This window comes from Triticum aestivum, chromosome 7A (assembly GCF_018294505.1).
Source record: "Triticum aestivum cultivar Chinese Spring chromosome 7A, IWGSC CS RefSeq v2.1, whole genome shotgun sequence".
NCBI classification, from domain to species: Eukaryota; Viridiplantae; Streptophyta; class Magnoliopsida; order Poales; family Poaceae; genus Triticum; species Triticum aestivum.
The window spans coordinates 612,372,085-612,444,173 of NC_057812.1; the positions used below are offsets into that span (position 1 = coordinate 612,372,085).

The 72,089-nt window shown below is 46.4% G+C and overlaps 2 protein-coding genes and 1 pseudogene across 2 annotated transcripts; 1 reads left to right on the forward strand and 2 right to left on the reverse strand.

Moving 5' to 3' along the window:
* The first annotated feature begins 18,125 nt into the window (after positions 1-18,125).
* LOC123148615 (disease resistance protein RGA5-like) lies at positions 18,126-24,366 on the forward strand (annotated as a pseudogene).
* Positions 24,367-24,691: 325 nt separating this feature from the next.
* On the reverse strand, positions 24,692-28,000 carry LOC123148616 (uncharacterized). The gene is made up of 11 exons (XM_044568080.1): positions 27,767-28,000; positions 27,612-27,686; positions 26,872-26,967; positions 26,707-26,782; positions 26,531-26,617; positions 26,350-26,426; positions 26,138-26,230; positions 25,820-25,957; positions 25,502-25,607; positions 25,176-25,384; positions 24,692-25,089 (listed from the first exon to the last, which is right to left on the reverse strand). Exons 1-11 carry the CDS (start codon positions 27,842-27,844, stop codon positions 25,021-25,023), a joined length of 1,104 nt encoding a protein of 367 aa, XP_044424015.1. The 5' UTR covers positions 27,845-28,000; the 3' UTR covers positions 24,692-25,020.
* Positions 28,001-33,237: 5,237 nt separating this feature from the next.
* Positions 33,238-33,911, reverse strand: LOC123152672 (uncharacterized). Its single transcript, XM_044572165.1, has one exon. The coding sequence runs from the start codon at positions 33,797-33,799 to the stop codon at positions 33,332-33,334; it is 468 nt and encodes a 155-aa protein (XP_044428100.1). The 5' UTR covers positions 33,800-33,911; the 3' UTR covers positions 33,238-33,331.
* Positions 33,912-72,089: the final 38,178 nt, after the last annotated feature.

A 72,089-nucleotide genomic window follows, 5' to 3' on the forward strand; every position in this document is an offset into this window, starting at 1 on the left:
AGTTATGATATTCATCGTTCTTGGGTTTTGTCTTCGTGTTGCTTTTGTCTTTGTCATGCATCTCATATCATGTCATCATTTGCATCGCATTTGCATACATGTTCGTCTCATGCATCCGAGCATTTTCCCCGTTGTCCGTTTTGCATTCCGGTGCTCCTATGTCCTCCAGTGTCCCCTTTTGTCTCTTTTCGTGTGTGGGTGTTAAACGTTCTCGGATTGGACCAAGACTTGCCAAGCGGCCATGGTATACTACCGGTAGACCGCCTGTCAAGTTTCGTGCCATTTGGACTTCATTTGATACTCCAACGGTTAACCGAGGAACCAAAAAGGCCTCGTGTGTGTTGCAGCCCAACACCTCTCCAAAGTGGCCCAAAACCCAGCAAAACCCCCTCCATCCTCTCGGTCGTTCTATCACGATCACATGGCCGAAAACCGTGCTCAATTTGGAGCCTCCTAGCTCCCTCTACCTATAAAAAGGCATCTCCCCCAAAAATCCCGGATCAACTCCAACCCAAACCCTAGCCCCGTTCCCCTCCGCGCGCCGGACACATCCGGTCTGCGCCGGACAAAAATCGCCACCGCCACTCCCACGCCGCCACGTGTCCCGTGCCGCCCCACATCGCCGTCGGCCCGCCGAGCCCAGGGCGGGCCCCCGAGGCCCATCCACCGTCGCTCGCCTGTGGGAGACCCGCGCCCCGAGCCGCTGCCTGACTCCCTCCGCCTCACCGCCTTCTTCGCTGCCGGCCGCCGCCGCCATCGCCGAGTCGCCGCTCGCCGTCCGCCGCGGCCGCCGCCGCGGAGCGCCTCCCCGCGCCGCCCGGAGTTCGCCGCGCCGTCCTCCTTCCTCTACTCCGGCCTCCACCGCCTCCTGCCTCTACTCCGGCGACCTCGAGTACTATTCCGGTGAGATTCCGGTGGACCTCGTTTTGCATGCCTCGGATCCAGATCTGGACGAACCCTAGGGTTGACTTTTGTCCCAGTTTCCAGTATTTTTAGCATTTTTCTTTGCATCATAACTTTGCATCCGTGGCTCCGTTTTGGGCGTATAGCATATCAAATTGTTCGTCTGGATGTGCACTTCATTTAATTCCAGTGCACCATGTTCATTTGAGTTCATCTTGATGCCCTAAATGCTGTTGCAAGAGTGCTATGTAATGTTAGTTTCAGATTCTTATCAGATTATGGCCATTTGTCATTTTTGCCATGTTTAATGTGTGCCTCCTATGAACTTGAGCCCTACATGTGTTTTGAAGTATGTCATGCCATCTTTACAGGGGTGTATGCCATGTATTTTTGTGATATTTGTGATGACTAGAACAAGCATGCAAAGTAGCTCTCGTGATGTTGCTGATTTCAGGGACTTAGAATTCTTCCAAGTCATTTTCCTGATGATATTTTTATGCCATGTATTCATGTTGCTACAGAGTGATCCATGCCTCTTTTGGGCATGTTCAGTAAGGGTGATTTTGAGATATTGCCATGCTCTATCCATCCATGTCTTTGTTTGCAATTATGGAGCATCGTAGCATGACTCAATCTTGCTCTACTTTTACTATAAAATGTTCCTGGCAGATTGTTTACGCATTAAGCAATTTGGCCGAGGTTGTTGTAGTTGATCCATGCATGCTATGAGCGTGTTCTTGCCATGGTTAGCTTATTTATCATGTCTACTTGCTGGGTGTATGCTTAGCTTGTCATGCAATGCATTGTGGTGAGTGCATCGAGCTCGTGAACATGCCTATGTAAATCTGCTTTGCCATGTTCCAGTTTTCTGCTAAGTCTGAATCTGTTAACGAAACTTGCTATGTTCACATGGTTGCCATTGTATTTTATGATCACTTTTGGCTTATGGTCAGTAAGGGACTTTTGTTATATGCTTTGTGTAGTTTCATGACATGCCTTGCTTTGCCATGATATGTTTCTGTAGCATGTTGTTATCTTGCTCTAAACATTGCTTCCTGATGTTAAATCCTGGCATGTTGTAATTTCTCTAAGTCTGTGAACCTAATATCTTTTGCACTTTTGCCATGCTTGTTTGAATCTGCTATTGAGTGAATTAGCCATAGCTCAGCATTCACCTTTTGTCAAGCATCTTGAGTGGATCACTGCCATGTGCTTTGTTGTTATGTTAGAGTGCAGTAGCTTGTTGTTCTTGATGCATTTAGGTGGCCTCGTGCTGTTAATCGTAGATCGGTGCCATATTTGTTTTGCTTGCCATTTGCAAACCGTGCATCCGTTTTCGGTGATCTTTATATCATTTTCGACCGAAATCAACTCATCTTTCCAGCGGCACTCTTGGTTTTCCAAGTTGAGGCCAGGTCCAATCTTTCCTTTCCGATGCATGCATATGCATTGCATATCACATCCCGCATATCATGCTATGTTTTGCATCATGTTGCTTGCGCATTGCACCGTGGTTGATTATTTCTCCCTTTGCTTGTGTTCTTGCTTTGGGTAGAGATGGGAGATGAGTACGTGATCGAGGAACCCATCGAGTACGCTTACGAGGATCAAGCTAACGTCCACTCGGAGAACTTTGCAGGCAAGATGATCATACCCTCGAAATCACTTCTATCTTTGCTTGCTAGTTGCTCGCTCTTTTGCTATGCCTATGCTACGATACCTACCACATGCTATTTATGCCTCCCATATTGCCATGTCAAACCTCTAACCCACCTTGTCCTAGCAAACCGTTGTTTGGCTATGTTACCGCTTTGCTCAGCCCCTCTTATAGCGTTGTTAGTTGCAGGTGAAGATTGGAGTGTGTTCCTTGTTGGAACATGTTTATTGTTGGGATATCATTATTCTATCTTGTCTACTTTAATGCACCTATATACTTGGTAAAGGGTGGAAGGCTCGGCCTTATGCCTGGTGTTTTGTTCCACTCTTGTCGCCCTAGTTTCCGTCATACCGGTGTTATGTTCCTTGATTTTTGTGTTCCTTACACGGTTGGGTTATAGTGGGAACCCCTTGACAATTCGCCTTGAATAAAACTCCTCCAGGAAGGCCCAACCTTGGTTTTACCATTCGCCACCTAGCCTTTTCCCTTGGGTTCCGCAGACTCAAGGGTCATCTTTATTTTAAACCCCCGGGCCAGTGCTCCTCTGAGTGTTGGTCCAAAATAGAGCCACTTGCAGCGCCACCTCGGGGAAACTTGAAGGTTGGTTTTAGTTGTACGTAGTGTTCATCTGGTGTGCCCTGAGAACAAGATATGTGCAGCTCCTATCGGGATTTGTCGGCACAGCGGGTGGTCTTGCTGGACTTGTTTTACCATTGTCGAGATGTCTTGTAACCGGGATTCCGAGTCTGATCGGGTTGTCTTGGGAGAAGGAATATCCTTCATTGACCGTGAGAGCTTGTGATGGGCTAAGTTGGGACACCCTTGCAGGGATTTGAACTTTCAAAGTCGTGCCCGCGGTTATGGGCAGATGGGAATTTGTTAATGTCCGGTTGTAGAAAACCTGAAACTTAACTTAATTAAAAAGGATCAACAGCATGTGTAGCCGTGATGGTCTCTTTTCGGCGGAGTCCGGGAAGAGAACACGGTCTCGTGTTATGCTTGAACGTACGTTGTTCTAGGATCACTTTTTGATCATAGTTTCTCGACCGTGCCTTGCCTTCTCTTCTCGCTCTCATTTGCGTATGTTAGCCACCATATATGCTAGTGCTTGCTACAGCTCCACCTCATACCTTTTCCCTACCTATAAGCTTAAATAGTCTTGATCGCGAGGGTGTGAGATTGCTGAGTCCCCGTGACTCACAGATTACTTCAAAACCAGATGCAGGGACCGATGATACCATTCCAGGAGATAAGACTTAGCTCAAGTGGGAGTTCGATGAGGACTCAAGACGATACTACGTTTCCTTTCCAGACGATCAGTAGTGGAGTCCAGTCGGGGCGATCGGGGACATTATGCATTTGGGGTTGTCTTTATTTTGGTTCTGTAGTCGGACCTTGTTTGTATCTGGATGATTGTAATGATATATTTGTTGGGTTTCGTAGTAATTTCAAAAAATTTCCTACGCTCACGCAAGATCATGGTGATGTATAGCAATGAGAGGGGGAGGGTGTGATCTACATACCCTTGTAGATCGACAATGGAAGCGTTTGGTTGATGTAGTCGTACGTCTCCACGGCCCGACCGATCAAGCACCGAAACTACGGCACCTCCGAGTTCTAGCACACGTTCAGCTCGATGACGATCCCCGGACTCCGATCCAGCAAAGTGTCGGGGAAGAGTTCCGTCAGCACGATGGCGTGGTGATGATCTTGATGTACTACTGCAGCAGGGCTTCGCCTAAGCACCGCTACAATATTATCGAGGGCTATGGTGGAAGGGGGCACCGCACATGGCTAAGAATATGATCACGTCGATCAACTTGTGTTCCTCTGGGGTGCCCTGCCTCCGTATATAAAGGCTCAAGGGGGGGTGCGGCCGGCCTAGGTGAGGCACGCCAGGAGGAGTCCTACTCCCTCTGGGAGTAGGATTCCCCCCCCCCCAATCCTAGTTGGAATAGGATTCGCTGAGGGGGGAAAAGAGAGAGGGGGGCCGGCCCCTCTCCTTGTCCTATTCGGATCAAGGGAGGGGAGGGGCGCGCGGCCCATCTTGGGCTGCCCCTTCTCTTTTCCACTAAGGCCCACTTAGGCCCATATAGCTCCCGGGGGGTTCCGGCAACCTCCCGGTACTCCGGTAAAATCCCGATTTCACCCGAAACACTTCTGATATCCAAACATAGGCTTCCAATATATCAATCTTTATGTCTCGACCATTTCGAGACTCCTCGTCATGTCCGTGATCACATCCGGGACTCCGAACAACCTTCGGTACATCAAAATGCATAAACTCATAATATAACTGTCATCGTAACCTTAAGCATGCGGACCCTACGGGTTCGAGAACAATGTAGACATGACCGAGACACGTCTCCGGTCAATAACCAATAGCGGAACCTGGATGCTCATATTGGCTCCTACATATTCTACGAAGATCTTTTATCGGTCAGACCGCATAACAACATACGTTGTTCCCTTTGTCATCGGTATGTTACTTGCCCGAGATTCGATCGCCGGTATCCCATACCTAGTTCAATCTCGTTACCGAAAAGTCACTTTACTCGTTCTGTAATACATCATCCCGCAACTAACTCATTAGTTGCAATGCTTGCAAGGCTTTAAGTGATGTGCATTACCGAGAGGGCCCAGAGATACCTCTCCGACAATCGGAGTGACAAATCCTAATCTCGAAATACGCCAACCCAACATGTCCCTTTGGAGACACTTGTAGAGCTCCTTTATAATCACCCAGTTACGTTGTGACATTTGGTAGCACACAAAGTGTTCCTTTGGCAAACGGGAGTTGCATAATCTCATAGTCATAGGAACATGTATAAGTCATGAAGAAAGCAATAGCAACATACTAAACGATCGGGTGCTAAGCTAATGGAATGGGTCATGTCAATTAGATCATTCAACTAATGATGTGATCCTGTTAATCAAATGACAACTCTTTGTCCATGGTTAGGAAACATAACCATCTTTGATTAACAAGCTAGTCTAGTAGAGGCATACTAGTGACACTCTGTTTGTCTATGTATTCACACATGTATTATGTTTCCGCTTAATACAATTTTAGCATGAATAATAAACTTTTATCATGATATAAGGAAATAAATAATAACTTTATTATTGCCTCTAGGGCATATTTCCTTCAGTCTCCCACTTGCACTAGAGTCAATAATCTAGATTACACGGTAATGATTCTAACACCCATGGAGCCTTGGTGCTGATCATGTTTTGCTCGTGGAAGAGGCTTAGTCAACGGGTCTGCAACATTCAGATCCGTATGTATCTTGCAAATCTCTATGTCTCCCACCTGGACTAGACCCAGGATGGAATTGAAGCGTCTCTTGATGTGCTTGGTTCTCTTGTGAAATCTGGATTCCTTCGCCAAGGCAATTGCACCAGTATTGTCACAAAAGATTTTCATTGGACCCGATGCACTAGGTACGACACCTAGATCGGATATGAACTCCTTCATCCAGACTCCTTCATTTGCTGCTTCCGAAGCAGCTATGTATTCCGCTTCACACGTAGATCCCGCCACGACGCTTTGTTTAGAACTGCACCAACTGACAGCTCCACCATTTAATGTAAACACATATCCGGTTTGCGATTTAGAATCATCCGGATCAGTGTCAAAGCTTGCATCAACGTAACCGTTTACGATGAGCTCTTTGTCACCTCCATATACGAGAAACATATCCTTAGTCCTTTTCAGGTACTTCAGGATGTTCTTGACCGCTGTCTAGTGATCCACTCCTGGATTACTTTGGTACCTCCCTGCTAGACTTATAGCAAGGCACACATCAGGTCAGGTACACAGCATTGCACACATGATAGAGCCTATGGCTGAAGCATAGGGAACATCTTTCATCTTCTCTCTATCTTCTGCAGTGGTCGGGCATTGAGTCCGACTCAACTTCACACCTTGTAACACAGGCAAGAACCCTTTCTTTGCTTGATCCATTTTGAACTTCTTCAAAATCTTGTCAAGGTATGTGCTTTGTGAAAGTCCAATTAAACGTCTTGATCTATCTCTATAGATCTTTATGCCTAATATGTAAGCAGCTTCACCGAGGTCTTTCATTGAAAAACTCTTATTCAAGTATCCCTTTATGCTATCCAGAAATTCTATATCATTTCCAATCAGTAATATGTCATCCACATATAATATCAGAAATGCTATAGAGCTCACTTGTAAATACAGGCTTTTCCAAAAGTCTGTATAAAACCAAATGCTTTGATCACACTATCAAAAGCGTTTATTCCAACTCCGAGAGGCTTGCACCAGTCCATAAATGGATCGCTGGAGCTTGCATACTTTGTTAGCTCCCTTTGGATCGACAAAACCTTCTGGTTGCATCATATACAACTCTTCTTCCAGAAATCCATTCAGGAATGCAGTTTTGACATCCATCTGCCAAATTTCATAATCATAAAATGCGGCAATTGCTAACATGATTCGGACAGACTTAAGCATCGCTACGGGTGAGAAGGTCTCATCGTAGTCAATTCCTTGAACTTGTCGAAACCCTTTTGCGACAAGTCAAGCTTTGTAGACAGTAATATTACCGTCGGCGTCAGTCTTCTTCTTGAAGATCCATTTATTCTCAATTGCTTGCCGATCATTGGGCAAGTCAACCAAAGTCCATACTTTGTTCTCATACATGGATCCCATCTCAGATTTCATGGCTTCAAGCCATTTTGCGGAATCTGGGCTCACCATCGCTTCTTCATAGTTCGTAGGTTCATCATGATCTAGTAGCATGATTTCCAGAACAGGATTACCGTACCACTCTGGTGCGGATCTTACTCTGGTTGATCTACGAGGTTCAGTAGTATCTTGTTCTGAAGTTTCATGATCACTATCATTAGCTTCCTCACTAATTGGTGTAGGTGTCACAGAAACAGTTTTCTGTGATGCACTACTTTCCAATAAGGGAGCAGGTACAGTTACCTCGTCAAGTTCTACTTTCCTCCCACTCACTTCTTTCGAGAGAAACTCCTTCTCTAGAAAGTTTCCGAACTTAGCAACAAAAGTCTTGCCTTCGGATCTGTGATAGAAGGTGTATCCAATAGCCTCCTTTGGATATCCTATGAAGACACATTTCTCTGATTTGGGTTCGAGCTTATCAGGTTGAAGTTTTTTCACATAAGCATCGCAGCCCCAAACTTTCAGAAACGACAACTTTGGTTTCTTGCCAAACCATAGTTCATAAGGCGTCGTCTCAACGGATTTTGATGGTGCCCTATTTAACGTGAATGCGGCCGTCTCCAAAGCATAACCCCAAAACGATAGCGGTAAATCAGTAAGAGACATCATAGATCGCACCATATCTAGTAGAGTACGATTACGACGTTCGGACACACCATTACGCTGTGGTGTTCCAGGTGGCATGAGTTGTGAAACTATTCCGCATTGTTTCAAATGTACACCAAACTCGTAACTCAAATATTCTCCTCCACGATCAGATCGTAGAAACTTTATTTTCTTGTTACAATGATTTTCAACTTCACTCTGAAATTCTTTGAACTTTTCAAATGTTTCAGACTTATGTTTCATTAAGTAGATATACCCATATCTGCTTAAATCATCTGTGAAGGTGAGAAAATAACGATATCCGCCACGAGCCTCAATATTCATCGGACCACATACATCAGTATGTATGATTTCCAACAAATCTGTTGCTCTTTCCATAGTACCGGAGAACGGCGTTTTAGTCATCTTGCCCATGAGGCACGGTTCGCAAGTACCAATTGATTCATAATCAAGTGGTTCCAAAAGTCCATCAGTATGGAGTTTCTTCATGCGCTTTACACTGATATGACCTAAACGGCAGTGCCACAAATAAGTTGCACTATCATTATCAACTCTGCATCTTTTGGCTTCAACATTATGAATATGTGTGTTACTACTATCGAGATTTAATAAGAATAGACCATTCTTCAAGGGTACATGACCATAAAAGATATTACTCATATAAATAGAACAACCATTATTCTCTGATTTAAATGAATAACCGTCTCGCATCAAACAAGATCCAGATATAATGTTCATGCTTAACGCTGGCACCAAATACAATTATTTAGGTCTAATATTAATTCTGAAGGTAGATGTAGAGGTAGCGTGCCGACCGTGATCACATCGACTTTGGAACTATTTCCCACACGCATCGTCACCTCGTCCTTAGCCAATCTTCGCTTAATCCGTAGTCCCTGTTTCGAGTTGCAAATATTAGCAACAGAACCAGTATCAAATATCCAGGTGCTACTGCGAGCATTAGTAAGGTACACATCAATAACATGTATATCACATATACCTTTGTTCACCTTGCCATCCTTCTTATCCGCCAAATACTTGGGGCAGTTCCGCTTCCAGTGACCAGTCTGCTTGCAGTAGAAGCACTCAGTTTCAGGCTTAGGTCCAGACTTGGGTTTCTTCTCTTGAGCAGCAACTTGCTTGCTGTTCTTCTTGAAGTTCCCCTTCTTCTTCCCTTTGCCCTTTTTCTTGAAACTAGTGGTCTTGTTGACCATCAACACTTGATGCTCCTTTTTGATTTCTACCTCCGCAGCTTTCAGCATTGCGAAGAGCTCGGGAATAGTCTTATTCATCCCTTGCATATTATAGTTCATCACAAAGCTCTTGTAGCTTGGTGGCAGTGATTGGAGAATTCTGTCAATGACGCAATCATCTGGAAGATTAACTCCCATTTGAATCAAGTGATTATTATACCCAGACATTTTGAGTATATGCTCACTGACAGAACTGTTCTCCTCCATCTTGCAGCTATAGAACTTATTGGAGACTTCATATCTCTCAATCCGGGCATTTGCTTGAAATATTAACTTCAACTCCTGGAACATCTCATATGCTCCATGACGTTCAAAACGTCGTTGAAGTCCCGGTTCTAAGCCGTAAAGCATGGCACACTGAACTATCGAGTAGTCATCAGCTTTGCTCTGCCAGACGTTCACAACATCTGGTGTTGCTCCAGCAGCAGGCCTGGCACCCAGCGGTGCTTCCAGGATGTAATTCTTCTGTGCAGCAATGAGGATAATCCTCAAGTTACGGACCCGGTCCGTGTAATTGCTACCATCATCTTTCAACTTTCCTTTCTCAAGGAACGCATTAAAATTCAACGGAACAACAACACGGGCCATTTATCTACAATCATACATAAACAAGCAAGATACTATCAGGTACTAAGTTCATGATAAATTTAGGTTCAATTAATCATATTACTTAAAGAACTCCCACTTAGATAGATATCCCTCTAATCCTCTAAGTGATTACGTGATCCAAATCAACTAAACCATGTCCGATCATCACGTGAGATGGAGTAGTTTCATTGGTGAACATCACTATGTTGATCATATCTACTATATGATTCACGCTCGACCTTTCGGTCTCCGTGTTCCGAGGCCATATCTGTATATGCTTGGCTCGTCAAGTATAACCTGAGTATTCCGCGTGTGCAACTGTTTTGCACCCGTTGTATTTGAACGTAGAGCCTATCACACCCGATCATCACGTGGTGTCTCAGCACGAAGAACTTTCGCAATGGTGCATACTCAGGGAGAACACTTCTTGATAATTTAGTGAGAGATCATCTTATAATGCTACCGTCAATCAAAGCAAGATAAGATGCATAAAAGATAAACATCACATGCAATCAATATAAGTGATATGATATGGCCATCATCATCTTGTGCTTGTGATCTCCATCTCCGAAGCACCGTCATGATCACCATCGTCACCGGCGCGACACCTTGATCTCCATCGTAGCATCGTTGTCGTCTCGCCAATCTTATGCTTCCACGACTATCGCTACCGCTTAGTGATAAAGTAAAGCATTACAGCGCGATTGCATTGCATACAATAAAGCGACAACCATATGGCTCCTGCCAGTTGCCGATAACTCGGTTACAAAACATGATCATCTCATACAATAAAATTTAGCATCATGTCTTGACCATATCACATCACAACATGCCCTGCAAAAACAAGTTAGACGTCCTCTACTTTGTTGTTGCATGTTTTACGTGGCTGCTACGGGCTTAAGCAAGAACCAATCTTACCTACGCATCAAAAACCACAATGATAGTTTGTCAAGTTGGTGTTGTTTTAACCTTCGCAAGGACCGGGCGTAGCCACACTCAGTTCAACTAAAGTTGGAGAAACTGTCACCCGCAAGCCACCTATGTGCAAAGCACGTCGGGAGAACCGGTCTCGCGTAAGCGTACGCGTAATGTCGGTCCGGGCCGCTTCGTCCAACAATACCGCCGAACCAAAATATGACATGCTGGTAAGCAGTATGACTTATATCGCCCATAACTCACTTGTGTTCTACTCGTGCATATAACATCAACATATAAAACCTAGGCTCGGATGCCACTGTTGGGTTTCGTAGTAATTTCGAAAAATTTCCTACGCTCACGCAAGATCATGGTGATGTATAGCAATGAGAGGGGAGAGTGTGATCTACGTACCCTTGTAGACCGACAATGGAAGCGTTTGGTTGATGTATTCGTACGTCTCCACGGCCCGACCGATCAAGCACCGAAACTACAGCACCTCCGAGTTCTAGCACATGTTTAGCTCGATGACGATCCCCGGACTCCGATCCAGCAAAGTGTCAGGGAAGAGTTCCGTCAGCACGACGGCGTGGTGACGATCTTGATGTACTACTGCAGCAGGGCTTCTCCTAAGCACCGCTACAATATTATCGAGGGCTATGGTGGAAGGGGGCACCGCACATGGCTAAGAATATGATCACATCGATCAACTTGTGTTCCTCTGGGGTGCCCCTGCCTCCGTATATAAAGGCTCAAGGGGGGGTGGCTGGCCTAGGTGAGGCACGCCAGGAGGAGTCCTACTCCCTCTGGGAGTAGGATTCACCCCCCCCCCAATCCTAGTTGGAATAGGATTCGCTGAGGGGGGAAAAGAGAGAGGGGGGCCGGCCCCCTCTCCTTGTCCTATTCGGATAAAGGGAGGGGAGGGGCGCGCGGCCCATCTTGGGCTACCCCTTCTCTTTTCCACTAAGGCCCACTTAGGCCCATATAGCTCCCAGGGGGTTCCGGTAACCTCCCGGTACTCCGGTAAAATCCCGATTTCACCCGGAACACTTCCGATATCCAAACATAGGCTTCCAATATATCAATCTTTATGTCTCGACCATTTCGAGACTCCTCGTCATGTCCGTGATCACATCCGGGACTCCGAACAACCTTCGGTACATCAAAACGCATAAACTCATAATATAACTGTCATCGTAACCTTAAGCGTGCGGACCCTACGGGTTCGAGAACAATGTAGACATGACCGAGACACGTCTCCGGTCAATAACCAATAGCGGAACCTGGATGCTCATATTGGCTCCTACATATTCTACGAAGATCTTTTATCGGTCAGACCGCATAACAACATACGTTGTTCCCTTTGTCATTGGTATGTTACTTGCCCGAGATTCGATCGTCGGTATCCCATACCTAGTTCAATCTCGTTACCGGAAAGTCTCTTTACTCGTTCTGTAATACATCATCCCGCAACTAACTCATTAGTTGCAATGCTTGCAAGGCTTTAAGTGATGTGCATTACCGAGAGGGCCCAGAGATACCTCTCCGACAATCGGAGTGACAAATCCTAATCTCGAAATACGCCAACCCAACATGTACCTTTGGAGACACCTGTAGAGCTCCTTTATAATCACCCAGTTACGTTGTGACGTTTGGTAGCACACAAAGTGTTCCTCTGGCAAACGGGAGTTGCATAATCTCATAGTTATAGGAACATGTATAAGTCATGAAGAAAGCAATAGCAACATACTAAACGATCGGGTGCTAAGCTAATGGAATGGGTCATGTCAATCAGATCATTCAACTAATGATGTGATCCTGTTAATCAAATGACAACTCTTTGTCCATGGTTAGGAAACATAACCATCTTTGATTAACAAGCTAGTCTAGTAGAGGCCTACTAGTGACACTCTGTTTGTCTATGTATTCACACATGTATTATGTTTCCGCTTAATACAATTCTAGCATGAATAATAAAGTTTTATCATGATATAAGGAAATAAATAATAACTTTATTATTGCCTCTAGGGCATATTTCCTTCAATATTTATGATATTGTGTGACGTGGCGATTGTAAGCCAACTATGTACCTCTTTTCTTATTCAGTACATGGGATGTGTAAATATTACCCCTCTTGCGACATTGCTTACAATGCGCTTATGTCTCTAAGTCGTGCTTTGACATGTGGGAGATATAGCCGCATCGTGGGCGTTACAAGTTGGTATCAGAGCCTTCCCCGACTTAGGAACCCCCCTGCTTGATCGAATCGCAGGCGTTGTTGAGTCTAGAAAAATGTTTTGAGTCTTTTAGGATTATATATATATATCGGAGAGTAGGATTATTTTTACTCCTCAGTACCTTTGTCGCTCTGGTGAGGCATCCCGACATAGAGTTTTGACTCTTCTCTTCTCAAATTTTACTAAAAAAAATTTAGGATCACGCATGTATCTTGGAATCGTTTTGATGGTTTTGTGACGAGAACATTGTTCTTGGTGCCTCCTGACATTTAGGGGTTGTGGCAGTGTCCCGGGGAGTTGAGCTCCGAGGTGTTGTCTTCACAATTTTATCGTTGCAATTCTGGAATACCTGAGTTCGCCGACATCGAAAATCTCTTTTATGCAGTTGTTGGTGAGATAACCTCGACGCCACCCAGTACTGGGGCGGGAGTTCGGGAGTATTGCCATAACTCGTATAACGGATGCTTTTCGAAGGTTGAGGTAAATGATTTCCGAAGGTTCCTTGGTTATGTGTTGAAGGATGGATACAGCTGGATGTAGGATTTGCTAGATTTGGGTGAGATATTATGCTTCCCCTGTATCCCCAACACCTGATTGCATAACCGGGAAAATTTTGGGAGTTTCATAGGTGGGAATTCTTGTAGCTCTAGTATTTCTTCCGCAGATAGTTGGTTTGTGATTGGGTAATCCTTACCAAGTATTTGTTCATATTCGTACCTTGTTGTTTTATTCATCTACCTCTATCTAAGTGGCTTCTCAATTTATGGAAGTGTGACCATTTAATTTCTAATTCATTCGTTCATTCTTGTTCGGATGTTAAGACTATATGTTGCAATTTCAATCCATTTGATTCAGCTTACCAGTGACGATCGTAGTTTCCGTTGTTATTGTTACAATCACTATAAAACCAAAACTATTGCTTTTGCTACTGTTACCGCTACTGTCATATTGCTTTGCTACTAAATACTTTGCTGTAGATATTAAGTTTTCAGGTGTTGTTGAATTGACAACTCAGTTGCTAATACTTGAGAATATTCTTTGGCTCCCCTTGTGTCGAATCAATAAATTTGGGTTGAATACTCTACCCTCGAAAACTGTTGTGATCCCCTATACTTGTGGGTTATCAGATGGTAACGTGACCATCTGTAAGGCTCGGCTTGTCGCTAAGGGTTATCGACAAGTTCAAGGGATTGACTACGATGAGACCTTCTCACTCGTAGCGAAGCTGAAGTCCGTCTGAATCATGTTAGCAATTGCCGCATTCTATGATTATGAGATATGGCAAATGGACGTCAAAACGGCATTCCTTAATGGTTTCCTTAAGTAAGAATTGTATATGATGCAACCGGAAGGTTTTGTCGATCCTAAGAATGCTGACAAGGTATGCAAGCTCCAGCGCTCAATTTATGAGCTGGTGCAAGCATCTCAGAGTTGGAACATTCGCTTTGATGAGATGATCAAAGCGTTTGGGTTTACGCAGACTTATGGAGAAGCTTGTGTTTACAAGAAAGTGAGTGGGAGCTCTGTAGAATTTCTCATATTATATGTGGATGACATACTATTGATGGGAAATGATATAGAACTTTTGGAAAGCATAAAGGCCTACTTGAATAAGTGTTTTTCAATGGAGGACCTTGGAGAAGCTACTTACATATTAGGCATCAAGATCTATAGAGATAGATCGAGACGCCTCATTGGTCTTTCACAAAGCACATACCTTGAAAATATATTGAAGAAGTTCAATATGGATCAGTCCAAGAAGGGGTTCTTGTCTGTATTGCAAGGTGTGAAATTGAGCACGGCTCAATGCCTGACCTCGGCAGAAGATAGAGAAAATATGAGTGCCACCCCCTATGCCTCGGCCATAGGGTCTATTATGTATGCCATGCTATGTACCAGACCTGATGTGAACCTTGCCGTAAGTTTAGTAGGGAGGTACCAAAGTAATCCCGGCATGAAACACTGGACAGCGGTCAAGAATATCCTAAAGTACCTGAAAAGGACTAAGGATATGTTTCTCGTTTATGGACGTGACGAAGAACTCATCGTAAAGGGTTACGTCGATGCTAGCTTCGACACAGATCTGATTGACTCCAAGTCACAAACCAGATACGTGTACATTTTGAATGGTGGGGCAGTCAGCTGGTGCAGTTGCAAGCAAATCATCGTGGCAGGATCTACATGTGAAGCGGAGTACATAGCAGCCTCAGAGGCAGCACAGGAAGCAGTCTAGATGAAGGAGTTCATCACCGATCTAGGAGTTATTCCCAATGCGTCATGCCCGATGACTCTCTTCAGTGACAACACTGGAGCTATTGCCCTTGCCAAGAAGCCCAGGTTTCCCAAGAAGACCAGGCATATCAAGTGTCGCTTCAAATCCATTCGTGAATATATTCAGGATGGAGACATAGATATTTGTAAAGTGCATACGGATCTGAATGTCGCGGATGCGTTGACTAAACCTCTTCCGCGAGCAAAACATGATCAACACCAGAACTCTATGGGTGTTCGATTCATCAAAATGTAACTAGATTATTGACTCTAGTGCAAGTGGGAGACTGTTGGAAATATGCCCTAGAGGCAATAATAAAGTGGTTATTATTATATTTCCGTGTTCATGATAATTGTCTATTGTTCATGCTATAATTGTATTAACCGGAAACTGTAATACATGTGTGAATACATAGATCGTAATATGCCTCTAGTTGACTAGCTCGTTGATCAATAGATGGTCATGGTTTCCTGGCCATGGACATTGGATGTCATTGATAATGGGATCACATCATTAGGAGAATGATGTGATTGACAAGACCCAATCCTAAGCGTAGCACAAGATCGTGTAGTTTGTTTGCTAAAGCTTTTCTAATGTCAAATATCATTTCCTTAGACCATGAGATTGTGCAACTCCCGGATACCGTGAGAATGCTTTGGGTGTACCAAACATCACAACGTAACTGGATGGCTATAAAGGTGCACTACAGGTATCTTCGTAAGTATCTGTTGGGTTGGCACGAATCGAGACTGGGATTTGTCACTCCGTATTACGGAGAGGTATCTCTAGGCCCACTCGGTAATGCATCGTCATAACGAGCTCAATGTGACTAAGGAGTTAGCCACAGGATCATGCGGTACAGAACGAGTAAAGAGACTTGCCGGTAACGAGATTGAACGAGATATAGAGATACCGACGATCGAATCTCGGGCAAGTAACATGCTGATAGACAAAGGGAATTGTATATGGGATTGATTGAATCCTTGACATCGTGGTTCATCCCATGAGATCATCGTGGAACATGTGGGAGCCAACATGGGTATCCAGATCCCGCTGTTGGTTATTGGCCGGAGAGATGTCTCGGTCATGTCTGCATGGTTCCCGAACCCGTAGGGTCTACACACTTAAGATTCGGTGATGCTAGAGTTGTTATGGGAAATAGTATGTGGTTACCGAAGGTTGTTCGGAGTCCCGGATGAGATCCCAGACGTCACGAGGAGTTCAGGAATGGTCCAAAGGTGAAGATTTATATATGAAAAGTCCAGTTTCAGTCACCAGAATGGTTTTGGGGTTATCGATATTATACCGGGACCATCGGAAGGTGTCCGGGGATCCACCGGGTGAGGCCACCTGCCCCGGTGGGCCTAGTGGGCTAAACAAGGAAGAGAACCAGCCCCTGGTGGGCTGGTGCGCCCCCCCCCCCCCAGGGGCCCTAGGCGCCTAGGGTTGGAAACCCTAGGGGTGGGGACGCCTCCCACATGCTTGGGGGCAAGTTACCCCCCTTGGTCGCCGCCCCCTTGTAGATGGGATCTGAGGGGGCCGACCCCCTCTTCCCTTCCCCTATAAATAGTGGGGGGTGGGAGGGCTGCCACACCCTTCCCCTGGCACATCCCCCTTCTCCAACACCTCCTCCTCCTCCGTAGCGCTTAGCGAAACCCTGCCGGAGAACCACCAGCTCCATCACCACCACACCGTCGTGCTGTCGGAGTTCTCCCTCAACTTCTCCTCTCCCCTTGTTGGATCAAGAAGGAGGAGACGTCCCCGGGCTGTACGTGTGTTGAACACGGAAGTGCCGTTGTTCGGCGCTTAGATGGAAGTCGACCGTGATCTGGATCGCTGCGTGTACGACTCCACCGACCGCGTTCTTGCAACGCTTTCGCTTAGCGATCTTCAAGGGTATGAAGATGCACTCCCTCTCTCTCGTTGCTAGCATCTCCTAGATTGATCTTGATGACACGTAGGAAAATTTTGAATTATTGCTACGTTACCCAATAGCTACCCCGACTCGACATCGACCACGGCATTCTTCGTACGGCTACCTCGACCACGACTTCACCACCCACGCTCTCGGCTACCTCGACAAACAGTACAAAGGGCTACCGCCTTGCTTGAGCAACCTCGTCGGTTTCCACTCTAGCCACGACTCCGCGGTGCGTCGACCGTTACGACTGTGGCGGGTGACCGCCGGCTTGCCTTCGGATTCTTCTCCAGTCTCACCGTCTGCGTCGTTACCGTTGTGACTGCGGGGGATGTTGAGTAACATGATTGTATTAGGAAACATAGGTTGGACTAGGAATATTCTTGCTTGCCTTGTACTTCAGATAGATCATATACACCAATATATATACACCAATATTCTTACTTGCCTTGTACTTTAGATAGATCATATACACCAATATATATATACATATATATAGGACTCATTTTCTGTACTCTTGGGAGTATGTACTCCCATCTTCAATATACCTCGTATATGCATTGATTATACCCCTTATCATTCTCAATATACTTCATTAAATATTCTAAGATACCCCAATACAAGTTTTGTTGAAAAAAATATCATTTACGACCTACTTTTTGCAGTATACCTTTTTCACGTACAAACAAATCAGTATATACGTAAACCTTTGAAAATATGAGGCACACATGATTTTTTTTCATGAAATCCATTTTAGGGTATCTAGTAATTATTAATGAAGTATATTAAAAATAATAATAAATTATAAAAAATTTATCTATGTGGTATATGAGGAGCGAGAATACATACTCCCAGAAATACACACACATATATATATATACACCCACGAGGCTCAAGCAATACAACAAAAGTCCACCAATATTCCTCTCTCCCTTCTAACATGACGTTTCGGGAACTCTCCTACCGTGTTGGGCGATCAGTGCGCAACGGACGCGTGGCCGTGAGCACGGGGTGAAGTGTCCGCGCAAATCCGTATTTTTTGAAGAGATGCCGCCACCTTGCTGTTCGTGGCCGTGTTTGCTTGGTTCCCCCACCAGCTAACTAAACCAAGACATTAATGCCCGGACCAGACCTCCTCTCCCCATCCCTACCCCAGCATCGTAGCAGCAGCCAAGAAATCTTGGCGCAATCGTTTGGGGGAACACGGCGGAGCTCCTCGTCTCCAAATCCCTACACTCCTTGAGCTGTTCATCTGCAGAATCATCCTTGCTCCTCTTCAGGTTCATCGGAAGAATCAAGGTAGCACGAAGAGTACTCTCCAATCTCGTGCAAATTCATTCCAGTCCAGCTAACCGAAGCCCCGGCTTCTGAACCTCATTACGGGCGGCAGATGGAGACGGAGCCCGTGAGCGCGGCCACGGGGGCCACGGGCTCCGTCCTCAGGAAGCTGGGCGATCTGCTGGCCGGCGACCACGCGGTTCCCAATGGCGACGACGTCGAGTCCCTCATGGCGGAGCTCCAGGGGGTGCACGCCTCCCTCAAGGCAACATCCCGGGCGGAGGATCCCGGCGAGCGAGGCAGGCGCTGGATGAAGGAGGCGCGGGAGCTCTCGTACGACGTGGAGGACGCCCTAGACGAGTTCATGCTCCCTCCCCGCGACGGATCTGGTACTGGTGATACTACCTCAGACGGCTTCTCTGAAAAGATCGGCGCCTGGTTGAGGGAGGCGGCGGCTCGCCGTCGGACAGGCCAAGAGATCACCGACAGCATCTCCAGGGCCGGCGGCGTCGAGGCGGAGGATCCCCGGGACTGCTCTCTCTACAAGGAGATGCGTGAGCCCGTGGGCCTCGACGGGCCCGCTGCTGAACTCGTCAGAATGGTGGACGGGGGAGGGAAGCAGTTGGAGGTGGTTTCCATCGTCGGGTGTGGCGGGCTGGGCAAGACCACTCTTGCTCGTCGTGTCTACGACACACTGGGTGAGCAGTTTGAGTGCCGGGCTTTCGTCTCCGTCTCCCGGAAACCTCATGTGGTGGCAATTTTGAGGGATATTCTCAGCCAACTGGGGTGTGAGTATGATCAAACCTTAACTGGGGATGCGCAATCGCTCGTCGACAGCGTCTCTAATTTCCTTAAGGATAAAAGGTACTGTACTTCAGTTCAGAATTCAGACAATAGGAAATTTACACTTTTACAAGTTGTGTTCTTCCCCACAGCATTTCACCTTCCGTGTGTTCATTACTCATTAGGCATGAATTTCTTATATTTATCAGCTATAGCATGTGGCTATTTTTATCTTCGTGATATATGTTCCAGCGACACGAGATCCATGTGACAGAATATACATTTACTAGCTAGAGATATAGGTGGAGAAAGGTGGGCCAGTCTAAGTTCTTTCAGTTTGTATCCAAGTGTAACTCATTCTGCACTACCATGTTTTTGAATAGTGCACATTCATGCCAATGTTAATTTTGATGACTTTGTGACACACTTTTCACTGAACTGCACATTAAATTGGCTCCTGTTTCAGCAAGTATTGTGTAAAAAAAACTGCTTCCTTTTCGAGAACACGATATAAATTTTGAAGCTAGCATTAAGGAGACAAATTGGCCTATGCTGCTGAATCCGTGAAATGTTCTACAGACTACCAGATTTTTCCCCTTGTTTTGGGGAATTTTACCTGCATGATCACATTTTGCCTACAATTAATATTATTGCTTACATTTTCAGATAATAGTAGAACTTATGATAGTGCTTAGGAGTGTGTTTCTTTATTTTTGTTGTCAACGATTGTAGCTTGCTCTTGACATTGCAAAATCATGTGCCAGGTACTTGATCATAGTAGATGATGTATGGGATGTTCAAACATGGGATATTATTAAGGGTGCCTTTCCAAACAGCAATTCTGGCAGCAGAATAATCACGACAACGCGTATACATGAAGTAGCCAAATCATGCAGTGCTTCATGTGGTGGTCGAGTTTATACGTTAAGCCCTCTCAGTACCGTGGACTCGGAAAGGTTGTTTTTCAATATGGTGTTTAATTCCGGTGAGCACTGCCCGCCCCACCTCAAAAGAGTTTTTGACAAAATCTTGCAGAAATGTGGTGGTCTGCCCCTGGCAATTATTGCTATATCCGGCTTGCTGGTTGCCAACACGCATGAAGATCAATGGGAGCAAGTGTACAGCTCTATCAGGCATGGACTCGGAAGCAACCCTGCTGTTGAAAGAACCATGAGGATTTTGTTGCTTGGCTACTTTGATCTTACCCCTTGCCTAAAATCTTGCCTGCTTTATCTCAGTGTATTCCCGGAAGGTTATGCTATCAAGAAGGAACGTCTGGTATTGAGATGGATTGCCGAGGGGTTCATTCCTGAAGAGCATGGGCACACCCTATATGAGTCAGGAGAGAGGTGTTTGAACGAGCTCATCAGCTGGAACCTGATCCAATCAGGGGAGATAACTAAGTTTGGTGAGGTGGAAACCTGTCGAGTCCATGGCATAATTCTTGATTTCCTCGTATCCATGGCAAACCAAGACAATTTTGTTACTTTCATTGGTGTACCTGGTGCAAATCCTGAGCCACAAAACAAAGCCCGTCGATTGTCCCTACAGGGTGACAGTGAAATTCCAGCATATCTTATTTTGTGTAATGCCCGGTCACTTTCTGTTTTTGGTGGTTGTGTTAAAATGCCATCCCTCTCGAAGTTCAGACACTTGCATATTTTCGACATGGAAGGTTCTGGGGAAGTAGAAGATCAACATCTTGCAGAAATAGGTGGTCTGGTCCATCTTAAGTACCTGAGGCTCAAGTCAAAAATTGGGAAGCTTCCCCAACAAATAGCAGAGTTACAGTACTTGGAGTCACTTGAGGTATGCGAAAGCAATGCGACAACCGAAATTCCATCAGCCATCAATCAACTCACACAATTGGCATGTCTAGTTGTTAACGATGAAACTGTATTACCGGATGAAATTGGTGGCCTCAAAGCATTGCAAGTGTTGAGAGGTATCAATGTCAACACCCAGTCCACCAACTTTGTTCGGCAACTCTGTCTACTATCAAACCTGATGGAGCTAAGCATAAGTTTTATCAACTATTATGCTGGTGATAACTGGAAGGAGAACCAGGAAGAGATGGTCAATTCGATATGTCGGCTAGGCGGAGCAAACCTTCATGTTCTACACATTACTATCAACGAGGGAGCAGATGAGATCTTCGAGGAGTCATGGAGCCCTGCTCCACTTAGTCTCCGGGAACTTGTCGTCGAGGTGGGCATTGTCTCAAGTGTTCCAAGATGGATTGGCTCACTTGTCAACCTCCAGAAATTGGTGGTACCTATGTGGGAAGTTGGGGAGGAGGACCTGGTGATCCTGGGAAGCCTACCTGATCTGCGCCATCTTAGCCTCACTGCACTGGCAGCTGGGTCAAAAGAAGGGCGGCTTAGGGTCACCCAAAGCCATGGGTTCCCTTCATTGATCAATTTCCAGATCGGCGGAGAAGAGTGTGCGCTTGGGTTGGTTTTTGAAGCTGGTTCCATGCCAAAGCTACAACATCTTGAGCTCGAGTTCGACGTGGAGGAAACTAGTTCTGTGACTGATGGTGGTTTTGATTTTGGCATCAAGCATCTCTCCTGCCTCACAAGCACAACGGTCCGCTCTACTTACGACGAATCCATTCGTCCCACGCTGGAGGCTGCCATGGAGAGATGCATCTACGACCATCCCAACCGTCCCATGTTGATATGGATGAAATGAATATTTGTAAGACACTGGTTCCCTCTTCCAAAGATTTGCCACTTAAAAGTAATGTATTTTACTGTATTTTTTTCTTCTATCTATCCTTCTCACAATATCTCTTTCCATATGTTACTTTTCTACCTCTTTCAGGGCAAAATTCAAGCAGGCTGGTAGAAGCTGCAGCTGCTCACAGTTAGCATGAGCAACAAGATGGGTGAACATGGTAATAGGGTGACACTGAAAAGCCAAGGGCACAGCAATAACCGGACGGAAGTTCTTGTTACATCAGTTAGTGGTATTCTACCTATCCAAAAGTTTATTTCAAGAAAACTGTTTTCTTGAAATGTTTCTAGACATGGGCAATCAGCGTGGTGTACCTCATGGCTGATGGTCATCATTTTCATTGTGTTCCTTCGTTGTTTGTTAAAGTGAGCAAGTGACATTGTAAAACTTTCTTAAGTGCTCCCTCCATCTAAAATAAGTGACACTTATTTTGGGACGGAGGGAGTACGTAGTTACATCAACATCTTCTTTGCGGGGAAGCCGATTCGCTCTGGAGCCACTCCCCCGGCCAGCGAGGACGAGGAGGCTCTCCGCGATGCCATCCACCGACTTGAACTAGCAGTCCGATGGCATGTATGATAAGGTACCATATGCTATGTCATGTATGAACTATGTGCTATGTGTTATATGAACTATGAAGTACGTCGTTTGATCTATGTTGCATGATATTGTGTGGATTTGAGCTGTGGCCACAGACAAATGAGGGATAACCGGGCTAAGGAGGATATAGCCAAAGGATACCCAAGCGTCGCAGAGGGCGAGTTACAGAGCAAAAATGGGGCGTTTATGCCCTCGCCGCCATGCCTGGCGGCAGTGGGTGAAGTTTCTCTGTGCCCTCCTGATAGAACATGCCTAATTTTAGTAGTCCGATGGACAAGGGTAATGGCAAAGGAGGCAGTGGGTGAACTTCCTCTATAGCCTGATTTGAACTAGCAGAACAGGTCTAATTTTGTTAGTTCAATGGCATGTATCGGAAATACAGTAAAATACATTACTTTTTGGATTCATATCCAGTAAAATGTCCGATGGACAAGGGTAATGGCAAAGGAGGCAGTGGGTGAACTTCCTCTATAGCCTGATTTGAACTAGCAGAACAGGTCTAATTTTGTTAGTTCAATGGCATGTATCGGAAATACAGTAAAATACATTACTTTTTGGATTCATATACAGTAAAATACATTACTATGGGATTCATATACGGCGCCTTTTTGGATGCAAAGAAAGAGATCTCAGCCAAGTTTGAAAATGAACAACAAGAATCTTGTTTTCAAGAAGTGTTGGATATAGTGGATAAAAGATGGGACAACAAATTGAAGAGGCCACTACATAGGGATGGATACTTCTTAAATCCATACTACTTTTATGAAAACAAGCTACAAATTTTGTTGGATCCAACATTTAAAGATGGGGTTGTCAGTTGCATGGGAAAAATGGTGGAAGATGTTCGCCTTCAAGACAAAATCACAGATGAACTTAAGGCATATCAAGGCGAAGAGGGGTCATTTGGAAGAGACATTGCTAAAAGGCAGCGGAAAAACAAAAACTTTGATCCAGGTGCATATTTACATTTTAACTTTTTCTCCATTCTCATATCAGAACTTGCAATGGTTTCTTAACTCCGATTTTTACTCTTAATGAAGCTGATTGGTGGTCCAATCATGGGTCAAGTGCACCAAATCTCAGGGTATTGGCGATGCGGATTTTGAGTTTGACATGCAGCTCCTCGGCTTGTGAGAGGAATTTCAGTGTTTTTCAGCAGGTCAGAAAGATGCATGCCATATGTCAACTTGTTTATTGTCACATTAGAAGGACAACCCAGTATCTTTGCCATACTTTTCTTGCATTTGTTTACTTGTTTTTTCATACTAAGAAATCAATGCTCTAATCCCATCACCTACAGATTCACACAAAAAGACGCAACAGGCTACTTCATGACAAAATGAGAGACCTTGTGTTCATCAAGTTCAACTCCAAACTAAAGGAAAAGAGAGGGATGAAAAACAGGGACCCAATTGAGGACCACACATTTGTAGATGTTGTAGAAGATGAAGGTAATGAGTGGATTACTGGTGTTGTGTCTGTTGAAGGAGTGCAAACAGGAGTTGAACCTGAAGATGTACAAGTTGCACAATCAACATCAGGAGGAGAAGTTGCTCCATCAAAAAGAAAGATAATGTCTCAATCTCGTCCTAGGAAGAAGAAGAAGTTGCTTCCTATTTATCGTGATGATGAGTTGCAATCAGCTGAGTCTTCTTCTGAACCGGAAGATGATGAAATGCATTTACCAGTGAGTGATTCTGAATAATTTGATTGTGCTATGTTGTAATGTTGTCCCCTTCGGTGGCTATTGATGTAGACTATCTTAAAACTCGTATGTTATTTTGTGTTGTATTGTTGCTGCCCTGGTGGTTGTTCATGTTAGAGACTCTTAAACTATGGTTGTTGAGTGTTGATGTTTGAGACTTACTATTTTTATGTACTGGATTTGGCCCTTATGCATATATTTCTTGCTCCTATGAAAAATTTAGTTGCTTAAATACTTTATTTCTAGATATATTTGATTTTTTTTCCAAACGCTATTTTGAAATATAGCACGCTATTAGCGCGTTATAACTTGTGTAGCATTTAGAGAAGGGCCTCGCTATATTTTGTAGCGCGCTATTCAAAATATTGCATGTATCGCATCGATCATGGCAATATTATGTTTTGGATTTTTGCCGACGCATGGCAGTATGTTCCCTATTCTGGCAGCACATATGATCAATAAATGTATGTGAAAAATCAACTCAACAAATCAAACATCCAACATGATATATGAAGACAACAGCTATCCCAATGAATATCCAAGTGGCGAATTTATTCAGATACTGGGTTTTTACAACAATAGAGTACAATCTTCGCTGATATTAACAAAATACACTCCTCTCGATTGTTTTTTATTTATTTACGGGAAAATGAGAGAAGCCCATGCAGGCAATGGCAGTACAATTCTAGATGAACGGTTCACATAGCAACAGTATTTTTATGCTACACTGGGTGGTGGGTGAACAGCAAGCCCACACTCAGCGTCCCTACTGTAAACCCAAGGTCCAAAGGAAAAAACCAAGCATGACTATTGAAAACTTCCATGCCATCGTGCGAAAATTCATATGTAAAACTAATCCATCTTGACATTTGAATATAGGAGCGTGTCCCTGGTAAGCGGCATGTTCATGAGCAGGCAGATCTGCACAATCAGCACATAGTGTCGTCAGAGATGCGTTTCAACGAAGTTAATCAATAATAGACAAGACCAGGAGAAAGCATGCTCACCCCAATGAGAGTTGAGACAAGGAGGATGATCCCTGTAATCCATGCAAGACTCAATCTAACAAGATATATAGCAGCTATAGAAGCTGTAGCATTAGTTTTCGATGCTTCTGCAAGCCGTCTTGAGATATGCAATGAAGATGGTCCATCGATGATGGATGCCAAGGATGTTGAAGCCTCCTTAGTGGATATTACCAGCCCAACAATTTTCCCTATATTAACATATGATAAATGTCGAAACAGAAAAAAAAAAACTGTCAGTAGTGTTCTGCAAATATAACAAGTTTACCGATTGAAAAGGTTATGCTTCAAGTCAATAATCAACTTACCGTTATATGCTCCCTGCAATTGATCAAATGCTTTGGTGAGAGCTGTCTGAACTACTTCAGCTCCCTGCTTAACAATTTCTGCAGAACCATATTCATCTTCCAGAGCCTAAATAATAAACCCATCAAATAAGTAACTTTATAACACTAACATAGTGGGGGAGGGGGGGTCATGTGCTTCATAAGAATATTCAAATTGCATAAAGATACTGTTGCTGTGTGGTCTGGGGAATGAATAGTTACAGGGTCTTGCGAATATTTTGCTGTGCACAATTTATAAGAATATTCAAATTACAGCTGAAGATTTATGTTTATAATTACCTTAATGCCCGTGAAGCGGCATACTAATAACTCTGCAGGGCTCACGATGCCTCCTGAGAAATCTTCATGAACCTGAATACCCCTTTTGATGGTTTTGAGAAGGGAGATCAAGCTGGATGCAAATTCAACGTCTACTTCCTGTGTAGACATGCAAATGAAGTTAAATAATTTCTACAATTTAGTGGCCAATTTTGTACAAAGTAGGAAGTGACCTCATCCAATTTTAACAGAAAAAGCAATGAATCCTCAGAGACGAGTTATGTTCTTTTGAAGCCAAGTTCAGGTTAGTATGCAAATGGATGACGAAGCGATGCTAACCTTATTGAGGAGCAAAGTAAGACTGTTTCCACTCTTCAAGGGGATGTTTAATTTGCCATCAGCCTTCTGGTAGGATCCCTCCAACCAGGTTGCCTGCACACACAAAATTCTACTTATAGTTTCTAACTTGTATCCCCTCAGATCCAAAATAAGTGTCGTGGTTTTAGTTCACTAGGAGGGAGTACTAGTTTTCTCCAAAATAGTATACTTACCAAGTCGGTGAGTTCATTATCAAGAACATCTGATCCAGAAGATTCATGTGAACGAATGACAATCAATTCATCCTTATCTGCAAGGTACATGATCAATGATACTTATGTGTTGACAGGGCAGATACAGAAGTAGGGGCATCCAAGTTCCAAAAAAAGGGAGATGCTCAGTAATTAGTCAGACCTGTAAGCCCTGTAGCAGCATTTTGTGCACCCTCAATCTTGGTTTTGTAAATACTACCGGCATCAGATACGAAGCTATCGACAGAGTCTGATATATGATCAAGAGAGACAACATTAGTCGCTACATCAAAATGCATGAATGATTCAGATAAAATCATCCCCAACAAATTAACATACCATGGGATCCATCAATTTGCATCAAGAAAACAGCACGAGGCCTGTCAAATGGCTTTGGGAGTAGCAGCTTGTTTAACTGAAAATCAAGATAGACAAAGGTTGAATGGCTTAGATAGAGTAGCACGATGCGTGCAAAGACTAGCTGAATCCTGAAAGCTAAATAACCTTTGCAGAAGAAGGCGCGGGAAGCATGGCAGGTGGTGCAAAACCAAGCAAGACGGAAACAGCTGCAGAAACTTCATCAAGTGACATCGACGTGGCCTGTTGTAGCATGACAAGGCATATATCATGAGATCATACTAGCCCATGCATGGGGTACGAATGAAATAAAAACGAAAGCTAAGGTTGATCTGTCATGGTAACCAGTATCATCTTCACACTTGAAGCAGTAAGGGGAGGCAATTAGTCAAGGCAAGGGCAAAGTGCTATTCGGGCATGTATAAACGCAGGTGCCTGAAGAGGTGCTTAGCAAACAAAACAAAAGAACTGTTTCTTGTCATGCAGGTCGGCTAAGATGCTAATTTATAGGTACCTCTGATTAACACGTTGCTATGCATGTAACTACCTGTAGCTAAAAGATAATACAACTATCTGAATAAGTACCCATGGAGAGTATAGGTGCTTAACTTTCTTTTTGAGAACGAGTATATGACAACATATATGGCTGGCCAGTTGACGATCTAGGAGTATTTGGTGCTGTCATATGGTATTTGTGTTTTGAATTGAATCCTTGTCTGGTATTCGTTCATAACCTACGAGCTAAAAACCGGAATCCGGCATGGATTTGCTGGAAGAGTCGTTCGAGCGCGTGAGAAGCAGCAACGGGTTTTTTTTTTTTTTGCGGGGAAGAAGCAGCAACGGGTTGGTCCGTAGAGAGAGGGAGAGGGGATAATCGGTGGCCGAACCTGGTCGTCCTGCTGATCCCGCAGGTAGCGGTGCGGCGCGCCGTCGATGAAGGCGGCGGCGGCATCTCCATGTCCCTGTGGCCGCATACGGATGGAGCCATCGTAAGGGGGCGCGACAGAGATAAGGGATTGCTGAGAGAGGGAGAGCTGGGTACCTCAGGGGCGGCGGCGACGAAGGAGACGGCAAGCGCGAGGAGAGGGAGGAGGACGACGAGGTGGTGACGGCGAGCCATGGTCGCCGGCGTCGGCTGGAGATCCGATCGAGTCGCTACAGAAGATTTTGATCTTGGCTGCCCCCCTCTGACTACCTCTAGAAAATAGATTGTCCGATTGAGGAAACAAATTGCGCAAGGACTTGTTTGGTTAGGGTGATTCCGGCCGGGATCACAGCTCAATCCACGTGGAACACTCCGATGGGGAATAATTCCCGGATTGGAATGGGGTATGTGTTTGGTTGAGGCCGGGACGGGGAAAATCCCGGCCTGGCCCGCCCCATGCCGCGATGTTCCATGGGGGAGAAAAGAATCCGCTCTGAGCAGTGGAACGAATCCTGCTCCAAAGTTGAGGTGATGGGTGTCAAGTAGAGGGATTAACCCAATCCCTGGATGTATTTGTTTACGAGAGGATTGTATCCCCTACAACCAAACATGGCCTAAAGAAGAGCAGCCGATTTGGAGGTGGAGGACACAGTAGGACGACACTTTTTCCGCGTAAGCCTGGCGACTAGCGTTTCCGTTCCTCCGCCGGTTTCACGCCGTCGTCGGTCTACCCCCTCAGAACAACCATCAATCTCTCCTCCACTTTGTTTTCTCCTGTTCGGGTTGATCAAGGGGACACCTGGACTGTCTTCCCAACCATGGCACAGTTCACCTTTCTTGGAGTCAAGTCGGTTTTTGCTAGGGGTGTAGCATCCATGGTGGCGGACATAACAACAAGCGAAGGAAGCAAGGTCAATGGCGGGCTGAGCGGATCAGAGGATGATCTTGGTGAGATGATGTGGATGATGGGGATTGAAGAGGGATAGTACGATGATGTGGTCTTTGAGGAAATGTAGGACGTAGCATGGCTCTGACTAGGGTTCATACCACGAACGAATTTGATCCTCCAACCTTTTACTCAAATATATGTGAACGTCGTGGGGTACGACTGAGCAAGTTAAGTTCAGGACGATGGAGGAGAACCTTTTCATGATCCAGTGTTCTTACCTGGGAGATTGGCTTAGGGTGATGAAGGCAAGGCCATGGCACTTCTGAGGGTTTGCGGTGATCATAGAACCATATGATGGCCTCGTGTTGCCCAATTCAATTAAACTGGGTTGAATTGCGATACAGGCTCAAATCCACAAACTACCAGATGGGTATAACATGGCAATGGGTACCCGCAAACCCGACGGATAAAAACCCTATTGAGGTAAGGGTTTGGGAAAAATAAATACCCATGGGTTTATGAATGGGAAAAATATACCCATCAGGTAAGTCGGGTACGATACAAGAAGGAAATACCCAAACCCGCGTACTCGCATACTCATATACTAATTCCTTCTAACATGTAGGTCCTATGTGTCGTTCGCCAAAGGAAAAAAGAACCTTGGCCAATTTACCCTAGGCTAACGCAACAGCTAGACTCGACCCAAAATCCCCTACCTTTACCCATGTGCATGATCTTGTTTTGTGAACTCATGATTTTGTCTTTGATTTTGTTTATCTTATTATATAGTCTCCTTCATTTGATCATTTTTAAATACGGGCTGCAGAAGTATATCTTAAATAAAAGAAAAATAGAGAAAATTGTGCCCCTCTTGTTTGTGTCGTAATTAAAAAAAAGAATAGATGTGAATGTTTCTCTAAAAAGTTCACTTACAGGCTACTCATCCATGAATATAATTGGACATTGTTTAGTATCATCTAGTTCATGCGTGTTGTTATATATTTTTGAAAACTAATACTCCTGCAGGCAAGAGTGCGAGAAAGAGGCTTGATCTTGGGAAGGAGAGGGAATGAAAAAGGATGCAGGCCCCAACCTTTAAATCTTTTGGAAAGAGGGCCAACCTTTAAATCTTGACGAGATCCCATCATTTGAGTAATAAACTGTTTTTCATCTCTAAAAAAAATTGGTATCACGGGAATGTGTTTTATGGAAGCCGCCGGTCTACGCTAAGATGAAAGAATTTCGTCCAGAAAAAAACCCGAAACACTTAGGGCATCTTCAATGCAAGATGCCTATATGGGCGCTTAGGGAAATAAAAAAATCTTGAAAAATTAAAAGCCCATCTAAACGCTGTTTGTTACAACGCTGAGCACTAATTACGGGGGCGCTAAGGAAATCCGCCGCTACACGCAGCCTTCTATCTCATACGAGAAAATAGCTCAAGCGCTCGGTTCCTTTTCTAGCATCGATGCCTTAGGTAGCGCCAGGATTGGAAGGCCCAACTGCCCCATCGACCGGGAATTCGATCATGACGCCTACGCTAGCGCCTAGCGTTGTAGATGCCCTTAGATCAAAATGAAAAGACGACAAGTCAAAAAACAACACGCTGCACAACGTACGGAAGTGGCATCGTTGGATAACTCGATCATCGTCCAAGTAGCACCTAAACGAGTACGGGCCCGAGGGAGAAGAGAGTTGCGGATCTTTGTTTTTCTTTTTATAACTACTCCTTATTACTACTCCTAATATGGATCGGAGAAAGTGGGGGACTTTTAAAATGGAGGGTGTGTACACTAAAAAAATTGACGTCTATTTCAATTAGTTTGGATGGGTTTCGAAAAACAGCTAATTTTTACATGGTAAAAAAATATAAACCCGGACATCATGTGGCACAATAAACATTCGACCACACGATCTTGTGTGGCATGCCCAACAAGCAGCCCACGTGACCCTTCTGTGGGCGAAAATTAAAACCGCCCACACGTCCGACCGCAACAACTTCATGCACACACTGAACCAACAACAACTACTCACCCCTATCCTGTATGTATGTCACGAAGCAAATCTGCCCTGCATTTTTTCAATGCAACTTTAGTTACCCTAGAATAGCAACTTTAGTTGTAATAAAGCATGACAACTTCTCTGTTTCATTTTTTTGGGGTTTCATTGAGGTTAACTATAGTTTTTGGGTCTTGTTTACGTTAACTATAGTTGCCATGTCTAATTAACGCTAGTAGCCACGAGTGATCAAATCATAGTTGCCGTGTGCGATTAACTAGTTGCCACGTGTAGTCAAGCCATAATTGTCATGTATGGCCAAACATAGTTGTCGTGTGATTAACTAGTATCCTGTGTGCATCAGTAGTTGCAGTGTATTACCATGTGAGCGTCGTGTGAGCGAAGAGCAGTTTCGCCCACACGCTGGGCGCGCGTTCTATGTGTCGTTCAGGCGGTGAGAGTAACTCCAACGTGCCGATCCAAACGGACGGCGATTTCGTCCGCTTTTTGTCCGTTTGGGTCGGTCAGACGGACACGGATGTCCGCTTTGGCATTTGGGTCGGCCCCTGTGCCCAACGCTGGCCGATACCCATTTTGACGACGTCAAAAAAATGAATGCATGCATATTAAAAAAGGAGAAACATCATTAATTAAACATTAAAGCCGGCCACGAAGGCCGGCGAGAGTTCACGTGTCCACACATTTGCATTAAAAAAACAGTCTAAACTACGAGGCGGCGCACTGCCCTAGGCATCGTCGTCGTCGTCCTCAGGGTCCGTGAGGTCGATGAGCGTCGGCGCCGGCCCAGCCCAGGCGAACGCCGTGTTCCAGAGCGCCGCCATGTCGGGTTGTGCCGGCGCAGGCAGTGCCGGGGTGGGGGTGCGTCCGCTTGTGCAGCCGCAGCCTGACGCGCCTCCTCCTCGGCCTCGCGCTGCTCCTCCTCGAAGTCGAGCTCGAGCATCTCCTCATACTCGCCGCGACGGTGCTCCTCTGCCAGCCGGCGCTGGCGCCACATCTCGAGGTACGCATGCTCCTGCGCCGACGTCGCCCCCAACCAAACTGGTGGCGTGGACACCCACTCGCGCACCACTTCATTCCAGGAGAAGCGCACGATAGGCTCGGGCTCGGGCTGCGGCTGCGGCTCCGGCTTGATGGGGGACGGCGGGGTCACCGGCGGCATCACGCTGTCGCCCGCCGCGGAGAAGGCAAGGGCCTGCGTCATTGCCGCCTCATAGCGGGCCTCCTCTTCCGCCTCCGCTCTGCGCCGCTCGTCCTCCTCGCTCTCCCTATAGACGGCCGCAAGGGCCGCCTGGTAGGCGTCCTCCACCGCCTGGTCCTCCTCGCGGACGACGAGCGACGTTGGCCTCCGGTCGACCTCGCGCACGCCCCGTCGCCTCGCCTCCTCGTGCTCGAAGGCGAACCACCTCGCCCAGTTGGGCGAGTCGATTGCGTAGGCCTTGTCGAGGCGCTGCTCCGGCGTCAGCAGCGCCCGCCGGCGCCGCACCTCCTCCGCGTGAGCACGAGCCGTCCGCGGCGCCGCCGACACTGAGATCCTATCTGGATCCAGATGCCAGTGGTGCGACAGCGTCACGTCCGGATACGGCAGAGGCTGGCGGTTCTGCCAGTGCCACTCCGCCTGGTGCACTGGCACGTTGACGCGCTGCCTCTGCCGGCGAGGCGCCGGCGAAGGTGGGAGGAACTCGGAGGGGAAAGGGGTGGCGGGGGACTTGCCCTTGGCCTTGCTGCCGCTGGCGCCGGAGAAGAGGCCCATCTCGCTGTGGTTGTGGTGGCTAGGGTTTGGCGGCGACGAGGGAGCAAAGGTGAGCAGATGTGGACGGCGAGTATGGATGAGGACGGCCCCGCCGCACGGTCGGCTTAAAAAAGGACGAGCAGCGTCGCTGACGCGTGAGCACGTCGTCATAAATTAAGCTGACCGCGTGGGCAGCGGGTAGTTGGACGGCTGTCATATGGTGACGCGGCGGATAGCGAGAAGGCGCGCGAAGCGTCCGTTCGGCATCCGTGCCGACGCATTTGGGGCGCAAATTTGGGCCGCAAATGCGTCGGCGTGGACGCGACGCGGACGTGATTTGGTTTGTGTCGGCGCGTTGGGCCGCCACTTTTGTCGGCGCCGATCCAAACGAATGCAGGCGGACAAAATGGATCGGCCTTTTGGAGTTGCTTTGAATGCCCATACGTGTGACACTAAATGATAACGCCCACACGATGTTGGGTGCTTATGTGGCGATGACAACCACTTTAAAATTCGTGCAAATGGATCAAACGACAAGTGAGTGTGGGTGTGTTGATTATCTAGTACTTCCTCCGTTTTTATTTAATCTGCATATTAGGTTTGACTGAAGTCAAACTTCATAAAGTTTGACCAACTTTATAGAAAAAATTATAAACATTTACCATAACAAATCTATACGACGTGTTAGTGCATTCAACAATGAATCTAATAATATTGATTTGTTATTGTATATATTAATATTTTTGTTTATAAACTTAGTCAAAGTTTATAAAGCTTGACTTTGACCAAAATTAATATGCGAACTAAATAAAAACGGAAGGAGTACTACTAGCTACACGATATTAATTCATGCGAACAATCTACCTTGCATCAAGAAATAAACTTTCCCGCTGAAAATAAAGCTTATTTCTTGCAGAGAGAGAGAATTAAAATAAAGCCTCGAGATGCCACTGCTCAAAATAAACCCCTTTAATTCGAGATCAACAAACACAAAAAAAAGAAACAGAAACAAAAAGCCACAATGCAGCTCCCCGCTTCCGTCCGCTCACGAATCGTAGTTGTAGAGGTAATCGATCTCGTCCTCGTCGAGGTAGTACGTCTTGCTGATCTTGCCGTGCTTGAAGTTGCGGCCCGCCTTGGACGACGCCTTTCCCCCCGAACGCGCCGGCGCCGGCTGAGCCTGCGCGACGGCCCCGTACCCGGACGGCGACGACGGCGGCCACCATCCCGGCGAGTACCCGTACCGCGCGGCCGGCTGCGGCGGGGGCGCCTCCTCCTCCTCCTCCTCGAGCGCGCGGAGGGCCTTCCTGCAGCGCGCGTCGAGCGCGCGGCCGCCGCCGGGCTTGGAGTGGGTGGTCGGCCTCCGCGACGCCCTGACGTACCCGCCGTTGGCCACCACCACGGCCTGCCCGTCGGCGTCCACGACGTGCGCGGCGCGGCGCTTGCCGTCCGGGTCGACCAGGTCGCGGTCGTACACGCGCACCCACCCTCGCTGCCTCCCCTCGCGCCGCATCTTGGCTCGTCTCCTTGGTCTGCCTCTGCGGTTCTGTGTGCCGGGGCCGGAGCCGCCGGTGGCAGATTTATACGGCACGGGCGGGGCGGGTTGGCCTCCCCTTCCTTGGCGGCCACGGGTTCGTCGTGTTGGTGTTGGTCGTCGGTTCGTGTCGTGGTCGGCAACTTGGGATCCAAGTTTCCGATGGGCCGAGTACAGTCCGCTATTGTTCTGGCCTTTTTATGGCGGAGACTATTCTTGTGGCCTAACCTCACAGTACACACTTTTCTAAAAAAAAAAACCCTCACAGTACACACACACGAGCGCTCCTATTCTCGGCCTTAACCCATAAGACCCTCAAAAATAGAAATAAAAATATACCTTAAAAATAGAAATAAAAATAAATAAACTATATATTTTTTACTTTCTATAATAATAAATAATATGTAAGTTTTGCACAAGTTCTAAATATTATTATAAAGAAATTGATCACTATTTTTTATATTTAAAAATAAACGTTCATGGTTTTGGAAATAAATGTTAATATTTTTTTGTAAGAACACTTACGATCTATTCATTTTCAATCACGACAGTACAACAAGCACCAGAAATAATAAAAGTTACATCTACATCCGTAGACCACCTGGCGAGATTACAAGCACTGAAGCGAGCCGGAGGCATGCTACCGTCATCGCCCCTCCTTCGCCGGAGCCGGGCAAACTTGTAGTACACAAAAGGGAAATCATCGTGAAAGACCCCATAGGACTAGTCCAGCTGAAAAACAACAAATCCAAGAAATCCATCAAGGGCAGATCCGCCGGAGACACACCTCCACACGCCCGCCAACGATGCTAGACACACCACTGGGATAGGGGCTAGGCAGGAGTGAATTGCAAAAAACCACCACATTACAACTTAGATTTGCAGAAAAGACTCTTCTACGAAATTGTTGCAGAAAACACTGATTCTCGGCCTAATCTTTTGCAAAATACACTGATCGATCGCTTAGACCATTTTAATCACGATTATGACATATGGGTCCCGTATTTGATGACGTGGCGTAATGTTTTGTGGTAGACGATGTTAGGCTGGTCTTTTTCTGAAAAAACCCTCCCTCCCAAAGATAAATCCAGATCGCGGGGAGCGCTCGTCCGTCGGAGCCGCGATGCGCGCGGCCTGATTGCTCTGTCTCCGCCGGGGGCAGTGGTGGCGCAGCGGCAATGGGCGCCGCCGTCGACGGCTAGGGGGTAGCCGAGGGGCGGCTCTACAGTCGACGGCCGCAGGCTGCGGATGCGGGGAAGGGGCGATGGGCCTGGGGCGTCGGGGACTCGCGCGGCAGCAGCGACGACGAGCCCGACGGCCTCCCCGACCTCGGCCCTGGCGCAAGCAGCAGCGGCCGCGCCTCCCCTTCACCATCCTCCCTCCTCTGTTTCCTGAGTAGGCGGCGCACCTCCCGGCGGCCTCCTCAACCTCGGCCCTGGAGCAAGCAGCGGCGCGGCCTTGAGCAGCACGGGCACGAGCCTCGGCGGCGGCGCACAACACGAGCACAAAGCAACAGCGTCAGCACGCAAGCAGCAGCAACGGCGCGTCGCGCAGCCCCGGAGCAAGTAGTGTCAGCGCGCAAGCAGCTGCAACGGTGCGGCGGCGCCCAACTCGGGAGTAAACAGCGGTCGCGCGCAAGCAGCAGCGGCGGCCCTGCGGCGCGCAGCACGTGCGCAACCAAGCAACGACCCTCATCTGTGAGCTCCGTCGCTGCCGGGGCACCGGCGTGGGCGGCAGCGCACGAGGGCGAGATGGCCGGCGGCAAAGTACAGTCGAGTTTGGCATGGCAAGGGCCTGATTGCATTTCTATTTTCTGATAGAAGGGTGCCTCTACAAAAATACCAGGGACTATTTTGTAAATTCACATCACACCATGTCTAACGCCGTCTGGGACCAACAGTTACGCCACCTCACCAAAGCTGGGCCCCACTTGTCATAAACAAGGTTAAAATGCCCAAACAGACGGATCAGTGCTTTCTGCAAAACATTAGGCCGAGAATCAGTGTTTTCTGCAGCAATTTCGTAGAAGAGTCTTTTCTGCAAACTTACGTTGTAATGTGGTGGTTTTCTGCAATTCACTCGGCTAGGCAGAGAGAACCTTATTCCATCTTCAGGGAGCCACCGCCGTCTCGTCTTCTTGAGCAGGACACAAATCCTGCTAAAACTCGAAGAAGCATCTAAAACCCTCTGGGACGGGGGCTAGACGGGGAGAACCTTATTCCATCTTTAGGAGCCCCCGGCATCTCGTCTTCCTGAGCAGGACACAAACCCTGCTAAAACTCGAAGTAACATATAAAAATAGAGTCCTCTCTTGCCAGCAAGGGCCGGGATCCACCGCACCGCCATGGCCCTAAGGCCACCAGAGACGAGGCGGACCAACAGTGTCGCCAATGGGAGGCAGAAGAACCCCGGGCTTTTCTTAGGGGAGGAGGCAGCTGCATGAAGGATGTAATTTCTTTTACTTTTCAGGTACATCAAATGTTTACATACTTAAAAAGTATTTATGTATGTCGAAAGAAATGCTTATGTATTCAAAGACAAAGGTTCATTTGTATAAAAATAAATGTTCACGACTTCAACAACGAATGTTCACATACTTCAAAATATTCATATACTTCTGAAAGAGATTCATCTTTTTTCTAGAAAAAAATAAATAAGAAAGAAAAAGGTGAAAAAATAAAAAAGGAAACGACAAGAAAATTTGAAAAAACAACAATAGGAAAAACAGACGAAATTAATAATGAAGAGAACTCGAACCATGGGCCACGCCAGTGCCAAACCCATATACCTATCCTTCAGTGGATTTACTCTGTATCATTCGCTACACTAAAGTTCAAGGTTTGGAGGGGGGAGTCAATTGAGAATCAACCAAATCTCAGTCGACTGGAGCCAACTTGTGATAATTGAGGAAGAAAGGGAGCACACAAAAAACCCTTCTAGGAAGCATCTTTTGGGCATGAGGAAATTTAAATGAACTGCAAGACGCATGAAGGTGATCCATGATGTGTGATAATTGAGGAAGAAAGGAAGCGCAAAAAAAACCATTCAAGGAAGAGGTGTTTTGGGCATGAGGGCATGGAGACGAATTGTGAGACGCCCTCAACGTGACCCGTGATGTGTGATAATTGAGAAAGAAAGGGAATGCAAAAAAAAACTTTGAGAAAGCGGTCTTTTGGGCATGAGGGCACAAAGACGAATTGTGAGATGCATCAAGGCGATCCGTGATGTGTGATAATTTGAGGAAAAAAGAGAACACGAAAATACCCTGCAAGAAAGCGGTCTTTTGGGCATGAGGGCGTGAAGACAACTTGTGAGACGCATCAAGACGATCCGTGATGTCCAACTTTGGCCGCCAAGTTTGGCCAATAGATGATCCACCGAAGCGTTTGTACCTCGTGTAATGTCAAGACCCTGTTCCCAGCACATCTGAAGCCCATCTCTGAAGAACACGACAGGTGTCAACACCAAGAGGTTCAATTAACGCACATTTGTTGCTTTGTCTTTGTCTTTGTCTTGTGCTTTTGGTATCTGTAATGTGGAGTAAACCTCGAGATGTGGTGTCTGATGGCTCTCTTGCCTATTTTGCTGCTCCTGGGCTTGCTGTCGCCTGGAGTATTACCTGGATGTTGTGGGCTGATCGCCTATTGTACTTGTTTAGTTGTAGTGTTTGCTTTTTTTATGCTGGTAGTGGTTTGTAACTAGGTGAACCGCATGGTTTCTCTAATGGAAATTGGAGGGGTAGGCCTTTCTTATATGTTTTAAAAAACTATCGCAGTGTAACACCCACGATGCGGCTATATCTCCTACGTGTCGGATCATGACTTAGAGGCATAACCGCATAGTAGGCATGTCATAAAAGGGGTAATCTTTACACATCCCATGTACTGAATAAGATAGAGATAAAGAGTTGGCTTACAATCGCCACTTCAGACAATACATAAATATAGCATTACATCATCCAGATACAATCAAGGTCCAACTACGGAACCAAATAAAGAAAGACAACCCCTAATGCAATAGATCCCCGATTGCCCCAACTGGGCTCCACTACTGATCAACTGAAACGGAACAACACAACGAACACGATCTTCATCGAGCTCCCACTTGAGCTCAGTTGCATCATCTGCACTGGTATCAACGGCACCTGCAACTGGTTTTGGAAGTATCTGTGAGCCACGAGGACTCAGCAATCTCACACCCGCGAGATCAAGACTATTTAAGCTTATGGGTAAGAAAAGGTAGTGAGGTGGAGCTGCAGCAAGCACTAGCATATATCGTGGCTAACTTACGCAAAAGAGAGCGAGAAGAGAAGCAAAGCACGGTCGTGAACTAGAAGTGATCAAGAAGTGATCCTGAAACTACTTACGTTCAAGCATAACACAAGAACCGTGTTCACTTTCCGGACTCCGCCGAAAAGAGACCATCACGGCTACACATGCGGTTGATGCATTTCAATTAAGTTAAGTGTCAAGTTCTCTACAACCGGACATTAACAAATTCCCATCTGCCCATAACCGCAGGCACGGCTTTCGAAAGTTCAAAACCCTGCAGGGGTGTCCCAACTTAGCCCATCACAAGCTCTCACGGTCAACGAAGGATATTCCTTCTCCCAGGAAGACCCGATCAGACTCGGAATCCCGGTTATAAGACATCTCAACAATGGTAAAACAAGATCAGCAAAGCCACCCGAATGTGCCGACAAATCCCGATAGGAGCTGCATGTTGGGGAACGTAGTAATTTCAAAAATTTCCTACGCACATGCAAGATCATGGTGATGCATAGCAACGAGAGGGGAGAGTGCTGTCTACGTACCCTCGTAGACCGTTCGCGGGAGCGTTATATCAACGCGGTTGATGTAGTCGTACGTCTTCATGATCCGACCGATCCAAGTACCGAAAGCATGACACCTCCGAGTTCTGCACACGTTCGGCTCAGTGACATCCTCGCCTTCTCGATCTAGCTAGAGGGGCGAAGTAGTAGATGAGTTCCGGCAGCACGACGGCGTGGTGACGGTGTTGGTGAAGAACAATCTCCGCAGGTCTTCGCCTAAGCACTACGAAAACTAGGATGGAGGATAAACTAGAGGGGACGGGGTTGCCGACACACGGCTTGGTGTTTCTTGATGTGTCTTGGGTGCTAGCCCTACCCCTCTATTTATATGTTGAGCCTTGGGGTCGAAACTTGGAGTAAAAGCCTCCACAAAGTCGGTTTCACCCGAAAGGCAAGAGTCCTTCTCGAACTCCAGGGCCAGACGCCAGGGTTCCCGGCGTCTGGACCCAGACACCAGGGACCCTGGCGTCTGGCCCCTGGACTCCGCAAAACTTCCTTTTGCGCTTTCCAAAAACCTTGTGGGCTTTCCCCTTTGGCCCAAATAAACTGTTCTCATACCCAAACATTTCGGGAAACATCCGGAACCCCTTCCAGTGATTTCCGGAACCCTTCCGGTGACCAAACACTATTATCCCATATATCAAACTTTATCTCTGGACCATTCCGGAGTTCCTCGTCATGTCCGTGATCTCATCCCGGACTCCGAACAACATTCCGTCATCAACATACATAACCCATATAGTACTATATAGTCAACGAACGTTAAGCGTGCGGACCCTACGGGTTCGAGAATTATGTAGACATGACCGAGACACCTCTCTGGTCAATAACCAATAGCGGGACCTGGATGCCCATATCGGCTCCTACATATTCTACGAAGATCTTTATCGGTCAGACCGCATAACAACATACATTGTTCCCTTTGTCATCAGTATGTTACTTGCCCAAGATTCGATCGTCGGTATCTCAATACCTAGTTCAATCTCGTTACCGGCAAGTCTCTTTACTCGTTCCGTAATACATCATCCTGCAACTAACTCATTAGTTGCAATGCTTGCAAGGCTTAGGTGATGTGCATTACCGAGAGGGCCCAGAGATACCTCTCCGACAATCGGAGTGACAAATTCTAATCTCGAAATATGCCAACCCAACAAGTACCTTCGGAGACACCTGCAGAGCACCTTTATAATCACCCAGTTACGTTGTGACATTTGGTAGCACACAAAGTGTTCCTCCGGTAAACGGGAGTTGCATAATCTCATAGTCATAGGAACATGTATAAGTCATGAAGAAAGCAATAGCAACAAACTAAACGATCAAGTGCTAAGCTAACGGAATGGGTCAAGTCAATCACATCATTCTCCTAATGATGTGATCTCATTAATCAAATGACAACTCATGTCTATGGTTAGGAAACATAACCATCTTTGATCAACGAGCTAGTCAAGTAGAGGCATACTAGTGACACTCTGTTTGTCTATGTATTCACACATGTATTATGTTTCCGGCTAATACAATTCTAGCATGAATAATAAACATTTATCATGATATAAGGAAATAAATAATAACTTTATTATTGCCTCTAGGGCATATTTCCTTCAGTCTCCCACTTGCACTAGAGTCAATAATCTAGTTCACATCGCCATGTGATTTAATACCAATAGTTCACATCACCATGTGATTAACACCCATAGTTCACATCGACATGTGACCAACACCCAAAGGGTTTACTAGAGTCAATAATCTAGTTCACATCACTATGTGATTAACACCCAAAGAGTACTAAGGTGTGATCATGTTTTGTTTGTGAGAGAAGTTAAGTCAACGGGTCTGCCACATTCAGATCTGTACGTATTTTGCAAATTTCTATGTCAACAATGCTCTGCACGGAGCTACTCTAGCTAATTGCTCCCACTTTCAATATGTATCCAGATTGAGACTTAGAGTCATTTGGATCAGTGTCAAAACTTGCATCGACGTAACCCTTTACGACGAACCTTTTGTCACCTTCATAATCGAGAAACATATCCTTATTCCACTAAGGATAATTTTGACCAATGTCCAGTGATCTACTCCTAGATCACTATTGTACTCCCTTGCCAAACTCAAGGCAGGGTATACAATAGGTCTGGTACACAGCATGGCATACTTTATAGAACCTATGGCTGAGGCATAGGGAATGACTTTCATTCTCTCTCTATCTTCTGCCGTGGTCGGGTTTTGAGTCTTACTCAACTTCACACCTTGTAACACAGGCAAGAACTCCTTTTTGACTGTTCCATTTTGAACTACTTCAAAATCTTGTCAAGGTATGTACTCATTGAAAAACTTATCAAGCATCTTGATCTATCTCTATAGATCTTGATGCTCAATATGTATGCAGCTTCACTGAGGTCTTTCTTTGAAAAACTCCTTTCAAACATTCCTTTATGCTTTGCAGAATAATTCTACATTATCTCCGATCAACAATATGTCATTCACATATACTTATTAGAAATGTTGTAATGCTCCCACTCACTTTCTTGCAAATACAGGCTTCACTGCAAGTGTGTATAAAACTATATGCTTTGATCAACTTATCAAAGCGTATATTCCAACTCTGAGATGCTTGCACCAGTCCATAGATGGATCGCTGGGGCTTGCATATTTTGTTAGTACCTTTAGGATTGACAAAACCTTCTGGTTGCATCATAAATAACTCTTCTTTAATAATTCCATTAAGGAATGCAATTTTGTTTATCCACTTGCCAGATTTCATAAAATGCGGCAATTGCTAACATGATTCGGACGGACTTAAGCATAGATACGAGTGAGAAACTCTCATCGTAGTCAACACCTTGAACTTGTCGAAAACCTTTTTGTGACAATTCTAGCTTTGTAGATAGTGACACTACTATCAGCGTCCATCTTCCTCTTGAAGATACATTTAATATCAATGGCTCGCCGATCAATGGGCAAGTCAATCAAAATCCATACTTTGTTCTCATACATGGATCTCATCTCAGATTTCATGGCCTCAAGCCATTTCGCGGAATCTGGGCTCATCATCGCTTCCTCATAGTTCGTAGGCTCGTCATGGTCAAGTAACATGACCTCCAGAACAGGATTACCGTACCACTCTGGTGCAGATATCACTCTAGTTTACCTACGAGGTTCAGTAGTAACTTGATCTGAAGTTACATGATCATCATCATTAGCTTCCTCACTAATTGGTGTAGTAATCACAGGAACAGATTTCTGTGATGAACTACTTTCCAATAAGGGAGCAGGTACAGTTACCTCATCAAGTTCTACTTTCCTCCCACTCACTTCTTTCGAGAGAAACTCCTTCTCTAGAAAGGATCCATTCTCAGCAACAAATATCTTGCCTTCGAATCTGTGATAGAAGGTGTACCCAACATTTTCTTTTGGGTATCCTATGAAGACACACTTCTCCGATTTGGGTTTGAGCTTATCAGCTTGAAACTTTTTCACATAAGCATTGCAACCTCAAACTTTAAGAAACGACAACTTAAGTTTCTTGCCAAACCATAGTTCATACGGTGTCTTCTCAACGGATTTAGATGGTGCCCTATTTAACGTGAACGTAGCTGTCTCTAATGCATAACCCCAAAATGATAGCGGTAAATCAGTAAGAGACGTCATAGATTGCACCGTATCTAATAAAGCACAATTACGACGTTCGGACACACCATTACACTGTGGTGTTCCAGGTGGCGTGAGTAGTGAAACTATTTCACATTGTTTTAACTAAAGGCCAAACTCGTAACTCAAATATTTTACTTCTGCGATCATATCGTAGAAACTTTTATTTTGTTACGATGATTCTTGCTACGTCTTGAGCTTGCGTTGGTTTTCCCCGAAGAGGAAGGGATGATGCAGCAGAGTAGCGTAAGTATTTCCCTCAGTTTTTGAGAACCAAGGTATCAATTCAGTAGGAGCCCACGCTCAAGTCCCTCGTACCTGCACAAAGCGATAGCTACTCGCAACCAACGCGATTAGGGGTTGTCAATCCCTTCACGGTCATTTACGAGAGTGAGATCTGATAGATATAATATTTTTGGTATTTTTGGTATAAAGATGCAAAGTAAAAAGTAAAAGCAAAATAAAAAGCAAAGCAAGATTAAAGTGATGGAGATTAATATGATGAGAATAGACCAGGGGGCCATAGGTTTCACTAGTGGCTTCTCTCAAGAGCATAAGTATTCTACGGTGGGTGAACAAATTACTGTTGAGCAATTGACAGAATTGAGCATAGTTATGAGAATATCTAGGCATGATCATGTATATAGGCATCACGTCCGTGACAAGTAGACCGAAACGATTCTGCATCTACTACTATTACTCCACTCATCGACCGCTATCCAGCATGCATCTAGAGTATTAAGTTAAAAATAGAGTAACGCCTTAAGCAAGATGACATGATGTAGAGAGATAAATTCATGCAATATGAAATAAACACCATCTTGTTATCCTCGATGGCAACGATACAATACGTGCCTTGCTGCCCCTTCTGTCACTGGGTAAGGACACCGCAAGATCGAACCCAAAGCTAAGCACTTCTCCCATGGCAAGAACTACCAATCTAGTTGGCCAAACCAAACGGATAATTCGAAGAGACTTGCAAAGATAACCAATCATACATAAAAGAATTCAGAGAAGATTCAAATATTATTCATAGATAGACTTGATCATAAACCCACAATTCATCGGTCTCAACAAACACACCGCAAAAAGAAGATTACATCGAATAGATCTCCACAAGAGAGTGGGAGAACTTTGTATTGAGATTCAAAGAGAGAGAAGAAGCCATCTAGCTACTAACTATGGACCTGAAGGTCTGAGGTAAACTACTCACACTTCATCGGAGGGGCTAGGATGATGTAGAAGCCCTCCGTGATGACGGCCCTCTTCCGGCGGAGCTCCGAAACAAGCCCCAAGATGGGATCTCGTGGATACAGAAAGTTGCGGCGGTGGAATTAGGTTTTTGGCTCCTGTTCTGATCGTTTGGGGGTACGTGTGTATATATAGGAGGAAGAAGTACGCCGGAGGAGCAACGAGGGGCCCACGAGGCAGGGGGGCGCGCCCTAGGGGGGCGCGCCCTAGGGGGGCGCCCCCACCCTCGTGACCGCCTCTTTTGTTCCTTGGAGTAGGGTCCAAGTCTCCTGGATCACGTTTGGTGAGAAAATCACGTTCCCAAAGATTTTATTCTGTTTGGACTCCGTTTGATATTCCGTTTCTTTGAAACACTGAAATAGGCAAAAACAGCAATTCTGGCCTGGGCCTTCGCTTAATAGGTTAGTCCCAAAAATAATATAAAAGTGGAAAATAAAGCCCAATATAGTCCAAAACAGTAGATAATATAGCATGGAGCAATCAAAAATTATAGATACGTTGGAGACGTATCAGGCATCCCCAAGCTTAATTCCGGCTCGTCCTCAATTCTAAAACAAAGTATGACTCTATATGGATGCCTCCGGCGCTGTACCGGGATATGCAATGAATCAAGAGTGACAAGTATGAAGAAATTATGAACGCTGGCTTTGCCACAAATACTATGTCAACTACATGATCATGCTAAGCAATATGACAATGATGAATGTGTCATGATGAACTAGGTGGTGGAAAGTTGCATGGCAATATATCTCGGAATGGCTATGGAAATGCCATAATAGGTAGGTATGATGGCTGTTTTGAGGAAGGTATATGGTAGGTGTATGATACCGGCGAAAGGTGCGCTGTATTAGAGAGGCTAGCAAAGGTGGAAGGGTGAGAGTGCGTATAATCCATGGACTCAACATTAGTCATAAAGAACTTATATACTTATTGCAAAAATCTAGAAGTTATCAAAGCAAAGTATTATGCGCATGCTCCTAGGGGGATAGATTGGTAGGAAAAGACCATCGCTCGTCCCCGACCGCCACTCATAAGGAAGACAATCAATAAATAAATCATGCTCCGACTTTGTTACATAACGGTTCACCATACGTGCATGCTACGGGAATCACAAACTCTAACACAAGTATTCTTTAAATTCACAACTACTCAACTAGCATGACTTTAATATTATCACCTCCATATCTCAAAACAATTATCATGCTTCAATCTTTTCTTAGTATTCAACACACTCAAAAGAAAGTTTCACAAATCTTGAATACCAAGCATATTATTATTAAGCAAATTACCATGCTATTAAGAGACTCTCAAAATAATTTAGGTGAAGCATGAGAGATCAATAGTTTATTTAAAACGAATCCACCACCGTGCTCTAAAAGATCTAAGCATATAGAGCAAAATTATAACGCTCAAAAGATATAAGTGAAGCACATAGAGCAAAATTATCTAGCTCAAAAGATATAAGTGAAGCACATAGAGAAAAACTACTTAGCTCAAAATATATAAGTGAAGCACATAGAGCAAAACTACTTAGCTCAAAAGATATAAGTGAAGCACATAGAGCAAAACTACTTAGCTCAAAAGATATTAGTGAAGCACATAGAGTATTCTTATCAAATTTTAATTTATGTATGGCTCTCTCAAAAGGTGTGAACAGAAAGGATGATTGTGGCATACTAAGACACAAATACACAAATAATACAAGACGCTCCAAGCAAAACACATATCATGTTGGTGAATAAACATATAGCTCCAAGTAAATTACCGATGGAAGTGGACGAAAGAGGGGATGCCTTCCGCGGCATCCCCAAGCTTTGACTTTTTGGTGTCCTTGGATTATCTTGGGGGTGCCATGGGCATCCCCAAGCTTAGGCTCTTTCCACTCCTTGTTCCATGATCCATCAAAAGAACTCACCCAAAACTTCAAAACTTCACAACACAAAACTCAAAAGAGAAAACTCGTGAGCTCCGTTAGCGAAAGAAAACAAAAGACCACTTCAAGATACTGTAATGAACTCATTATTTATTTATATTGGTGTTAAACCTACTTTATTCCAACTTCTCTATGGATTATAAATTATTTTACTAGCCATAGATTCATCAAAATAAGCAAACAACACACAAAAAACAGAATCTGTCAAAAACAGAACAGTCTGTAGTAATCTGTAGCTAGCGCAAGATCTGGAACCTCAAAAATTATAAAATAAATTTCTGGACGTGAGGAATATATCTATTAATCATATTAAAAAATAATTAACTAAATATCACTCTTCAAATAAAAATGACAGCAGTTCTCGTGAGCGCTAAAGTTTCTGTTTTTTACAACAAGTTCAACAAGACTTTCCTCAAGTCTTCCCAACGGTTCTACTTGGTACAAACACTAATTAAACACAAAAAACACAACCAAAACAGAGGCTAAATAATTTATTTATTACTAAAAAGGAGCAAAAGTAAAGGAATACAAAATAAAATTGGGTTGCCTCCCAACAAGCGCTATCGTTTAACGCCCCTAGCTAGGCATAAAAGCGAGGATAGATCTAGGTATTGCCATCTTTGGTAGGCAATCCATAAGTGGCTCTCATGATAGTTTCATATGGTAATTTTATTTTCTTTCTAGGAAAGTGTCCCATGCCCTTTTTAATGGAAATTGAAATCTAATATTACCTTCCTTCATATCAATAATCGCACCAACCGTTCTAAGGAAAGGTCTACCAAGAATAATAGGGCAAGAAGGATTGCAATCTATATCAAGAACAATGAAATCTACAGGCACATAATTTCTATTTGCAACAATAAGAACATCATTAATCCTTCCCATAGGTTTCTTAATAGAGGAATCCGCAAGATGCAAGTTTAGAGAGCAATCATCAAAATTACGGAAATCTAGCAAATCACACAAAGTCTTGGGAATAGTAGAGACACTAGCACCCAAATCACATAAAACATAAAACTCATGATCTTTAATTTTAATTTTAATAGTTGGTTCCCACTCATCATGGAGTTTTCTAGGGATAGAAACTTTCAACTCAAGTTTTTCTTCATAAGATTGCATCAAGGCATCAACAATATTTTCGGTGAAGGCTTTATTTTGACTATAAGCATGTGGAGAATTTAGCACGGATTGCAACAAGGAAATACAATCAATTAAAGAGCAATTTTCATAATTAAATTCCTTGAAATCCAATATAGTGGGTTTAGCAACATCTAAATTTTTATTTCTTTCAATCCCACTTTCGTCAATTTCATAATTAAGATCTAAATACTCCGAATTTTTAGAACGCCTTCTAGGTAAAGGAAGATCATATTCAGTTTTATCAAGATTCATATTGCAAAATAAAGATTTAATAGGAGACACATCAATAACTTTTAGATCTTCATCTTGATTTTCATAGGTATTGGAAGAACACGCTTTAATAAAGGCATCTTTGGAAGCACGCATCCTAGCGGTTCTTTCCTTGCACTCATCAATGGAAATTCTCATGGCTTTGAGAGACTCATTGATATCATGTTTAGGAGGAATAGATCTAAGCTTTAAAGAATCAACCTCAAGAGAAATTCTATCAACGTTTCTAGCCAAATCATCAACTTTAAGCAATTTCTCCTCAAGCAAAGCATTAAAATTCTTTTGTGAATCATAAACTCTTTAACACTATTCTCAAATTCAGAGGGAATCTTATTATAATTTCCATAAGAGTTGTTGTAGGAATTACCATAATTATTAGAAGGATTACTAGGATATGGCCTAGGATTAAAATTCCCTCTATAAGCGTTGTTACCAAAATTATTCCTACCAACAAAATTCACATCCATAGATTCATTGTTGTTCTCAATCAAAGTAGACAAAGGCATATCATTAGGATCAGAAGAAACACTCTTAGTAGCAAATAATTTCATAAGTTCATCCATCTTTCCACTCAACACATTAATTTCTTCTATCGCATGCACTTTTTTATTAGAAGATCTTTCAGTATGCCATTGAGAATAATTAACCATAATATTATCTAGGAGTTTAGTAGCATCTCCTAAAGTGATTTCCATAAAAGTGTCTCCCGCGGCCGAATCTAAAAGATTTCTAGAAGCAAAATTCAATCCGGCATAAAAATTTTGTATAATCATCCACAAATTCAAACCATGAGTAGGGCAATTACGTATCGTTAATTTCATTCTCTCCCAAGCTTGTGCAACATGTTCATGATCAAGTTGTTTAAAGTTCATAATATCGTTTCTAAGAGAGATGATCTTAGCGGGAGGAAAATACTTAGAGATAAAAGCATCTTTGCACTTGTTCCATGAATCAATACTATTCTTAGGCAAAGACGAAAACCAAGCTTTAGCATGATCTCTAAGCGAAAAAGGAAATAGCTTCAATTTAACGACATCATTATTGACATCTTCTTTCTTTTGCATATCACATAAATCAACGAAGCTATTCAGATGAGTAGCGGCATCTTCACTAGGAAGGCCGGCGAATTGATCTTTCATAACAAGATTCAACAAAGCAGTATTAATTTCACAAGATTCGGCATTGGTAAGAGGAGCAATCGGAGTGCTAAGGAAATCATTATTATTGGTATTGGTGAAGTCACACAATTTAGTAGTATCTTGAGCCATCGCGACAAGCAAGCAATCTAACACACGAGCAAACAAAAGCAAACGGGCAAAAAGAGGCAAATAGGGAGGGGGATAGGGAGAGAAAGGGCGAATAAAACGACAAGGGTGAATTGGGGGGAGAGGAAAACGAGAGGCAAATGGCAAATAATGTAATGCGAGAGATAAGGATTGTGATGGGTACTTGGTATGTTGACTTTTTGCGTAGACTCCCCGGCAACGGCGCCAGAAATACTTCTTGCTATGTCTTGAGCTTGCATTGGTTTTCCCCGAAGAGGAAGGGATGATGCAGCAGAGTAGCGTAAGTATTTCCCTCAGTTTTTGAGAACCAAGGTATCAATCCAGTAGGAGCCCACGCTCAAGTCCCTCGTACCTGCACAAAGCGGTAGCTACTCGCAACCAACGCGATTAGGGGTTGTCAATCCCTTCAGGTCACTTACAAGAGTGAGATCTAATAGATATAATAATTTTGGTATAAAGATGCAAAGTAAAAAGTAAAAGCAAAATAAAAAGCAAAGCAAGATTAAAGTGATGGAGATTAATATGATGAGAATAGACCCGGGGGGGCATAGGTTTCACTAGTGGCTTCTCTCAAGAGCATAAGTATTCTACGGTGGGTGAACAAATTACTGTTGAGCAATTGACAGAATTGAGCATAGTTATGAGAATATCTAGGCATGATCATGTATATAGGCATCACGTCGGTGACAAGTAGACCGAAACGATTCTACATCTACTACTATTACTCCACTCATCGACCGCTATCCAGCATGCATCTAGAGTATTAAGTTAAAAACAGAGTAACACCTTAAGCAAGATGACATGATGTAGAGAGATAAATTCATGCAATATGAAAGAAACCCCATCTTGTTATCCTCGATGGCAATGATACAATACGTGCCTTGCTGCCCCTTCTGTCACTGGGTAAGGACACCGCAAGATCGAACCCAAAGCTAAGCACTTCTCCCCTGGCAAGAACTACCAATCTAGTTGGCCAAACCAAACGGATAATTCGAAGAGACTTGCAAAGATAACCAATCATACATAAAAGAATTCAGAGAATATTCAAATATTATTCATAGATAGACTTGATCATAAACCCACAATTCATCGGTCTCAACAAACACACTGCAAAAAGAAGATTACATCGAATAGATCTCCACAAGAGAGGGGGAGAACTTTGTATTGAGATTCAAAGAGAGAGAAGAAGCCATCTAGCTACTAACTATGGACCCGAAGGTCTGAGGTAAACTACTCACACTTCATCGAAGGGGCTAGGATGATGTAGAAGCCCTCCGCGATGACAGCTGAGGGAGTCCTGGATTAGGGGGTCTCTGGACAGCAAAACTATCTCCATTGGCCGGACTGTTAGACTATGAAGATACAAGATTGAAGACTTCGTCTCGTGTCCGGATGGGACTCTACTTGGCGTGGAAGGCAAGTTAGGCAATACAGATATGGATATCTCCTCCTTTGTAACCGACCTTGTGTAACCCTAACCCTCTCTGGTGTCTATATAAACCGAAGGGTTTTAGTCCGTAGGACAACAACCATAACATACAATCATACCATAGGCTAGCTTTTAGGGTTTAGCCTCTCTGATCTCGTGGTAGACCTACTCTTGTACTACCCATATCATCAATATTAATCAAGCAGGACGTAGGGTTTTACCTGCATCAAGAGGGCCCGAACCTGGGTAAAACATCGTGTCCCCTGCCTCCTGTTACCATCCGGCCTAGACGCACAGTTCGGGACCCCCTACCCAAGATCCGCCGGTTTTGACACCGACATTGGTGCTTTCATTGAGAGTTCCTCTGTGTCGTCGCCGTTAGGCTTGATGGCTCCTACTATCATCGATAGCGATGCGGTCCAGGGTGAGACTTTTCTCCCCGGACAGATCTTTGTATTCGGCGGTTTTGCACTGCGGGCTAATTTGCTTGGCCATCTGGAGCAGATCGAAAGCTACGCCCCTGGCCATCAGGTCAGATTTGGAAGTTTGAATCACACGGCCGACATCCGCGGAGACTTGATCTTCGACGGATTCGAGCCGCAGTCGGGCGCGCCGCACTATCGCGATGGGTATGACCTAGCTCTGCCGCCGAACAGTACCCAGAGGCTGCGCCCGCATCAGCTCTGACCCTTAGCTCGGAGCCAACTGCGTCAGTTGAGGACGGGTGGTTAGACACCGCCTCAGGGGCTGCAGTCTCAACGGCGATCGAGCCGAACACCAGCCTAAACCTCTGCGTAGCCTGTGACTCCAAGGTGCCGGACTCTTTTCCGGACTCCGAACCATCCGCGCCCCTGCCAATCGAATCCGATTGGGCACCGATCATGGAATTCACCTCCGCGGATATCTTTCAGCACTCGCCCTTTGGCGACATTCTGAATTCACTAAGGTCTCTCTCTTTGTCAGGAGAGCCCTGGCCGGATTATGGCCAACAGGATTGGGATGCGGACAACGAACAAATTCGACGCCTACCCACCACCCACTTCGTAGCCACTGTCGATGATTTAACCGACATGCTCGACTTCGACTCCGAAGACATCGACGGTATGGACGACGATGTTGGAGACAAACATGAACCAGCACCTATAGGGCACTGGAAAGCCACCTCGTCATACGACATATACATGGTGGATACACCCAAAGAAGGTAATGGCGACGGGATAGCGGAGGATGACCCCTCCAAGAAGCAACCCAAATGCCGACGTCAGCGGCGCCGTTCTAAGTTCCGCCAAAGCAAAAGTGGTGATACCAGCACAGGAGATAATAACACTCCGGATAGTGCCGAAGAAAACAACAAACCCCTCCAGCAAGATTTAGAGCAGTAGGATGAAGGAGCCAGCTCTCCTGAGAGAGCGGCAGACGGAGAGGAGGAGGATGACAATTACATCCCCCCCTCCGAAGACGAGGCAAGCCTCGGCGACGATGAATTCTCCGTCCCAGAGGATCCCGTCGAACAAGAGCGCTTCAAGCGCCGGCTCATGGCCACGGCAAATAGCCTGAAGAAAAAGCAGCAGCAGCTTCAAGCTGATCAAGATCTGCTAGCTGACAAATGGACTAAAGTCCTCGCGGTCGAGGAATATAAACTCGAGCGCCCCTCCAAGAGTTACCCAAGGCGCATGTTACTACCCCGACTGGAGGAAGAAGCGTATGATACGGCTGATCGGCCACCTCGTGGCCGCGATAGAGAGGCATTCCAGCCAAAAGCTCAGCCTCCACCCCAACGCCATTCAAATAAAAAGGCATGGGGAGATACGCCAGACCTGCGAGACATATTGGAAGACAAGGCAAAGCATTTAAGATCGATCTACGGATCATGAGGGCGCACCACTCTGCGAGACGACAAACGTCACACCGGATACAGTAAAAGCAAATCCGGCCGGGCCGAACATAGCGGGCAAGACCCATTCGAGCTGCATTGAGATATAGCCCAATACAGAGGCGCTGCACACCCCTTATGCTTCACAGACGAAGTAATGGAACATCAATTCCCAGAAGGTTTCAAACCTGTAAATATTGAATCATACGACAGCACAATAGATCCCGCAGTATGGATTGAGGACTTCCTCCTCCACATCCACATGGCCCACGGCCATGACTTACACGCCATCAAATACCTCCCACTAAAGCTCAAAGGACCAGCGCGGCATTGGCTTAACAGCTTGCCAGCGGACTCCATTAGCTGTTGGGAAGATCTGGAAGCCGCATTCCTCGACAACTTTCAGGGCACTTATGTGCAACCACCAGACGCCGATGATTTAAGCCACATAATTCAGCAGCCAGAAGAGTCGGCCAGACAATTCTGGACTCGGTTCCTTACAAAGAAAAATCAAATTGTCGACTGTCCGGATGCGGAGGCCTTAGTGGCTTTCAAGCACAACATCCGAGACGAGTGGTTAGCCTGGCACCTTGGTCAGGAAAAGCCGAAATCTATGGCAGCCCTCACGACGCTCATGACCCGCTTTTGTGCGGGAGAAGACAGCTGGCTGGCTCGCAGTAATAACATATCAAAGAACCATGGTACCTCAGATACCAAGGACGGCAATAGCAGGTCACGTCGCAACAAGCATAAGCGCCACATTAACAGCGAAAATACTAAGGATACGGCAGTCAATGCCGGATTCAAAGGCTCTAATCCCGGTCAGCAGAAAAGGCCATTCAAACAAAGTATGCCGGGTCCGTCCAGCTTGGACCGTATACTCGATCGCTTGTGTCAAATACACGGCACCCCAGACAAGCCCGCCAATCACACCAACAGGGATTGTTGGGTGTTCAAGCAGGCCGGCAAGTTAATTGCCGAAAACAAGGACAAGGGGCCGCATAGCGATGACGAGGAGGAGCCCCGGCAGCCGCACACTGGAGGACAGAAGAGGTTTCCCCCGCAAGTGCGGACGGTGAACATGATATACGCAACCCACATCCCCAAGAGGGAGCGGAAGCGTGCGCTCAGGGACATATATGCGTTGGAGCCAGTCGCCCCAAAGTTCAACCCTTGGTCCTCCTGTCCGATCACCTTCGATCGCAGGGACCACCCCACTAGTATCCGTCATGGCGGATTCGCCGCACTGGTCCTAGACCCAATCATCGACGGATTTCACCTCACTCGAGTCCTCATGGACGGCGGCAGCAGCCTGAACCTGCTTTATCAGGACACAATGCGCAAAATGGGTATAGACCCCTCAAGGATCAAACCCACAAAAACGACCTTCAAGGGCGTCATTCCAGGTGTAGAGGCCCATTGCACAGGCTCAATTACACTGGAAGTGGTCTTCGGATCCCCAGATAACTTCCGAAGCGAAGAATTAATCTTCGATATAGTCCCGTTCCGCAATGGTTATCACGCGCTGCTCGGGCGAACCGCATTTGCTAGATTCAATGCGGTACCGCATTATGCATACCTCAAGCTCAAGATGCCAGGACCTCGCGGAGTTATTACAGTCAATGGAAATACAGAGCGCTCTCTCCGAACAGAGGAGCACACCGCAGCCCTCGCAGCAAAAGCGCAAAGAAGCCTCTCAAGGCAGTCAACCAATTCGGTGCTTCAAAACCCGGACACCTTCAAGCACGCTCGGGGCAATCGGCAAATAGACCGCCTAGCGTGATCTGAGCTCGTGTAGCAATCCGGCGTCCACCCCAATCCCAGCCCAACAGCGATATTCGTGCCGCGCGTACATAATTACGCATTAAAAGTACCATGGGTACAGGTGGGGAGGGGGGCACAACTACGGCACGCCCCAAGAGGCGGCCTAAACCGCACTAGGGGCTACCCTTTAGGTTATTTTTCTTTTTCTTTCAGGACCTTAATCTCTGGAAACACTGTCCGGCAGCACTATTTCCGAACACATGATGCAGCAACCAAGGAGGCAGACAGCTACGTTATACCACGGAATTCCCAGATTGATCACAGTAACGAGTGAAATATTCAATTTAATATCATTCCTCAGCTTGCCCTTGGAAGGGACATAGTCCTACTCTTTGCTTATCGCACTATCTGTATCACTCTGCTTTAACGCAATTTTTTTTAATAAATAATGCATGACATTACGACTATTATTGCATTCTTGTTATATATATATATATATATATATATATATATATATATATATATGTGTGTGTGTGTGTGTGTGTGTGTGTGTGTGTTCATTAATGACGCCTTGCAACCGTACACTCTGGTACGGCCAATACACCAGGGGCTTACGTACCCCACAATGCGGTGTGAAAAGTCCGAACACTTTCACAAGTGCGGCACCCCGAACTTATAGCATTATATGCATCAGCTCCGAATCATGTCTTTGGTCAAATGTTGGGTTTGCCCGGCTCCTATGTTTTGGCACCTTACGTTCCGCTCTATCGGCTAAGGTAGCGCTAGGAGAACTACTGCGATTGTGCCCCGGTTCTGCCGGGCTGAGCACCTCAGTAGAGAAAGCTAAAACTGACTGTCATGATAAGGCAAGAGACTGGTTGCTGTTCGGCGAGGTTTTTCGAGTCCCTAAAGACTTATGCCGCTTAGGGCGAAGGGACGGCCTTGTCCAGCTTGCAGGCGTGTATCGCACCCCGTATTCGGCCTTCCGAATACCAGGGGCTTCGCCGAAATTTAAAATTATAGAATTCTATGGCTAAGTGAGAATGATAAAGCATTATTAGTCCGGTCGCCTTGTTCGTTGTGCTGCGCACCTCCCTCGAAGGACCCAAATATGGGAACAAGAGTGGTCAGGTTTATCCCGAACACCCCAGCACTCGTGGCATGGGGGCAGAAGCCGAGGACTAGCCATCTCTTAGATTGGATAAACAGCCAAACAGAAGGTAATATTTTAAATTCAAACAAGCGTTGCATAGCGCATATGAAACAACTTTTCATAAATACAGGATAAAACGAGCAAGTTTACTCAAATATTACATCTTTCGAACACTCGTCCGCGATGAGACGGGCACCCGGCAGAACACCCTCATAGTACATCTCGGGGTGGCGGTGCTCCTTGCCCTCTAGCGGCCCATCCTTGATCAGCTTCACGGTGTCTAGCTTGACCCATTGCAATTTCACACGGGCGAAAGCCCGGCGTGCACCTTCAATGCAGGCAGATTGCTTGACGACCTCCAGCCGCAGGCATGCATCCACAAGCTGCCTCACCAGGCCAAAGAAGCTGTTCGGAAGGGCGTCGCCAGGCCACAATCGAACTATAAAGCTCTTCATGGCCTGATCGGCCGCCTTATGTAGCTCGACCATCTGCTTCAGCTAGTCGCTCATTGGCACTGGATGTTTGGCCTCAGCATACTGAGACCAGAACAGCTTCTCCGTCGAGCTTCCGTCCTCGGCCTGGTAAAATTGTGTGGCATCGAACACACTGCGGGGTAAATCTGCGAATGCTTCTAAAGAGCTCCGGATCCAGGTAAGTAATCGGTAATATACTTTTACATGCTTGCTTTGCATATAGAAAGCCTTACCCGCCGCTATCTTATTCATTGTGTCGATCTCTTGGAGGGCCTTTTGGGCCTCGGCCTTGGCACTCTTTGCGCTCTCAAGGGCCGCGGCAAGCTCAGACTCTCGCGTCTTCGAGTCAAGCTCCAACGCCTCGTGCTTCGTCACGAGAGCCTGGAGCTCTTGCTGCACCTCGCCCACCCGAGCCTCATGCTTCTCTCGCTCGGCGCGCTCCTGGGCCGCTTTCTCTTCAGCCTGGGCTAGCGCTTGCTTCAGGGTCACCACCTCGGTCGTGGCCCCTGGCAAACATACAATGATCCTGTCATTTTGCAATCGCGTCCTTTATATATATATACATCTATAGACAGGGTATTACTTACCCTTGTTCTCCTCCAGCTTCCTCTTGGCAAGGCCGAGCTCCTTCCGGGACCCCTCGAGGGCCTGCTTCAGTACGGCGACCTCCGCAGTCAGTGCGGCAGATGCCAGCAGCGAAGCCTGCATATGCATATTGACATACTTATATTAGACTCCTGCGATATTATTTGATCCTCTGTTCGGATTTTCTTTGTGAACACCGAACAGAGCATCAGGGGATACTGTCTATGTGGTAATATTTCTACTACATTTTAAAACACTTACCTTGAAGCCTGTTAGAAGGCGAGCACAAGCTTCAGTCAATCCGCTCTTGGCGGACTGAACCTTCTGGATCACCGCACTCATGATAGTGCGATGCTCCTCGTTGATGGAAGCGCTGCGAAGCGCTTCCAGCAGATTGTCCAGGGCCTCTGGATGGATAGAGGTCACCGGCACAGGCGTCTTGCCCCTCTTAGAAGGAGGCCGCCTTCCCGAGCCCGGAACCGCTGGAGGGTCCGACGCGGTGTTCGGCTGAGGGCCGAACTCGGAGCTCTCAGGGGCCCCGTCCCCTCGGCTCCCGGAGTCCGGAAGGTCGCCTTGAGGCGCCTCCGGGGCTGTCTCCCCTCGATCCGGTGCCTCTTGAGACAACACCTCGGCGTCGTCGGCAGGATGAGGGAAGGTGGCGGTCGGGACTGGATCGCTATCCATGTCCGACAAGCCCATGGAGTCGTCCGATGATACATCGATGCTGGCTCGTGGCGGCCTGCATAATTGCGTTCGACGTTAGAGAAAGTAGTGCGGCAAAGGAATCCTATGAGTTACTATAGTATCCAGATACTTACGATCTCCCCGGGGCTTGACCCTAGGGAGCCACTCGTCTTCGCCTTCGTCGGCGGCGGTGGAACCGTCCAGAAGGAGAGTCCTTCCCTTCTTGGACCCTCTGGCCTTCCCGGTTGGGGCGGCCTTCCTTTTCTTGTCTCCCCCAGTCGGTGGGGGAGCATCTTCTTCTTCCTCTTCCACGTCTTCGGGGGAAGAGTGCGCCGCAGAGTCATCGGATGGTGAGTCCGACAACGCCTGGCGTCGGGAACTCTTTCGACTCCCTTTGGCCTTCTTGGTGTTCTCCGGCACCATATAAGGGGCCGGAGTTAACATCTTCGTCAGAAGATTGTCTGCGGGGCCTTCGGGCAAAGGAGCCGGACAGTCGATCTGTCCGGCCATTTTCTGCCAGTCCTGTCAAAGGTACGGGAGTTTAAATCCCGCACAGAGTCAATCTATATAAAATAAGTATCCTGTGAAAGGTAAAGCAGCTTACCGCACTGGCTTGGCGCTTCACGCTGAATCCGCGATCCTCAATGATAGGGGGGGGGACCTCGGTGCTTTTGAACAGCACCCTCTAGGCGTCTTCATGAGTCGTGTCGAAGAGCCTGTTCAGAGTTCGGTGTTGCGCCGGATTGAACTCCCACAAGTTGAACTCCCGTTGTTGACACGGGAGGATTCGGCGGATGAGCATAACTTGGACTATGTTGACAAGCTTGAGCTTCTTGTCCAGCATGTTTTGAATACACGTTTGGAGTCCGGTCAGCTCTTTCAAATTACCCTAGGACAGGCCCTTCTCTTTCCAGGAGGTGAGCTGCATGGGGATGCCAGATCAGAACTCGGGGGCCGCTGCCCATGCAGGGTCGTGCGGCTCGGTGATATAGAACCACCCCAATTGCCACCCCCTTATGCTTTCCACAAAGGAGCCCTCGAGCCATGTTACGTTGGGCATCTTGCCCACCATGGCACCTCCGCACTCCGCCTGGCGGCCGCCTACTACCTTTGGCTTGACATTGAAGGTCTTCAGCCATAAGCCGAAGTGGGGCTTGATGCGGAGGAAGGCCTCGCACACGATGATAAACGCCGAGATGTTGAGGATGAAGTTCGGGGCCAGATCGTGGAAATCCAGGCCGTAATAAAACATGAGCCCCGGACGAAGGGATGGAGAGGGAATCCCAGTCCATGGAGGAAATGGGTGAGGAATACTACCCTCTCATGGGGCCTGGGGGTGGGGATGAGCTGCCCCTCATCTGGGAGCCGGTGCGCGATGTCGTCGGGCGGGTATCCGGCTCTCCTTAGTTTTTTATGTCTCCCTCCGTGATGGAGGAGACCATCCACTTGCCTCCCTCTCCAGACATGATTGGAGAAGGTCGAGGTGGGAAGTGCGGACTTGGGCGCTAGAGCTCGAGTGTGCAAAGACAGATGAGCAAAGGAGGAAGAAGGCGTGGATAGAAAGGTGAATCCTTATCCCTTTATATGGGCGGACGAAGCTAAGCGTCCCCACTGGCCTGGTAAAACTCGCTTATCCCCCAAGCACCGCAATTGATGGCGTGGTTGGGTTACCTACGCCCGTATTGATGAGAATCCCGTAATAAGGGGGCACGATCTCTGCTTTGACAAGACGTGTCGAAAAACTGCCTCGCGTTATGTGCGGGGCTGGTTAAAAGAAACGGTTCGAATAATCACCGGGCCATGACATAACGTCATGCTTCCAAAACAAGCCAGCAAATTAGATCTGTGAAAATATTATTCTCTCTACGGTGGAATGTGGAACTTATTTTGCAGGGTCGAACACTATCCTCGTATTCAAATTCTTCTGTGATGTATTTGGAGAAGGAACCCGCCTTGCAATGCCGAAGACAATACTGCGCGCCGTACTCATCGTCATTGAAGCTTGGTTCAAGGGCTACTAAGGGAGTCCTGGATTAGAGGGTCTCCGGACAGCCAGACTATCTCCATTGGCCGGACTGTTAGACTATGAAGATACAAGATTGAAGACTTCGTCTCATGTTCGGATGGGACTCTACTTGGCGTGGAAGGCAAGCTAGGCAATACGGATATGGATATCTCCTCCTTTGTAACCGACCTTGTGTAACCCTAACCCTCTCCGGTGTCTATATAAACCGAAGGGTTTTAGTCCGTAGGACAACAACCATAACATACAATCATACCATAGGCTAGCTTTTAGGGTTTAGCCTCTCTGATCTCGTGGTAGATCTACTCTTGTACTACCCATATCATCAATATTAATCAAGCAGGACGTAGGGTTTTACCTCCATCAAGAGGGCCCGAACCTGGGTAAAACATCGTGTCCGCTGCCTCATGTTACCATCCGGCCTAGACGCACAGTTCGGGACCCCCTACCCGAGATCCACCGGTTTTGACACCGACAACGGCCCTCTTCCGGTGGAGCTCCGGAACAGGCCCCAAGATGGGATCTCGTGGATACAGAAAGTTGCGGCGGAGGAATTAGGTTTTTGGCTCCTGTTCTGATCGTTTGGGGGTATGTGTGTATATATAGGAGGAAGAAGTACGCCGGAGGAGCAACGAGGGGCCCACGAGGCAGAGGGGTGCACCCTAGGGGGGCGCCCCCCACCATCGTGACCGCCTCTTTTGTTCCTTGGAGCAGGGTCCAAGTCTCCTGGATCACGTTCGGTGAGAAAATCACGTTCCCGAAGATTTTATTCCGTCTGGACTCCGTTTGATATTCCATTTCTTCAAAACACTGAAATAAGCAAAAAACAGCAATTCTGTGCTGGGCCTCCGGTTAATAGGTTAGTCCCAAAAATAATATAAAAGTGGAAAATAAAGCCCAATATAGTCCAAAACAGTAGATAATGTAGCATGGAGTAATCAAAAATTATAGATACATTGGAGACGTATCAATTCTCCACTTCACTCTGAAATTCTTTGAACTTTTCAAATGTTTCAGACTTGTGTTTCATCAAGTAGATATACTCATATCTGCTCAAATCATCTGTGAAGATCAGAAAATAATGATACCAGCCGCGAGCTTCAATATTCATCGGACCACATACATCAGTATGCATGATTTCCAACAAATCTGTTGCTTGCTGCATTGTTCCGGAGAACGGAGTCTTAGTCATCTTGCCCATGAGGCATAGTTCGCAAGCATCAACTGATTCATAATCAAGTGATTCCAATAGTCCATCAGCATGGAGTTTCTTCATGCGCTTTACACCAATATGACCTAAACGGCAGTGCCACAAATAAGTTGCACTATCATTATTAACTTTGCATCTTTTGGTTTCAATATTATGAATATGTGTATCACTACGATTGAGATCCAACGAACCATTTTCATTGGTTGTGTAACCATATATGTAAACAGAACAACAATTTATTCTCTTACTTAAATGAATGACCATATTGCAATAAACATGATCAAATCATACTCATGCTCAATGCAAACACCAAATAACACTTATTTAGGTTCAACACTAATCCCGAAAGTATAGGGAGTGTGCGATGATGATCATATCAATCTTGGAACCACTTCCAACACACATCGTCACTTCACCCTTAACTAGTCTCTGTTCATTCTGCAACTCCCGTTTTGAGTTACTACTCTTAGCAACTGAACCAGTATCAAATACCGGGGGGTTGCTACGAACACTAGTAAAATACACATCAATAATCCGTATATCAAATATACCTTTGTTCACTTTGCCATCCTTCTTATCCGCCAAATACTTGGGGTAGTTCCGCTTCCAGTGACCAGTCCCTTTGCAGTAGAAGCACTTAGTCTCAGGCTTAGGACCAGACTTGGGCTTCTTCACTTGAGTAGCAACTTGCTTGCCGTTCTTATTGAAGTTCCCCGTCTTCCCTTTGCCCTTTTCTTGAAACTAGTGGTCTTGTCTACCATCAACACTTGATATTTTTCTTGATTTCTACCTTCGTTGATTTCAGCATTACGAAGAGCTTGGGAATCATTTCCGTTATCCCTTGCATATCATAGTTCATCACGAAGTTCTACTAACTTGGTGATGGTGACTAGAGAATTCTGTCAATCACTATCTTATCTAGAAGATTAACTCCCACTTGATTCAAGCGATTGTAGTACCCAGACAATCTAAGCACATGCTCACTGCTTGAGCTATCTCCTCCATCTTTTAGCTATAGAACTTGTTGGAGACTTCATATCTCTCAACTCGGGTATTTTCTTGAAATATTAACTTCAACTCCTGAAACATCTCATATGGTCCATGACGTTCAAAACGTCTTTGAAGTCCCGATTCTAAGCCGTTTAAGCATGGTGCACTAAACTATCAAGTAGTCATCATATTGAGCTAGCCAAACGTTCATAATGTCTACATCTGCTCCTGCAATAGGTCTGTCACCTAGCGGTGCATTAAGGACATAATTCTTCTGTGCAGCAATGAACATAATCCTCAGATCACAGATCCAATCTGCATCATTGCTACTAACATCTTTCAACTTAATTTTCTCTAGGAACATATCAAAAATAAAACAAGGGAGCTAAACGCGAGCTATTGATCTACAACATAGATATGCTAATACTACCAGGACTAAGTTCATGATAAATTAAAGTTCAATTAATCATATTACTTAAGAACTCCCACTTAGACAGACATCCCTCTAATCTTCTAAGTGATCACATGATCCATATCAACTAAACCATGTTCGATCATCATGTGAGATGGAGTAGTTTCAATGGTGAACATCACTATGTTGATCATATCTACTATATGATTCACGCTCGACCTTTCGGTCTCCGTGTTCAGAGGCCATATCTGTTATATGCTAGGCTCGTCAAGTTTAACCTGAGTATTCCGCGTGTGCAACTGTTTTGCACCCGTTGTATTTGAACGTAGAGCGTATCACACCCGATCATCACGTGGTGTCTCAGCACGAAGAACTTTCACAACGGTGCATACTCAGGGAGAACACTTCTTGATAATTAGTGAGAGATCATCTTATAAAGCTACCGTCAAACTAAGCAAAATAAGATGTATAAAAGATAAACATCACATGCAATCAAAATATGTGACATGATATGGCCATCATCATCTTGTGCCTTTGATCTCCATCTGCAAAGCATCGTCATGATCTCCATCGTCACCGGCATGACACCATGATCTCCATCATCTTGATCTATATCAATGTGTCGTCACATGGTTGTCTCGCCAACAATTGCTCTTGCAACTATTGCTATCGCATAGCGATAAAGTAAAGCAATTATTTGGTGCTTGCATCTTATGCAATAGAGAGATAACCATAAGGCTTTTGCCAGTTGCCGATAACTTCAACAAAACATGATCATCTCATACAACAACTTATATCTCATCATGTCTTGACCATATCACATCACAACATGCCCTGCAAAAACAAGTTAGACGTCCTCTACTTTGTTGTTGCAAGTTTTACGTGGCTGCTACGGGCTGAGCAAGAACCGTTCTTACCTACGCATCAAAACCATAATGATAGTTTGTCAAGTTGGTGTTGTTTTAACCTTCGCAAGGACAGAGCGTAGCCACACTCGGTTCAACTAAAGTTGGAGAAACTAACACCCGCCAGCCACCTGTGTGCAAAGCACGTCGGTAAAACCAGTCTCGCGTAAGCGTACGCGTAATGTCGGTCCGGGCCGCTTCATCCAACAATACCGCTGAACCAAAGTATGACATGCTGGTAAGCAGTATGACTTATATCGCCTACAACTCACTTGTGTTCTACTCGTGCATATGACATCTACGCATAAAACCTAGCTCTAATGCCACTGTTGGGGAACGTAGTAATTTCAAAAAATTCCTACGCACACGCAAGATCATGGTGATGCATAACAACGAGAGGGGAGAGTGTTGTCTACGTACCCTCGTAGACCGTTCGCAGAAGCGTTATATCAACGCGGTTGATGTAGTCGTACGTCTTCACGATCCGACCGATCCAAGTACCGAAAGCACGGCACCTCTGAGTTCTGCAGATGTTCGGCTCGGTGAAGTCCTCGCCTTCTCGATCCAGCAAGAGGGGTGAAGTAGTAGATGAGTTCCGGCAGCATGACGGCGTGGTGACGGTGTTGGTGAAGAACAATCTCCGCAGGGCTTCGCCTAAGCACTACGAAAACTAGGACGGACGATAAACAAGAGGGGACGGGGTTGCCGGCACACGGCTTTGTGTTTCTTGATGTGTCTTGGGTGCTAGACCTACCCCTCTATTTATATGTTGAGCCTTGGGGTCGAAACTTGGAGTAAAAGCCTCCACAAAGTCGGTTTCACCCGAAAGGCAAGAGTCATTCTCGGACTCCAGGGCCAGACGCCAGGGTTCCCGGCATCTGGACCCAGACGCCAGGGACCCTGGCGTCTGGCCCCTGGACTCTGCAAAACTTCCTTTTGCGCTTTCCAAAAACCTTGTGGGCTTTCCCCTTTGGCCCAAATAAAGTGTTCTCGTACCCAAACATTTCGGGAAACATCCGGAACCCCTTCTGGTGATTTCCGGAACCCTTTCGGTGACCAAACACTATTATCCCATATATCAAACTTTATCTCCGGACCATTCTAGAGTTCCTCGTCATGTCCGTGATCTCATCCCGGACTCTAAACAACATTCGGTCATCAACATACATAACTCATATAGTACTATATCATCAACGAACGTTAAGCGTGCGGACCCTACAGGTTCGAGAATTATGTAGACATGACCGAGACACCTCTCTGGTCAATAACCAATAGCGGGACCTGGATGCCCATATTGCCTCCTACATATTCTACGAAGATCTTTATCGGTCAGACCGCATAGCAACATACGTTGTTCCCTTTGTCATCGGTATGTTACTTGCCCGAGATTCGATCGTCGGTATCTCAATACCTAGTTCAATCTCGTTACCGGCAAGTCTCTTTACTCGTTCCATAATACATCATCCTGCAACTAACTCATTAGTTGCAATGCTTGCAAGGCTTAGGTGATGTTCATTACCGAGAGGGCCCAGAGATACCTCTCCGACAATCGAAGTGACAAATCCTAATCTCGAAATACGCCAACCCAACAAGTACCTTCGGAGACGCCTGTAGAGCACCTTTATAATCACCCAGTTACGTTGTGACGTTTGGTAGCACACAAAGTGTTCCTCCGGTAAACGGGAGTTACATAATCTCAAAGTCATAGGAACATGTATAAGTCATGAAGAAAGCAATAGCAACAAACTAAACGATCAAGTGCTAAGCTAACGGAATGGGTCAAGTCAATCACATCATTCTCCTAATGATGTGATCCCGTTAATCAAATGACAACTCATGTCTATGGTTAGGAAACATAACCTTGTTTGATCAACGAGCTAGTCAAGTAGAGGCATACTAGTGATACTCTGTTTGTCTATGTATTCACACATGTATTATGTTTCCGATTAATACAATTCTAGCATGAATAATAAACATTTATCATGATATAAGGAAATAAATAATAACTTTATTATTGCCTATAGGGTGTATTTCCTTCACTGCAGATATCTCATCCTCAGGGCACACCGGATGAGCAAGACCCCGGGTTGGCATAGACCCTGGTTGCCCAGGGGGCGCCGGACATCGCTCAGGTCGGACCAACACTTAGAGAAGCACTGGCCCGGGGGGGGGGGTTAAAATAAAGATGACCCTTGAGTCTGCAGAACCCAAGGGAAGGTGATAGGTTGTTAGTGCAAATGTAAAACCAAGGTTGGGCCTTGCTGGAGGAGTTTTAATCAAGGCGAACTGTCAAGGGGTTCCCATTATAACCCAACCGTGTAAGGAATGCAAAATCAAGGAACATAACACCGGTATGACAGAAACTAGGGCGGCAAGAGTGGAGCAAAACACCAGGCATAAGGCCGAGCCTTCCACCCTTTACCAAGTATATAGATGCATTAATTAAATAAGAGATATTGCGATATCCCAACAAAATCCATGTTCCAACATGGAACAAACTTCATCTTCACCTGCAACTAACAACGTTATAAGAGGGGCTAAGCAAAGCGGCAACAGAGCCAAACAACGGTTTGCTAGGACAAGATGGGTTAGAGGCTTGACATAGAAATATGAGAGGCATGATAAAGCAAATGGTAGGTATCGCGGCATAGCAAAAGAGCGAGCAACTAGCAAGCAAAGATAGAAGTGATTTCGAGGGTATGATCATCTTGCCTGCAAAGTTCTCCGAGTTGACGAAAGCTTGATCTCCGTAAGCGTACTCAACGGGTACCTCGAACGCAAACTCGTCTCCCGGCTCTACCCAAGGCAAGAACACAAGCAAAGGAAACCACAATCAACCACGCGCAATGCGCAAGCAACATGATGCAAAACTTGGCATGATACGCGCGATGTGATATGCAATGCATATGCAAGCTCCGGAAGGAAAATATTGAATCAGGCCTCAACTTGGCAAACCAAGTGCGCCGTTGGAAAGATGAGTTGATTTTGGTAGAAATCGATATAAAGATCACCGGAATCGGATGCACGGTTTGCAAAAGGCAAGCAAAACAATAATGGCACAATTCTGCGATTAACAGCACGATGCCCTCTAGAATGCAACAAGAAACTAAGCTACTGCACTCCAACATAGAAACAAAGAATATGACAGTGATCTACTCAAGATGCTTGACAAAAAGATGAACACTGAGCTACGGATAAAACACACAATAGTAGGTTCAAACAAGCATGGCAAAAGGGCAAAAGATAACAGCATCACAGACTTAGTGAAAATACTAACATGTGAGGAATTAACATCAGGAAGCAATGTTTAGAGCAAGATTACAACATGCTACAGGAACAGAACATAGCAAACAAAGGCATGGCATGAAACTACTCAAAGCATATAACAAAAGTCCCTTACTGACCATAAGCCAAAAAGGATCATAAGATGTGATGGCACCCATGTAAACATAACAAGTTTCGTTAATAGATTCAGACTTAGCAGAAAACTGGACATGGCAAAAACAGAGTTATGAAGGCATGTTTGCAAGCTGGATGCACTCAACACAAGGCATTGCATGACAAGCTAAGCATACTACCAGCAATAAGACATGATCAAGAAGCTAACCATGGCAAGAACAATCTCATAGCATGCTTGGATCAACTACAACAACCTTGGCAAAACTGATTAACACGTAAACAATCTCCCAGGAACATTTTATAGCAAAAGTAGAGCAAGATTGAGTCATGCTAGGGTACTCCATAAATGCAAACAGGGACATGGATGGATAGAGCACAACCATATGCTCAAATCATCCTTACTGAACATACTCAAAAGAAGCATGGATCTCTCTGTAGCAACATGAATACATGGCATAAAAATAACAGCAAGGAAATGACTTAGTGAAATTCTAAGTCCCTGAAATCAGCAATACCACGAGAGCTACTTTGCATGCATGTGCTAGTCACCACATTGATCACAAAAATACATGGCATACACCCCTATAAAGATGGCATGACATAGCCCAAAACACATGTAGATATCATGCCCATAGGAATCACACAATAATCATGGCAAAAATGACAAATGCTCATAAAATGCTAAGTAACAGGAACTAACATTTTATAGCACTCTTGCATCAACAATTTGGGCATCAAGATGGACTCAAACGAGAATGGCACAATGGAACAAAATGAAGAGGACATACAGATGAACATTTAGACAAATCATGCACGCAAAACGAAGCTATGGATGAGGAGTTATGATGCGATGAACATGAGCACAAAATGTCACAGACTTAGGGACTTAGCAGAAAAACAGGTGAGCGTAGAATAGTTAAAATGTGCATCGGGCGAAGATCTGGGGCTTGCTCACCCATGGGCTCGGCCCAGGTCGTGCAGAGGAGGAAGCGGGCCAGCTAGCTGGGCCGGAGGGATGCGGTGGCCCACGGGAGAACGAACGAGGCCCGAGACGGCGCTCGTCCTCCTCCTCCCGCTCGAACAGGAGAGAGACGCCCATGGCAGGGGCGGCAGCGGTGCATAGGAACTCCGGCGAGGGCTGCGAAGGCCGGGGACGCGCGGGAGGCGCCGGAAACGGGTAGATCGGTGGCGGGGCATCCGAATCTGGAGCGGAGGTGACATGCTCCGGCGATGGCGGGGCGGCGCACCTGCGAGAGAGGAGTTCATGGGTGAGATCCGGCCGGGGAGAGGAGAAGGAAGGCGCGACGGGCGCGGTGTAGGAGCTTGCCGACGGCGGGGAGCTCGACAGCAGGACGGCGGCCCAGGCGCACGGCGGCGGAGATGCCCGCGGGCGGCGGTGAAGGCGGCCGGCGAGGCGCGCTGCAGTGCGGCGGGGACGGGCGCCGCGCGCGGCGTGGCTCGGGCCCGGCACGGGTGCAGGCGGGTCGGCCGTGGGCCTCGCGGGCCGCGGCAGCAGAGGGCGGCGCTAGGACATGTGGCGCGCGACGATTGGGCCTGGGACGAGGCGGACATGTCCGGGCAGCGGGGATTTTTGTCCGGCGGCGCGAGGGGAAGAAGTCTAGGGTTCATCCGCGAATTTTCGGGGGGAGGTGCAAATATATAGGTAGAGGGAGCTAGGAGAGTCCAAATGGAGTGCGGTTTTCGGCCACGCGATCGTGATTGAACGACCGAGAGGATGGATGAGGTTGGATGGGTTTTGGGCCACTTGAAGGGGTGTTGGGTTGCAACACACATGAGGCCTTTACGGTTCCTCGGTTAACCGTTGGAGTATCAAACGGACTCCAAATGGCACGAAACTTGACAGGCGGTCTACCGGTGGTAAACCAAGGCCGCTTAGCAAATCTCGGTCCAATCCGAGGATGTTTAACACCTGCACACAAAAAGAGGCAAAAGGGGGGTGCCGAATGACATAGGAGTGCCGGAGTGCAAAACGGACAGCGGGGAAAATGCTCGGATGCATGAGACGAACACGTATGCAAATGCGATGCACATGATGACATGATATGAAATGCATGACACGCAAACAAATGACATGGCAACGACAGCGAATAACTGGAAGACACCTGGCGCAACGGTCTCGGGGCGTTACAACACTCCACCACTACGAGAGGATCTCGTCCCGAGATCTAGGATGGCACCGGAGGGAAAACGGAAGAGAAAGAGAAGAGGTAAAAACTAAGTTGCTTCTTTGACAAACGAGTGAAACCAAAGAACCTTGAAAGGTTAAAACATGTTCGAGAAAAGAATACAACGGAGATGAACAAAGTTGAAAACATTCCGTTAGAAAAGAGAAACAAGGAAGACCAAGTTCGGACAGCACTCCGGTTGAAAAGAGATGCAAGACTTGATAAGGCGAAAAGAACTAGAGCAGAGGACGCAACACTCCGGTAAAAAGGATAAGCACGAAAAGAACACGATCCTCACAACTTGAGATGATGAGAGAAAAGAGCAACATCACAATGCCTCCGGAACGAATGAGAGAATGGAATGGAATGAACGGAGGAGAAAACAATATCTTCTACCTCAAATGAGCTTGAAAAACATCTTTAGGATAAGGGTCGAACGGAGTTGTTGGAAAAAACCACCAACGAAAAGTGTAAGCTTGTTGTGGACTTATGGAAACATCTCAAATTCTTGAGGTGAAATTCTGGCACTAACGAAACAATAGATTGGATTGATATCAACAAGGAAACGAGAGACTTATTCCACCGGGAGGATAAATGAAGAACTTGGATCATTTATAAGCACCATAAATAGCAACAATTCTTAGGGAAAGCTTTAGGTGAAATATAACCCAAAATAACTCCAATGAAGAGAATGATTGGTTGAAAAGATGTCTTGAGCGAAGAGAAAATGATGGATTTAGATATGTCACTCTTGGAAACTTGTGAATCATGAAACACGAAGGGAAATTATCAACAATGACATAACACCACTTCAAAAGATAATTTAGAAAGAATTGCACTCCGAATTGCAAGATGAAGAATGCTAAAAAGAATCTTGATGAACATTTCGAGAATGGATTAAGTCCTTGATGAACCATCATATAGAACCTCCATGAAGAACTCCGGTAATAAAAGAATGATCAAATGAAAGGAAAGAGAAGTTGAAAACACAAGATGAATCCTTGCAATGATTTAGATGAATCTTCGTGAAGATGAGAGCTTGGAACTCCGGGAAAAGAAAAGATGAAACAAATGAAACCGAGAATTTGATGAGCCTCCGGAATAAGAAATTGAGTTTACTTGATGAAACAAGAATAATAATTACATTATGCTTATCCTTCATCAATTTAAATTGATGACAAGCAACAGATTTGACATACTACTTATTCTCGTAGAAAAGATTAAGATAGATATCGCGCCAACTTGGGAAGGTTTTCAACGATCCACCGGTAAGATTAAAACAACGAATAAATTGACATGATAATGAAGAAAAAGAAATCTTGAATGGACCACCGTAAGAATTGAATAAGAAAGTAGCAAAAGCACAAATCACCGAGAAGAATTGGAAAATGAATGAAGATTTTTTTTCTCGAGAAAACGCAAAGGACCTTTGCATTTCATTTCATGGAAAAGGTAGACCAATCCTCCTAGGAGGTGAGCAGTACAGAGAAAAGCACAAAATCAGTGGACATCCCAGGTTGTGGGCAGAACAACCCGAAGTCCCTGGGCTCCTGCTTCAGCCCAACACCTGGCCTCGTCCTTGATCCTAACCACTAGTGATTCGATGGATGGCGTGGCGTTGTCGAAGACACAGGCGTTCCTGTGCTTCCAGAGCATCCAGGGCACAAGAAGCGCGATGGATTTGAGGGCCTTCCGATGCACCGGCGGCGCGAGCTCTTTCGCGCCCAGCCACCACTCCGTGACTGTGTGCTCCTGATCGGGGATTTGGACCGGAATAATCAACCAATCAAGGACAATGTGCCAGGTCTGACGTGCAAAGGGGCAGGTCAGCAGCAGGTGCTGGATAGTTTCCACGGCCTGGTCGCAAAGGAGGCATCGAGGGTGATGCTGCAAGCCACGTCGCGCGAGCCTCTCAGCAGTCCAGCAGCGATCCTGGTCGGCGAGCCAATGGAAAATTTTTACCCGTGGAGGCGCCCAACTCTTCCATACCAACTTCCAAGAATGGCACCGCGTGGATCCCTGGAAACTGGCTGCATAACATGAGTGCGCCGAGTAGGTGCCATTGGTGGTCCACCTCCAGAGCAGGCGATCCGGCTCGTTCGTCAGGATGGTGTGGCACACAGCCTGCCATAGCAGTAAGTATTGTCCGATCTCGTGCAGACCCAAGACCCCTTGAATATCATGTGCCCAAGAGTTACCCGCCAGCCCTTCAGCCACCGTCCTGGCCTTGCGTCGATGTTTGGGAATGCATTGGTGGAGTAGGGGAGCTATCTCACCTACAGACTGCCCGCCAATCCAGCGATCTTCCCAAAAAAGTGTCGTCGAGCCACTTCCAATGATCATGGTAGTGGAGGCAAAGAAGAGCGCGCGCTCCTCGTGAGAGAACTGCAGATCGAGACCTTGCCAGGCACGGTCTGGATCGACGCGGGTGAACCAGAGCCATCGCAATCGTAGCGCGAGGCCAGCGCGCTCCAGGTCTCGGACTCCCAGCCCACCATACGCGATAGGACGGCACACACGGCTCCAGTTGACATGGCAATGGCCACCGTTGGCCACGGCCCGCCCAGCCCACAAGAAGCCTCGCTGGATCTTCGCCAATTGTTTGAGCGTCTTCTTCGGGGGAGCGAACGCGAGCAGCTGGTGCACTGGTATTGCGTTGAGGACCGATTTGACAAGGGCAAGACGCCCGGCTTTGTTCATGAGCCACACCTTCCAGGTAGGAAGCCGGGCAGCCACCATATCAACGAGGGGCTGCAACTGGGCGGCGGAAGGCCGTCGCGTCGACAACGGGATGCCCAGATAAGTGATGGGGAGCTGCACCACCGGGCAACCCAATTGGGCGATCACCTCTTGTCCCTGCATGTCACCGTGCAGGACGGTGGCAGAGCTCTTCGCATAGTTAACCAGCAGCCCGCTCGCTTTGCCGAACAGGGTCAAGATACCCTTGATGGCAGCAGTGTCCTCGGCGTGGCATGACAGAATAGCATCACATCGTCAGCATAGAGGGAGATCGCCGCGATTGGGCGTCGGGGGTGCAACTGCTGCAGAATGCCGGCATCGAGCGCTCGGCGCATCAACCGCCCAAGCGTGTCCACAGCGAGAACGAACAGCTGGGGGGACATGGAGTCGCCTTGGCGCAGGCCACAACGGTGCCAGATCGGGGGGCCTGGCCCGCCGTTCATCATGACACGGGTGCTGGACGTCGAAAGCAAGATCGCAAGCCATTCCCGAAATCTGTCCCCGAACCCATATTGGCGCAAAACCTCAAAGAGGAATGGCCAAGATATGGAGTCAAAGGCGCGCGTGAGGGCGAGCTTGAGCATGATCCGCGGAGCTCCGAGTTGGTGCAGCAATTTGAGAGATTGCCTCACGAGGATGAAGTTATCATGGAGGCTCCGGCCGGTGATGAACGCGTTCTGGTTGCGACTGACCAGGCTATCCAATCTGGGGGCAAGCCGCAGAGACAGGACCTTGGTGAATATCTTGGCCACGATATGGATCAAGCAGATCGGGCGGTAGTCGCGGAGCTGCTGGGCGTCGGCGCGCTTGGGCAGAAGGGTCATGAGGGCTTGGTTGAGCTTGCCAAAGCCACGGCCCCGCATCTCGAACAGTTGCTGGAAGACATCCATAAGGTCCTGTCGAACGATGGTCTAGCAAGCTCGCAGGAACTCCGCAGTGAAGCCGTCAGGCCCAGGTGCCTTGCGAGCGGGGAGGCGCTTGATCGCGTCCCAAACCTCCTCCACGCTGAAGGGAGCGTCCAGGCTCGCCAGATCACAAGGCTCAATGAGCCCCTCCAGGTTGAGCGTAAGGTCGCGGTCGGCGGCCGTGCCCAGGATCTCGCCAAAGTGCTCGAAAGAAGCCTGCGCCATCGCGTCCTGGTCGGTGAGCGTGTGCCCATCCACGGCCAGGCTGAAGATTCGATTCTTCTAACGGCGAAAGGAGCATTGCCGATGGAAGAATCCCGTGCTAGCGTCGCCGTCCTTGAGCGTGGCGATGCGGGCGCGCTGCCTGGCGATGGTGCGCTCCAACGAAGCGAGGCAGAGGTATGAGACCTTGAGGCGCTTTCGCAGCCAATCCTCCTCCGGAGTGAGAGCTCGATCCTCCTGGGCCTTGTCAAAGCGCGATATGAGCTCACGAGAAATGGCCAACTTGTCGCGAATACTGCCTGTCTTCTTGGCACTCCAGCTTGTGAGCCTGCGCGCCGTGGCCTGGAAGTGCAACATCAATCGATGGAAGGGGTCAGGGTCATGGACCGAGCCCCAAGCTACAGCCACCGTGTCGTGGAACCCATCAAGCCTCAACCAGAAGTCCTCAAAATGAAAACGTCTATGCGCCGTGAGCATGGGGGAGCAGTCCAGCAGCAGGGGGGAGTGGTCCGAGATGACCGACGCAAGGCAGCGAAGGTGACATTCGCCATGAGCATCCTCCCAGTCCGAGGTGCAGAGCACACGATCCAGGTGCACAAGAGTGGGAGGGGACTGCTCGTTCGACCACGTGAAGCGACGCCCGTTGAGGTAGACCTCCTTAAGCGCAAGGTCATTGACGAGGCGACGGAATCTGCCCATCATACGACGATTTAAGTTACCGTTGTTCTTGTCCACGTCGCGCAGGATGAGGTTGAAGTCTCCGCAAAGCATCCAAGGCCCGGGACAGGCCGCACGAATCTCCCGCAGCTCAAGCATGAATGTAATTTTGTCCACGTCGTCCTGGGGTCCATACACTACAGAGAGCCACCAAGGGATGCCCGAGGCCGTGGCCACTTTGGCCGAGAGGGCATTCGTGGTGAACAACGGGTCCGTGATAGTCACGACCCTGCTCTTCCAAGCC

What these genes read in the sequence shown, in the direction of transcription:
- LOC123148616 (XM_044568080.1), bottom strand. Translation starts at nt 27,844, where the DNA reads ATGGCTCGCCGTCACCACCTCGTCGTCCTCCTCCCTCTCCTCGCGCTT. An exon ending in CCGCGCCTTCTTCTGCAAAG is followed by an intron (nt 26,783 to 26,871) that starts GTTATTTAGCTT and finishes CTTGATTTTCAG; the next exon opens with TTAAACAAGCTGCTACTCCC. An exon ending in ATTGCAGGGAGCATATAACG is followed by an intron (nt 25,385 to 25,501) that starts GTAAGTTGATTA and finishes ATGTTAATATAG; the next exon opens with GGAAAATTGTTGGGCTGGTA.
- LOC123152672 (XM_044572165.1), bottom strand. Translation starts at nt 33,799, where the DNA reads ATGCGGCGCGAGGGGAGGCAGCGAGGGTGGGTGCGCGTGTACGACCGC.